Here is a 72,089-nt window from a genome sequence, read left to right as displayed (position 1 = left end):
CACCAGGAGTACATTTATGTCTTTTTTTTTTTTTTTTTTTTTTTAATGTATTTAGGATAGGGTCTACAGGGTCTAACTACACAGATTGGACTCGTAGCAATTCTGTTTTCAGCCTCCCAAGTACTGGGAGTACAGGTGTGCGCCACCTTGCTGGGGGCATGGCTGGCACAGCACACCAGATAGAACCCCAGTCCCTGGGTCTGGCTAAGCAACTGCTTTAATCCACTGAGCTATCTGGCCAGCTCTCCCACCAAGATTATGGATTCTGAGCCATATAGGAAATCAGGCCAGGCGCGGTGGCACACATCTGTAAGTCCAGCACACGGGAGTTTGAGGCAAGAAGACCACAATTTTAAACCCATCCCCAGTAAGTTAGCAACTTAGTGAGACCCCATCTCCAAGTAAGAAATGAAAATGATCAAGGGGTATAGTTCAATGTATAAGTCCTGAGTTCAATCTCCAATACTGTCAAGAAGAACAGAAGAAGGGGGAAGGAAGGAAGAAAACTGAAACAGAAGAAATGGATAAAAAAAAAAAAAATCCAGGTCTTATGGAAAGATGTTTGGGCAAATACTAGCAACAGTTTAAGAAATGGAGTCTGTTGCCCTAGTAAACACCCCACCCAAGGGGACAGGGGGTCAAGTTTCTGATTTGGCTGTGCCAGGACACAGGTTTAGAGTGTTAGACCAAGGAGGACACAGAGAGGAGGGATAAGGAACTGTACATTGCTCTGTTAGAATGAATTTTTAAACGAATATTACTTTCTAAAAGCCAGTCATTCTGTGAAAACAGTGCATTTGCCCTGTTGTTGAAAATGGGTAAACAGAGGTGATCTGACTTTCCATCCTGGACTGTACAAAGAAGGATGTCTGCATTTCTGAGAACTTCTGCATACATGCATGTATTCAATATATACCTCTTGGTGTCTATAATCCCAGCACCCAGGGGGCGGAGGCAGGAGGATCACCATACGTTCGAGGCCAGCCTGGATTACACAGTGAGTTCAAGGCCAGTCTGAACTATATGTTGAGACCCTGTCTCAAAAACAAAAACAAAAACTGAGGCCTTGCAATTTGATGAACCAAATTTTTGTTCCTTTTAAAACCGCAGTTTGAAAATATGAATATCCTCATAAGATCAAAACAGATTTTATGTACATACGTGAGTAGGTTTTTAAAAGGTACATATTGAAATGTGTTTTGAACATATACCAACTCCCTACTAAGGATATAATCATTATTAAATGCAAACATGTACTCATAAAAATAAAAAATGAGGCTACGGATATAGCTTAGTAGCATAAGCTCCTGCCTAGCAAGTGCAAGGTTCAGAGTTCAATCCTCAGTACCACAAAAACAAAACAAGCAAATAAGCATAAATAAATAAAAAATGAAAAAAGATACATATAGTAAAATCTATATTAAAATCACAAGTGTTTGTTAGAACTAGAAAAACTTCTAAAACCATGTGGTTTACTAGGCTCCTAAGCCAGGCTACAGCTTAAAATAATATAAGTAAGAATTCTGGCTGATTTTAATTTGGAAGGACAATATGAAAAATATATTAAAAAGCCAATAATGTATAATATTTTTATATAGTCAGTGCTCACTCAGCAAATATTTATTAAAAATAAAAGTACTATTCCACTTTAAATAATTTAAAGCATCTCAATCTTCCGTCTTACTAGAAGATGCTGAGTTCTATGGAGAATCTTTTTCTTTAAAAAATATCAAGTATGAAAAAAATACAAGTGAAAGGACATTGGCTGTAGTTAAGGGAATAAATGAAATGCACATAACAATAGCAAGGAGGAGGCTGGAGTTTGGTGGAGCACTAAGAAAGGACACAAAGATCTGAGGATTCCATTGGCTGTCACCACAACCAAAGAAAAAAAGAATAAAATAAACCAAAAGAGAACCCCTAAAAGCAAAAAGACCTGAAGGGAAGCTGGGGTGCCTTTATAAAATACTTACTGGCCCTCCATTTGGGATCCCTGAGGTAAAAGACTCCAAGTCTATAAATATCCATCTCTGTTACAGTTTGTGTCAGGACGTCCCCCATGACCCTGAGTGCTCTTGCTGGAGCAGAGTTTGTTTATAGCTGACTTGCTGTTAGGGGAAAAGGAGTGGGTGGGTGTGGCTAGAAGGGTTTCTCTCCATTCTTGGATCTTCTTAGTTACTCCCTGCTCATGAGGTTGCTATAGGCAGCTAAGTTAGAAATAGAGGGACTGGACTCGCAGGGAAGTCAGCAGACAAAATAGACATCCGAATTGTGGCTGGAGGTGCATCCCGAGAAGGCCAGGCCCAGATAAAGGTGCAGTGGGCAGGCCTACCTGCCTCCCAAAAGGAATCAATGATTTGAGATTATACTGTAATTAATATCAGCTAGACCAGTAAGTCCTGATAAGGATCAGTCCTCCAGGTGGACAGGTGTAATGGTTGGTACTGTGTGCCAACTTGAGAAGCCTAGAAGCTTAACTAAGTAACTCTACAGTTCTATATCCTAGGGTGTGGAGGACACACGTGCCCTTACCACACTAGGATGTTGTTCACTGTGTCAACTTGAGAAGTTTAGAAGTTTGACTGAGTGACTCGGCAAAGGGTCTGCATCCTCTCTGTAAACATCCTCATCCTGTGCAAGAGCAGGGAGATGGTATGAGTACTACACCCACCCCAGGTGCGGGTAGCCCGTATACAATATAAGGGAGGAAGAGAAGTCCCTTTTGCTCTTGTTGCTTCTGTTGTCTTCTCCACCTTGAACTGCTTCCCTGTGCCACACCGCCCTGTCTCAGAGCCACTGGATTATAGACTGAAACCTCCACAAACTGTGGGCTAAGTTAACTTTTCCTTCCTTAATTTTTGGCATCAGGTATTTTGCCCCAGCAATGGGAGAAAAGTAACCAAGGCAGCAGATGACTACAGCAACTGGACCCGTCTCTTCCCAGCAATGCCTTTGCTTTTCCCATGTACCCTTACTACATGCCTTGCTTCCCTATGGGCTCAGTACTAGCTAAATGGATATAGTTGTAATCCTGTAAAATTGATTGTACTTTGACCCATGTTATACACACATTGTGACTTCACTTATGAATTACCCCTGACAAAGGGCCTCGGTGGCCTCCCCCATTTGGAGTCCTCCTGGAAATCCAGGAGCTGTTCTTTTCTATTTCTAATAACACTCTCCTCCTTCTTTCTTTGGTTTACAACTTCTTTATTCAATGTTGTGGGACCACAAACTTGGCACATTTAACATCTAATAGGTCGCACATTATATTGGAAATAAAAAGATTGACGATCTCTGGCAGATCAATGGCAGGACAAGGAAGAAGAGTGAAAGAAATATTTTTTTGCACTGTGCCTTGCAGGTGATCCAGGTTAATGAAGGACAAGGGAAAGCATGGCTCCAGTGCAAGCAGAGCCCCAGCAGAGCATCAAAAAGGTGCACTGAGGCTGTGGGGGTTATTCAATATGGTGGCAAATAAAGAATGTAGTGGTGAAAACAGCAGGAGGTAAGTTTTCTTTTTCCTTTTTTTTTTTTCCTTTCATTTTCATTAGGGAAGGGTCTACGGGATGTCCAGGGTCTCACTACTAGATTGGACTCGTAGTGATCCACCAGTTTATAGCCTCTCAAGAGCTGGGATTACAGGTGTGCGCCACCACACCCAGTCTCATTCGCCGCCTCAGCGTGCAGCAGGGGTGGGGTGCCGTGGGGGAGGGGCTGGCACAGCAGGTCCGGGGATCGAACCCCGGCCCCTGTGCCTGCTGGCCTGCGATTGAATCTGCTGAGCTATTCAGCCGGCCCTTCTTTTTCTTTAACAGAGTTGTTTTGTTTTGTTTTGATTGAACTCAGGCCCTTGTGCTTGCCAGACAAGTGCTTACTCTACTGAGCTATCTCCCTGACCCATTTAACAGATTTTTTGAAGTATAATTGATCATAAAAAATTAACCTATTGCATGTACACAATGATAATATTTAGTAAATTTATGGAGTTGTGCAGCCGTCACCCAAATCAAGTTTTAGAATATTCCATCCATACCCCGAAGTCCCCTTGTGCCTGACTAGTGTTTTTGTTTTCACTTTGCATGGTGGTGAAGTTCAAGGACTATCACCACAAAACATGGCATCTTGAAGTACTGATTATGTTCATTAAAGGAACCTAGAGAACAGTGCATGCTGAAGTAAGCTTTTTTTTTTTTTTTTTCTTTTCCAATTTCCTTATTATCTGCTTAGACTCCAAAGCTGCCAAGGATGAAAATGACCATGGCCCTTTTCTTGAGCTTGCATTTGCTAAGCTATAAACCAAAGTCACTGCACAAATTGTCAACACACCTGGCAAGACTTTTCTTACACTCCATTGCCTTATATTTTGGTTCCATTCAATATTACCAAAAAGATTTATTTACAATACATTATCTGTTCTACAGGCCAAAGGACTTCCCAAAAGTATTAATGAATTTCTCAAGCCCATCAAATTCCCCTCAACATCATTTGTGATTCCCCTCAAAATTTTATGTTCTTCACTTTACTCTCTTACAGAAAAGGGTTATACAAGAGATAATGAAAATATATAGTGTCTATATTTTAGACATTTGTCACTGTGGAAGAGACATTGCCATTAATCATCCCTCAAAATGGTCCTCCTGACTTTGAGCACACTTACCTCATCATTCTTGCAACTTCTTGAAGCAGTTCTTGAAGTCTTCTTTCATACCTTGGTGAGGTGTTATAAAAAAATACAGTAAATGCTGCTCAACCAATGGAAAGACAGGCTCATAAATACATTATGCTGTGTCCTCATCTGCCCTCTAGATCTGGCATCCTGTGACTTCTGGCTCCTCCCTAAAGCAAAAATGATCAGAAAAGGCAAATGTTTTTAATTGATTCACAGGACTCTGAGGCGCACATGACAGTGGCTCCTCATACACTGTCACTGAAGACCTGAAAGAACTTCCAGAACTGCTTCAGGAAGTGGCAAAATCCATGGGATAAGTATATTGAAAGGAAGGTGGAGTATTGTGAGGGGGGATTAATAGCAGTGTGTTTTTTATGTAACAAATGTTTTCATAATTTAAATGTTCACTGTATTTTCCGATCATACCTTGTAGAAGCTCAGAATCATGTGGGGCTGGTGGGTAATTACACTAAGTACTTTCTTCTATGCATGCAATAAATTTGGGTATTTTTTAGTTATTTTGTTAGCTAATTTCAGCTAATTTTTGGAGGGAGGAGGAACTTCACCTCTACCAAGGTTTTGAAGTTCATCTGTTTGACACCAATCAACACTTCATAAACCATTTTATAAATATCCTGTTTTGAAGTCAATCCATCAGTTGGTGGCCATTTAGATTAACATTTCTGTGTATTATGAATCACACTATGTGCATTTATATACAAGCCTTCATCTGGATATGCAATATGTAATTCGCTTTACTTGAATTACTTGCCAGATTTAATAAGTAAAAAATAGAACACCCAGTTTAAATGTCAGATAAGCACATTTTTTAAAATATAAGTATATTCCACTTAATATCTGGGACATATTTACACTAAACAATTATTTGGTTTTTTTTCTGACATTCAGAGTTAACTCAGAATCTTGTATTTTATCTGAGAATTTTATGTGCATAGATAACTAGAATTGTTGGATCATGTACTAGGTCTATAGTTAAGAAACTGCCTATTTGTTTTCCAAAGGGACTGTACCACTTTACGTTCCAGCAATCATTGTTTTTCTCATCCTTCTTGGCATTGGGTATTTGTTGATTTTTGCTTTAAATGACCATTCTAGTGTATATAGAATAGCTTCTCACTGTGCTTTTGACTTTATCAATATTTATAAAGAATTGTGTTTATTAGCTATTCGTATGTCTTCTTGGGAAAATGTTTATCAAACATTGGCTGATTTTTTAATTGTCATTGATTTGTAAGAGTTCTTAATATACTCTGAGTATAATTTTTTTCCAGTCTTTGTCAGTTGACATGGTTTTTTAAACCCTAGACGTAATGATGATGAAGTACAATATATCAGTTTGGTTTTTTTTCACAGGTTTTGTTTTTGGTGACATCTGATCTGCCTAACCTAAAGCCATGAAGATTCTGTCCTGTTTTATTCTAGGAGTTGTATAGCCATAGTGCTTACTGTTAGGTAAGGAGCTAATAATGTGGTAAGGATCTAACTTTACTGGTCCTTTTCTCTCTTTCCTCTTAAGATACGGCATGCTATCATCCCAGTACCATTCATCCAAATGAGTCTCTTCTCCCACTGCATGATCCTGAGTTCACTGAACATAAATGTAAGGCTTCATTATTGACTTTGAATTCTGTCCCATCTCTATAAATGCTTCTTAGCCTTATGCCAAACACTATCTGGGTTAATGTAGTTTTATAATAAGTGTCAAAATTGGGTAATTCCTTCAACATTGTTCAAAATTATTTTTGCTATTTTAGATTCTTTATATTTCTTGATTCTAGATTTCTTTGTATTGTGTTAGGTTGTTTATCAATTTAAGAAAACATTGCTCAAACAGGAACACTGATCTAGTTGAATCTGTAGAACAATTTAGAGGAGAATTGCCATCCTAACAGCACTGAACATAGGTTTCCAGCCCATGAACATAGGTTTCTCTATTACTTTTATCTTAATCTATCAGCAGTATTTTCCAGTAAAGTTCATTTTTGTATTTTTTGATGTTGAGCAGCTTTGAGACTATCATTGCTAATATAATTTTAATTATAAAGTATCAATTTTGTATCTGACAGCCTAAATGTTTTAGATCCAGTTGCTCTTGCATGGATCCCTTAGGATCTTACAAGACCATGTTACTGTGAAGGTAATTTCATTTTCTTTCCTAACCTAAATGCTTTTAGTCACTCTGTGAGAAAGGGCTGACTAGACATTTCACTGCAATGCTGAACAAAGAGTGTGTATGTTCTTAACTTATTCTTAAGGAGAAAAGCATTGTCTTTCATCATTTTGTTGTAGGCTTTTCACAGAAGTTTTTCCCTAGAGTTCTACTTTGTTCCACTGGGGGTTTTCATCATAGATGTTGAATCCTGTCAAATGCTTTTTCTGCAATTGCTGGGTTGACTCTGTAGGCTTTATTATTTCTTGTGAATGTGGTATTATAATACATTCAATGTTTGGATGTTGCATGAAGCTTGCAGCCAAAGAAGTGTGTAACTGGCCAGCACTGAATGTGAGTAGACAAGTGGGGAATATCTGTCAGTGTGCAGAGGGCACCATCCCACAGGCCAGGAACAGGACAGACACGGAGAAAGTAGAGGTGACTATGCCTGGCCACCTTAATCATTTTGTCTTGGTACATAAATGTTTTGTTGTTTCAGTTAATAAATGTGCTTTAGAGCTTTTGTATTTGTCACCATGAGCTTGGAATACTTTATAAACACAAGACTGTAATTTTCCCATTAACCATGGCTTTAACTCTGCATCAGAAGTTTTTATATACTTTGCACCCATTCTCATTGTTAAAATTATTTCTAACCAAACACTGGCCCATCTGTAGTCGCAGCTAATGGAAGGCTGAGGCAGGAAGATCACTTAGGCCAAGTTAAGAGATCAACCTGGGCAACGTAACAAGACCCTATCTTAAGCAAATAAAAGTTTTCTAATTTTCCATCAAGATTTTGTCAGTATATGGATAAGAGTATGTTGATTTATAACTATTCAGTGTGACTCAAGAACATATTACTTCAATCCTTTTAAATTCTGAGACATGCACTATTACATGGCATTGTCTTCCCTGGAGAATAATCCACACATAGTGGAAAAAGTATGTTTGGCTATAGTGAGTGGTGTTCCATAAATGTCAGGACAAACTAGCTGACAGCACTCTCTAACGCACTCAGTGATTCCATCAATTGTCCTATCAATTCCTGGGAGCACAGCTCTGAAATCTCCAAATATTGTTGGACTGTCCATTTATTTTAGATACTTTCTTCATGTATGTTTTAGGTTCTGTTGAGTGCATATGTAACTGTTGTACTTCTCTGATATTGATCCTTTATCCTGTAAAATATACTGCTCTATTCCTCGTATTTTTTCTCAAAGCTCACTTTGCTATGAATACAGCAATTCCAGGTCTCTCATGGGTACTGTTCATGCTGTGTTGTCCCATACTTTCAAGCTATGCATGTTAAAGTGCCTCTGTGCCACCATACAGCCGATTCTTACTTTTTATCTATTCTGACAATTTCATTGAAATGTTCAGTTCATTCACATTTAATGAAATTACTGGTATGATTAATTTATGGCTGATACTTTGCAAATACTTCTAAATTTTCAAGTCTTTTTTGCTTCTCCATCCCTTTCTACCTCTTATGTTAAATATTAGTGAATTTCAAGCATATTTTAAGTGATTATTTTAGTGGCTGCTTTACAGGCTGTAGTAATATGCATCTCAATTTATCATATTCTTCAGACAAAGGCCAATGTAATTTTAATAGGGTATAGCTCTGTTGGATAGCCCCTTTCAGAAATATCCAGGATTTTAATGAGCTTAGAAATTTATTCAGAATGGATAAAAATGCAAGAACTGACTACATGGTATCCTAGGGGAACACTTAGAGACTAATTCCCTCCTTAGATTTCAAGCCACTACTTTATACCAGGTTTATGTTGTAAACTCAACAATTAATACCAAGAACACATGATGATTGATCAAACACTAATCTCGGCACAGTGGTGAAGGGAGTGCACAGGTGAGAAGTGAAGGTGCTCACTTGGGTATTATCCTGGATTATCCCAAAGGGCCTAAAATAATCACAGGAGCTCCCTTCACAGTGGAACAGCAAAGAAGCTGCAGAGAGAGATGCAGTGGAAGAGAAGTAGAAGAGATATGCAGCAAAAAGGCATGTGAGAACTCGACCAGCTGTGGCTGGCTTTCATGAAGGAAAAGGATGCATGCGCCAGGGACTGTGTGCAGCTTCCAGAAAACCAGGGTGAGCCCTAACCAACAACCAGCAAGGAACCAGACACCTCAGTCCTACAAGCTCCCAGAACTGAACGAAGTCGGCCAACAATCCGAGGTTAGAGGCTTACTCACCCTAAGCCTCCAGAAAAGAATGGAATCACTGGCACTTGGGAAAAAAAGTAATTTATTTGCATTGCTTCCATTTTTCTACTGTAGTGTTAGGACTTAACATAAACATCACTCTCCTATTTCCTATTTACAGTCCATTTGAAATATTATTACAAATACAATATACAATTTTTTTAAAACTTATGGGGAAACGCAATTTATGGTTTTTATTTTTGTTTGTTTGTTTTTTCCTTTACAGGCTTCTTAAAATCATTCAAGGGCCAGGGATATAGCTCAGTGGCACAAACACCTGCCTGGCAAGCGCAGGTCCTGAGTTTGATCCCTGGTACCGCAAAAAAATAATAATAATAATTCAACACAAGTGAAAAATTTATATGGGACATTTTCTGTACATATCTGAAAGGGCAGAAATTACACTGATAAAGTCAAAAGAATTTTGCACAAATACAATAAAACACAGAAAACAAAAAAGTACAGATGATGTTATTTGGGGAACAATATAAACAGTACAGTACCATTTGGGTAACTTAGCAACATAATACCCATACTTTATAGAAATAAAACTGCAAACCTGGAGAATGCTCTGACAAATATTAAACATTATATACACAATGAGGTAAATGTACCTTGGTCTCTTGAGAGGTAATTTAAGTTTAAAGCAATTGACATTTTGAAGCATCTCCTTGACATATAAAGAAATATCAAACACCCCATTCCATTGTCACACTGTGAAAAGGGGGTATCAAAACATGGTTCATGATATTCAATTCACAAAAATCTTATGAAAAATAAAAACAAATTCACTGAAGTTCTTTTAAAGTTTTAAGAAACTGGCTGAATGGTATTAACCATATATTTTTTAGAAAGTTTACATTTACAAATCAGATTGCATAATGAGATTAAAATTAACATACTGGCAATCCTAACATCTTAGAAATCCAGCATTCCAATATGGATTGCAGTACCTGTTCAGTGCTATTCTTTAGGATCTCAAAATAATAGAGTATTTTACTGCTGAGCTGTCACAGAACCATTATTTAGAATCTCCATCATTTATAGCCACTGCCACAATCAAGAAACAGGAAACAGGTGATTTACAATCATTCCTTCAGTGCATGGGGGGAAAAAGTAAGTCTGATATGTTTAATACAATACCGATTCTTACATGTGCTAGCACTTTGTCACTTGTTTTAGAACAGTATAAATCTGACAAGTCTCAGACATAGAGAAAAAAAGTAGTTCATCAACACAGCAACTGGTTGAATGAGCACTTAAAAGCGAGGTGTAATGGCTGAAATTTGAAATTCTTGATGGCCACGGCGCTCTACACCAATTCAAGGCGCTTCTTGAGCATTATTGTTACAGCAGAATTACAGGTTCAGCATTTCAGGCCTGACTGTCCCACAGGGCACACAACTGGCTACTGCTTTTGGCACAATTTCCACTGTCATACCTGCCACCCTACTTCTTGTTTATGCTAAAGTCAGAGCAGGGTAACCAGCAGGAGCATCCCAAGCCTCACCTCCATACTTGGAGACCTCTCCCCGACACACCCAACAAGTCGAGGAAATGGAAGTATTTCCTGTAAGTTCCATCAGCCATTTTACTCAGGGTCTGAAAAGCAACTCTTCGGTCAAAAGGCTGGGGACAGGAGGCAAGGGTATCTGAGACAGGGGCCAGCAGCAGGAAGGTAGGTCAGGAAAAACAGAGCTGAAGACATGAGGGCAGGGCCAGGGAGATCTATGCCCCAAGAAGTCCTACTCACCCTACTCTCACTCTTTTGGGGTGTTGACAATTTGATGTGCCAGAGGACGTGTCTTTGTCACGCTAATAAATCTTTGAAGGTGAGCATGTTAGGATGGGCAACAGAAACAAAGGACTATGTTTCTAAATGATAAAGTGATACTCCAGTCAAATTTATCTGTAGCTATAGCCACAGTAACCATGAGCTTTTCATCTTCAAATAACTTTCATTTTCAATGTTAAAAACTGGGGTTCAACAAAGCTGTCCCTAGCCAACAGAGGAATTAGATACACTAATACATAAACTCAATTTAGAACTATATTTCAACTTTAAAAAATTCCCTGATTCATAAAAAGTACATTTTATCAACTTAGGCAAGAATAGTGTAACTACAACTCAATCTTTGATGTAATGAGAATTATCTTTAGCAAAAGTTGATGACCTTATATGAAAGTGAGAAATCATGTATTACAACTTTAAATCAGACGACTTTTGGTATGTTTTTAAAATTATATAAAAATAGTTCTAGTGATAAAATGCATTGGTCCCCTGGATTTCATAAAGCAGATCTTGTAGGCTTAAGAAATGCTCCCCAAAAGTACCTGATTACAGAACAAGATTATCAAACAGGTAATACAACACAACTATAAAAACAAACCTTTCAAACATTTATTTGCTTCAATGCAATCATGATAACTACGGAAAAAAACTGTAGTCAAAATATTAGCCTCTAAGAACATTTTCCCCATGATGTTTTTAAGCACATAAAATTGATACTAGATTCCTATGTAATATGTCATTCCTTCTAGAATTACTTTGGTTTTAAGACCAAGTAGTCTTTCAAATTTATTCTATGTATAAGATATAAGACATTATCAGAATGCAACTCATTCAGTATAAATGGCCGCAATTTCTTCTGACCAAGATACTGTAAAGGTTATTCTGACCCTTTTATCAGGGAAATGATAGCACTAGGAAGTCAAAGTCTTATCTCTCAGCTAGGATGGTTTTCCTTTTCAGAGTAAGATCACAGTGATAAAAAGGACTTTGAAAATTGTAAAAGTCCTGGAGACTTCTAAAAACCAGTAATGGTAAGATAGGTTTAGCTTGACGTGAGAAGACTGTGACAAATTTATTTTAAACATATGACTGCAAACATCGGTAGATGGAGAACCTATATACAGACTATTCTCTAGTTACCACCTCTCCCCATACAGAGTGCACTCAATTCATTGTGCAACCGTGTAAATTAAGCAGTTGCAGTGTCTGCACATAGGAGATAAGGAAAGACTGAATTAAAAGCTGCCTTCCTCAGAGTGTAGCGAGACCTCAAAACTACACTGTTAACCTTACAAAGACTGAGAACCCACGGACACTTACACCTACATAACAAGTGTGACTGTCACACACATCTGTTCTCTATTTGAATTATTAACTACCTTTGCCTCTCTAAATAAAAGGCCTATTACTTTACATTAACCATATTCTATTTTAAATGCAATTTATTTCTTAAAAAAATAACACTGTCATTGATCATAAAGAAAAAAATGGCTTACAGAATACCACATAACTTTTCACAAGCAGCTAGACAAACTTTCCCTTATAGAAAAATTAGCCCGTGTGCTAGAAATGTTAACTTATTAAAGCACTGTAAGCATCTAGAGTGCCACTTGACTTTTTAAAAGATACTCAGACAACACAACTGAATTCTAAAAGCTCGAAGAAGAATATTCCAACATGACCATGATAACAACTGGCTTATGCCACAGCATATTTAGTGGTTCAAGCACATTTTGGTAGGAGAATGGCATTTTCAAAATGGAATATTAATGGCATACCAAAAATCCTCTTCAAAAAACAGAATAGGCTTGAGCTATTCAGATAAATAAACTTTTTGAATTCAAACACTACAGATTTTAACACAAAGACTTCAAGCAATTCTACTCATCTCCATTAGAAAGACACAAAGTGGCACTTACTGGTATAGTACAATCCCATTTTGAAGGCATGTAATGTTCTGAATACATGAAAGAACAATAATGGTATACAAAATACGATTGCATAAATTACGTTCCTCACTACCATATGAGGTCCTTTTTAGACTCAAGATAAGAGTTAGTTTTAAGATCCTGAAAAATTATAGAACAGTACATTCAAACACTGAATCAAAAAATTCTTTAGTGGTTCAGAATCCTCTGAGAATGTACTACTAACCAGGAGTAAATCACTTTCTTTAAAAATAACTCAACAGTCCAGCTCCTTTGCCCTTAAGATGATTTTCATCACAGCAGAGTTACCTAAAGTTAAGACGAGCAATCATTTTTTAAAAAACAAGTTTTGTTAATAAAAAATAAAGGTAGACTATACAACACTTTGTAACTGTCCTGGGAAAGAAGTGTTCATAGTGCACAGAGAGAACCCAGATGGCTGTTTCCTGGGCCCAAAGCAATCCTGGGAAGTTTTTACTTGACCTCATTAGACTGTTGCAAAAGGAAGCAATATCCTTCTGTTCCCTCTCAGTGAGGTAGAACAATTGGCCGCACAAACAAAAACCCAGGAGCAGATCTGAAGAAAAAGTAGAGTTCAGGCAAAGCTGCAGAATTACATTTTGATGCCTTCCTGTTGACTGAGTTGTGACAGTGTCTTCTTAATCCGCAAAGCTGTCAGCCTAGCCGCTCCATTAGCATACCAACATTCTCTCATAATTTTAGCCATCACTCTCAGGGCCTACAAGAACATGTAAGAAAAATTATTAATATACACACTACTTTTTCACTGATCTGAGTAAAAATCTTTACCTATCAATTTTCTTCAAAAATTACACACACACATTGTTCTGAGCATTATTTGTAAAGGTAAATGAATGGAAGGATTTTTTTTTTTTTTTTTTTTCTGGCTCAGTGCCTTAAGGGCAAGTCTGGTAAGACATATGGAGCTAGGGATCCAACTGACCTCAAACCTCGAACCTCAAACCTCAAACCTCATATCCTGTGCCTTACTGCATTTGCATAAGCAGGCACTTAAACAACTGAGCTAACTGGCAGGCCCCGTGTAAGGTAAATGAATGGAAATGAGGATTGCTAATAGGGTGACTCGGTCAATCTGAAAAGTGAATCCTAAAACCCAACAATAGGCAAGGCAAGAAGGAATCTGACTCACACTGCAACTCCCTCAAACTGTAAAATTAAGTACATGAAACGTGCAGGGTAAAGCTCAGAATAAAACACAAGGAATGGGGGATAAGCTTACAGAGCTGGAACCCCAGAAACCTGTCTTTTCCCCAAACTTACGCGGGTAGGTAACTATCCACCTACGATCCAATCTGAGAGGAAGAAACATAAGGACCTTGAAAACATGAAGGCAAAACGGAAATATACTAAATATTAAGATTGTAAACTTTCTCCCCCAAACATGGGCAGCACTTTCTACATATTCCTCCAGCCAAAGAATCTTTGGAAATTTGAGCAGCCCAAAAGAAACAATGTAAAGAGTGTCAGTAGTTTCCCAGAAAACAACACAGAAGTCACCTGAAGATAAAATCAATAAGCTCTACCACAAAACAAGAGTTTGTCAGCTTTTAAGCCCTTCTTATACATAAAAAGTCTCATCATACATTTGAGAAAAGTAATATAAAATGGAGAAACTGAAACACAAAAAAAGCAATTTGGAGAAAACAAACTATAGAGAACAACATAACAAAAATCTACCATTAGGGCTAGAGGTATAGGTCAATGGCTGAATGCCCTCTTTGCTAGCATGTACCAGGCCCTGGGCTCCATCCCCATATCACACACACTGTGTATATTTAGTATCTGGAAAGATTTAAAAATATATATATATATACTCTATATTTCATTTTCCTTGGACAAACTCCTTATTCAAAGTTGTGTAAATCCTTGTATTTCATATTTCATGTCTTCCTCAAACATCCAGTTATGAACTAACAATGTTTAGTAATAAATGGCAGTATTTTGAAACCAGTAACTGCTCCTAGAAATTAAAAATGTGAAAGTACAAATGGAAAAAGTAAATAGAAGAATGGCAAGATAAAGGTAATAAAGCTCTTAGATGGTAAAGAAAAAGAAGAGATGAGTAAGATGACAGAGAAGGTATAATTACAGGGCTTCCTCAGTAGGTCTGACATTTAAGTGGTAAGAGTTAAAGAAGCAGGACTGAGGCGGGTAGAGAGGAACCAATTCTTTTCTTTTCTCCTTTCTCTTTTCCTCCTTTCTCCTTTCCTCCTTTCTCCTTTCCCTTTTCCCCTTTTCCCATTTCCCCTTTCCCCTGCTTTCCCTTCCCCTCCTTCCCTTCCCTTCCCTTCCCTTCCCTTCCCTTCCCTTCCCTTCCCTTCCCTTCCCTTCCCTTCCCTCCCTTCCTTTTCTGTGTTTGGAACCTTCCTTCCCTTCCTTTTCTGTGTTTGGAACAGCATCTCATTATGCAGCTTGGACTCATAGTGATCTTCCTGTTTTCAGCCTCTCCAGCACTGGGATTACAGGTGTGTGCCACCATGCCCACCGGACTTGGTAGCCAGCTCTGTGCACCTGGTGGTGGGGCCAGTAAGGCATGTTGTGCTGGGGCTTGAAACCCCAGTCCCTGTGCTTGCCTACACTTGCTTAAGTAGGCACTTAAGTCTGATGAGCTATCTCACCAGCTGAGAGGAACCAATTCAAATACTTCAGGAACACTTCTGTCTTGGTTAATTTTTTCTCATTGCTGAGACAAAATACCCAACACCCAAAATTCAAGAAAGGTTTATTAGCTCACAGTTTATGGAGGTTTTAGTCTTTAATCAAGACAGTGTGGCATGCCCCAGGGGCAACAGTCCAAGGTGGCAGAAGACAGCAAAAGTAACAAGAACAAAAGAGGGGAACAAGCCTCTTTCCTTCCCATATATTGTGAGCAGGATACCCCCACCCAGGGGGCATGTAGCACTCACACAGTCTCCCTGCCCTCCTCTTACACAGCTCAGGTTGAATACAAAGTAAGGGCCCTGGCCCCTGCTAAGTCACTTAGTTAACCTAAATTTCTCAAGTTGACACAATGAACATCAGATCCAAGAAGGAGGAATGGAAATGGAAGAGAGGCAAGAGACTATTAAGATGAAGGATGAGGGACACTGTAAAAGCTGTATATCTGATCTTAAGAGCAACCACTCCAGACTGGAAACAGAAGGCTCTCGAGGAGACTTATTTAGGTATTCTTTCAGTTTCTTATTTTTAATGTGTTTCAACTATGCCTCATGAAAATTCTAAACGTGCTGTATCTGGGCTGGATAGTTCATTTGGCTGGGAAGTAGGTAGTACAATTTTGGTATTAGAATCCCTATGAAGTACTGTATTATTTTAAGACATAAAATCAACTATTAAAGTGATCAGCTTTTTACATCTAAGCTATAAAACTTCAACCTGTTTCACTAATACAATAATAGTAGCAGTAGCAATTACAAGTAAGAAAATATTTCTAAAGCTTTTTCTCAGAGCTGGGAATGAAAAGCTTGTATTGCTGAACAACATTTTCCTCAAACTCCTGGTTAATGGATATCTGGGCATCTGAAGCTGTTCTGTAATCATTTTAGTGAGTTGTTCATTTTACAAAGGGATGTTGAGTTCTACAGAAGTGAAATGACCTATATAAAATCCAGACCCGCCAGACTTGTCCAGAACATCAGCCTCCTAATTCCTGTCTTGTACTCAGGGTACTATTCTGGGCTGCCCTAGCTGAAGTACGGAATTCACCTACTTCCCTTGGCACAGCTAACACTTGCCAGATATGCTGAAGGCCACTGCAAATGCTCCATGGTCCTTTTAAGGTGCTTACAACTGAACATGAAAACCAAATTATTTTACTTCTACTCACTGGTTTGACTGCTATTAAAAAAAAAAAAAAAAAAATCAACAAAAGAATTCTTGTTTTCCCTCAAAAAAAAAATTAAATAAATAAATTTCTACTTAACAAATAGAAACAGTTTAGAAAATGGCCTCTTATAAAAAAGAAATACTCACTTCACAGCTCTGCCATCTGTTTGGAATATTTGGCCTCAGCTTCTGTTCACAAACTACTTTTCTCATTTCTTCAACTGATGGATCAGAAGGTACAAGATCATAGTAAGGCAGCTGGTAATCTTCATGAATTCCTGTATTAGTTTTAAAAAAAATTACTTTGAAGAATTTATATAGTTATGCTAAATCATGTAAGCAGAACAAGGCTGGCAGTTTTCATTATTTCATCCATATCTACATCAACCTTCCCACTACTGGGCATGTACCTTCAAACTCAATAGTGCCATGAGCTCAGCACAAGGTCTTTTTAAATGATGGTTAACTGTGATCTTTGATGACCAAGATGGCATTTTCTCCTATTAGCCCACTGTGTAGCAAATGTGTGAGCTCAGTCTCTCCCTCGGTATAATTCTACATGGCAAGCCTTAAGTGCAAGTCCTTCTGCTTGCATCTGTCAATAACATGTTCTATTTGCTACAATACCAAAACATATTCTGCCCCTCACTGCCTCAAAGAACTGAGGTCCTAGATCTTAGCCTGGCTCCCACAGCCTAAGCCAGTTTCTCAAGTAAACAGAAACAAGTGCTAGATGTAAAAATGAAAGCTGAAAATTAAGAAACTTAAAAAGTAATACAATTGCCACTGCATTAATCTCCAACAATCACCTAGAGAAAATAATCAGTTAAACTCAAAGAAATGAAGTTGACCCAGGTACATGCTACAAACAGTTTCCTAAATGGCCTTCTGAGGGGACCATCCACTTTAACTACAGACCAAGGAAACAGGGCTTACGTTCTGATGCTTCCCAAGACTCAGATGGAAACAGGAGAACATGCAAGAATTAGAGCATGCCAAACCTCACTCCAGGTTTTCTCTGACACTCTCAGTGACACCTGTTAGTCTGTTGAACTATGAAGTTTCACTGAGTGAAGAAGAGGTAATTCCTTAACAACTTCTGCTTAGGACAAACTGTTGGGGAAAGAGAGATCAATTTACCACCAATGGAGCATCGACGAGCTATTTCCCAGAATACTAAGCCCATGGCATAGATGTCAGCGCGTTTAAAGGATTCAAAATGTTTCATATTTATGGAATCATCTAGAACTTCAGGGGCCATGTACCTAAAAAAGAAGCCAGTATTTTATTTTACTGAATGGTAGCCATGGTTTTTAAATGTTTCATACATTTCCTTTTACTCCTGAAAACAGAATTTAAAAGCACAACCACGATTTAAGTTTGCCCCTTAGAGCATGGTTCTACTATTTGAGTAAGTGATTCACACTCATAAAAATTTCTCCATGTACATGAAGTACACAGTAAAAAGCATCCACTACTGCCACAGTGGTAACATCCAGCCACTAATTTGTCAGACACACACACACACACACACACACACACACACAAATTACATAACCAGGATATTAAACTGAAAAGTATTAAATATCCACATTAGTTTTCACATTAATGATATTAATACCACAAAATGTTCAAATGACAGTTTTATGCCATGTGTGATCTTGGTTTCCAATGAAAGGTACACCTATAATAGGTACAGTGGTTATAAATACCCTAATGTGTACCATATCATGTACTGTGCAGGGACTATACACTTTAATGCAGACATCTTTTTACTATTATTAAACGGGAGCTAGGATATACTACTCCAGGGAACAACACAACATATAAAAATGAATGACAGTAGGCACACTGATATTACATTATAAAGTTTCAAAAACCCTATTAATTTTTAGCCCACAAAGATGTGCAACAAACACTGTGGAGGGTCCCTTAGCCAATCAAGAGTTTTGAAAGTCTCTCCACTGAACCCAGAATTCATAAATATAATTTTGATAGGCTAAAGTCGTTGATTATTTCCAAGGTCAAGGAAGTAGTTAGTTGTAAAGAAATGTAACAACATGATGTAATTAAGTAAAGCAAGTGCTTTTGGGTTAGAAGTCTCAGCTCTTCAGCTTACCATTTATATAAAGGTAGTCACATTACTTAACCTACACTAGGTTGTTTTCTTATCTGAAAATCAATGGTAACAACACCTATCTAATTAGGTCCTTTTGAGAACTTATGGATTCACTGAATATTCATTGAAGATCTACTACATAGGGATTAGGATGCTGGGAATACAAGGCTGCTCTGAAGCAGCTTACAATCTAATAGAATACACAGACCTATGCTAAATGCCTCAATGGTCCAAGTTCAGCATGCTATGAGCCCTTGGTAGGGATACGCAAGACTCCTGAGGACTAGAAAAGGCTTCCTATGAAAAAGGAAAGGTGTAAGTCAAGAAAGAGTATACAGGAAAGTATACTTTAGGACATAGCGCATACACAAAAGTTCTAAGGAAGAGAGAAAGCCATATTTTTAGCAACTGAAAATATGAAAACAGTTGACCTACCTATAGCAGTGTTTGACTATGACTTTAATGAGGCAGTATGCTAAATAACCTACTAAGACACCTGGCATGTATTAAATACCCTACAAACATTGGTTGTTCTGTTACAGTTAACATAACTAATTGATACACTGAATACCATTTATTCACAAGTGTACCTTTTCGTTCCCACTCTGTGATTTGGAGCAATATCAATTGTATCTGTGGCTGAATCATGTCTCACTGCCAGTCCTAAGTCTGCAATGCAGCAAGTCCCGTTCTTCTTCACCAAGATATTCTTTGATTTCAAATCTCGGTGTGCGATGGCTGGCTTTCCTAAAGAATCAAAAATTAAATATAATTATTTAAATAATAATCGTAATTCTACCTTTTAGGTTCAAAGGCCTCTCTTCTTGTCCTAGTATGAAAGCATTTCACTCAGCATGAAAAGGAAATAGTAAATCACTATACCAAACACTGCTAAATTCCATTTTTTTTAAAGGAAGGGCAGAAAACAAGATGATTCATAAGATGATGCTAACATAAGGTAAGCGTGAAGACTCAAAGACTAGGGGTGAAACTGTTGATGTTCACTGATATTTAATAAATTATTTACAAGTCACTGATTGACAATCCAACTTCAGAACCAAGTATACAGATCATTTCCCTTTTTAATCATTCCAAGAATGCACTTAGCATTAAAGATATTGTTTAATACTAACTACTAGAAAAAATACTGTTAACAATAATAATTACAAACTGATGACAGAAAGTTATGATTTTTGGAAAACCAGTCTGGTAATTCCTCAAACCATTAAACCAAGTTACCATATATAATACAATTATTTACTCCTTGGTATATATTCATGATAACTAAAAGCACACATCCATATAAAAAACTTGGAATTGCCGAGTGGCACAGCGCCTGCTTGGGTTCAATTTCTAGTACAAAAACAAAACCTGGAACTATTGTACACTGCAAGAGTATTTATGATAACCAAAATTGGAAACCACCTACATTTATTAGTTGATGAGAGGATACATAAAATATGGTGTATAGGTCCACACAAAAAGACTTATTACTTAGTCATAAAAAATAATGGTATACTGATATACGCTACAACTTAGGCAACATGCCTAGTGAAAGAAACAAATCATAAAAGATTATATATCCCATGGTTGCACTTATGTGAAATGTCAAGAACAAGCAATGTTTAGAGACAGAAAGCAAATTAGTGGTTGTCTATGGCTTAAGAGTTTAGGGAGGAAGGAGAATAACTGATAATTGCTTCAGGGTTTCTTTTTTTAAAAATTTATTTATTTGGGGGGGCAGCTCAGCCCACTAGGGGGCGGGGCTGGCTGGCATGTGGTGCTGGGGGATTGAACAGCGGTCCCTGTGCTTTGCTAAGCTTGTTCTAAGTAGGTGCTTTAGACCACTGAGCCATCTCACCAGCCCCTGCTTCAGAGTTTCTAAAGTAATGAAAATGTCTTAAAATTAATTTGTGATGACAGTGCACAACTGTATTTCAAAAACAATGAAATATACATTTCAAAAACAAAAACAAAAACAAAATAGGTGATATTACAATATGCAAAAGTAACTCAAAAGAGCTGTTCTCAAGAACAACACAGAGCTACGTTGTAGACCACCTGCTAACTACTAGAAAAAATGCTGTTAACGATAATAATTACAAACTGATGACAGAAAGCTATGATTTCTGGAAAACCAGTCTGGCAATTCCTCAAACCACTAAACCAAGTTACCATATATAATACAATTATTTACTCCTTGGTATATATTCATGATAACTAAAAGCACACATCCATATAAAAACTTGGAATTGCCGAGTGGCACAGCATAAGAATCATCTTGTTTATATGAATCATCTTGTTTTCTGCCCTTCCTTTATAAATAGGTGACTTACAATATGCAAAAGTAACTCGAAAGAGCTGTTCTCAAGAACAACACAGAGCTACGTTGTAGAACACCACATGTCGCAGAGAGGGAGCAAGGGAGCCACCAGAGAGCAAATGGACAAGAGTTAAACCAGAGGATCAATCAGCATCTGATTTCCTACATGACACAAATATACCACAGCGTAAAATTTCTATTTGTAAAGTTAGAGCCTTCATACAAATGAGTAAGAAGGGTAAGACTTTAAGAAAATAACACAGCTATTAAAAAATAAAAAAGCCTAAGGTATGCCGGTGCATGCCTGATAACCCCAGGACTCGGAAGGCTGAGGCAGGAGGACTACTGCAAGTTCAAGTCCAGCCTGAGTTACATAATGACTTCAAAGTTATACTGAACTACATACATACATAGCAAGACCCTGTCGATAGATAGATCAATTGATCGATAGATACATTGACAGATATTCTAGGTTCACGGGATATTAAAAAGTTGTTTTAAGATTTGGAGGACAGGGGCCGGGGAGATGGCTCAGTGGAATAAGCACTTGCCTGGCAAGCGCAAGGCCCTGGGTTCAATCCCCAGTTCCACCAAAAAAAAAATAACAAAAAAAAAAAAAAAAAAAAAAAAATTTGGAGAACAAACAAAACTTCCTAATTAATTTATCAACTATCAAACTATAGCAAATGATCTTATTTCAGTGTTGAAAATAATTACTGGGTACCAGATAGTATTTGTATATCCTATCTTAAAAACATTTTCTTACTTTGTTTGATATGACATATAAAAATATATTCTGAGACTGATTTCTTAAACTCTGATCCTCGAAAACTATAAGGTCAAACACTACTTTTTTAAAAATGAGTCTATTTACTGATTTTTGCTGTGTACAATAGTTACATATATTGTAGAGAGTTAATACATACACATACATCTTAATTCTTTTTTTCTCTTTTTCTTTTGTGTTTTTGTTTTGGTTAGTTCCTTTCTGTACTGGAATTGAATTCATGGCCTCATGCTTGCCAGGCAGGCACTGTGCCACTGAGCTACATCTCCATCCCTAATTCTTTCTCCATCGCCTATTCCTCATGTGCCTCCTTGCTCCTTCCAATTCTTGGTGCTCTTCTCATCTGCAAAAGGTCTATTTGCATTTTCTGTTCAGTTTGTTTCACTGTCTTCTGCTCACCTTCCTCCCTTTCCCTCTATCTTTTGCTCCTCTCACATTTGAAGTAGATCTCCGTACTTCTTAACATCTATTATTTTGCTGAATGCTAATTGTAAAAACTCACAAAAATATCAGTGTGGTTACAGTAATCAGAATTTTTAAGCAAATCCCCACATTCCTAAACCTGATGTTCTCATCTAAAATATCCATTTTAAATATCTCCAGTTAAGCTGACTTTTAATTCTCAATAGATATTAGATTTCATGGGAATGTAGAGCTTATTGAACCTGTTTAAAGAATTACCTTGAGTACCAACTATCTCCATGTGAAGATGGGCAAGACCACTTGCTGTAGACAGAGCAAGTTTAATCATTCCTTCCACAGTAACTGTGTATCTATTCAAGTAATCAAAGAGGGACCCATGCTCATGATAATCTGACACCAACCAGAGTTGAGTCCATGTACCATTGTCTGAAAAACAGAATAATAATGTTTTAGTTGGGTTAAATGTTTATGATTTATTCAAAAGTTACTCTATTTTACTCTCAATCCTGAACCATACAACTTCAACAAGATACTACCTTAAATTTGTTTCCTTCACATTTTCTTGTATATTGTTTATCATATACTTTCATAGACAGTCCCCTTATATCCACAGTAAGACCCTTACTCTACAGACAAGGCAATATAATTAACCCTATTTAAGAGGTAATAATAACCTACACAGACAGTAACACAAACAATAACTTATACAGATAGTAGCAGAGTTGTGGGATGCAAAGGCCCAAAAGCCAGATCAGATTAGGTACTTCTGTGGCTGTTTCTTGTGCAGGGGCTGGGGGAGCTGGGGGGATGAGTGAGAGCCCAGTAAGGCCATAGTTAGGAATAGAATAGTATGGGACAAAACTGACATGAACTTCAGTTAGAAGTGATGGACTCATGACAAGCTTTAGAGACAGAAGATGCTAGATAAGAAGATTATGATTCCAAAGTTGCTAACTTAGAAAAACAAAACCGGTGTTACTTTTGACACATGGGAAAGCTGTGATGAAAACTAAAGTGTCAGGAAAAGGTTGAGAAATCCGAGACTGAACCCAGTTTTATACAAAGTGATTTTGAACCTGAACAACTAGAAACATAGCTCCTATAAGTTCCCTTTAGAAGTTGATACATAAATTTGAAATGTGTTTTTTCACTAGGAATAATGGTAAAGATGCTAGCTAGGTTCCTAGGCTCAACTCTACAAGTAGATGAAATACCACATACTTAATTAAATTATGACCAAAACCCAGTATAACATTAAGAGCAAAATTAAATTAAAAGAAACATACTTAAGTCATTCTGACCTGAACTGGAATCCATGGCTTGCCTGTTACTGATTATGTGGCCTCAACAAGTATCTAAACCAGTGGGTCTGCTGCTTCTTTCATACACGAATAATATCTTACTTTGTAAGGCTTTAAAAACAGAATACAGTAATGGATTTTTTTTTTTTTAAGTAGATAGTATAGTGCTCTTGGCTTGTGCGAATTTAAAAGGTGCTGTTTCCTTCCCTATCACTTATAAAGCAAAAGCAAAAAAAAAAATTAAAAACCCACACTAACAAAAAATAACCTGTGTATTTTGAAGGCTGTTACTTGGAAAAGGAACTAAATTTAGGAGATACAAACACTTCAGATTCTGAGGGAGAATTTTGGTACTTTCAAAAGGACTTAAAGAGACTACTGTTGTTTAGATCTAAAAACCCCCAAGTCTCATGTGTTCAGAGGCTGGCCTTTTAGAAGTGACTGTACCATGGGACACTATACTTGTCAAAGGATTAAACTACTAATGAGTTCCTAGCCTAGGTCTGTTCAGAAGAGATGGGTCATTGAGGGCATGACCTGGAAAGGTGTATTCTTGTCCAGGTTTCCTCTGCCAGGCCCTTACACCATGCTGTTTCTGCCAACTAACTATAACCAACCTCTGAAACTATGGCCAAAACAAACCTCTCTTCCACTAATACCGAAAATGGGTATCAAGAAGTGAGGCTGTTGCTATGACTACCTGACCACAGGACTCAGAAGCCTTAGGAATTGGTCTGTGGGTTGGAAAGGTTAGAGAAGCCCTACAACACAATAAGCAGAGCCTGATGGACAATTTTATTTGGAGCTCAGAAGATCAAAATGTTGAATGGAATGTAAACAATAAATGGCAAGGCCCCCCGCCCCCCGCCGGTTTTAGTTAGGAATGAGGATTCTATTGGGAAGGACTATAGGCCAAGTGTGTTACACTCTAGGAAAAAATTTGTCAACATTTTATCCACGTCCTAATACCTTGTATCATGCTGAATTTAATAGGTGATAGACTAATTAATCTGATAGAGGAACCTTCAATGCAGCCCAACATTCAGACTGTGGCATGGGTACAAGCTGACTACTTTTAGCCAGACTTACCATGAGCACCAGGGTAAAAAGCAGACCCACAGGGTATGAAAATAATGTGATCTGACCAGAAAAAAGCACCTATAATGTTGATGCCAATGACAGTGTGATTGGTGAAAAAATTAGTGTTATTAAAGACGCCAAATCTTTGCCTTGGAACAGTACAAAAGATCCCTTAATGGCATCTTAGGAAATAGACCTCACACACTGCAGGCTCAAGTTTGGAAAAGAACAGATGGTTTAAGATTTTTGCTGTGAGAAGAGGATCCCTGGACAAGCTGATCATTCAGGACTACCTAGGGAAGTGTATCCCAAAGTTCTACACACCCAGAGGCCACTGCAGCCATAGTTTATGGGGGCCAGGATACTGTTTGAGCTAATGGCAAATTTTAGTATCACCCACATGATTTTTTCAGGCAGCAGAATAAGCGTTGTGGGGTCATGGAAGCTTCCATCCAGACTTCAAAGGAAAGCCTGAAATGTTAGGCCATATTTCTCTGAGGTAACTACTAAACTGTAAGAGTGAAGCCAAAGGTTCAGTGGAGACCCCAGAAAGTTAGACATGCCAGGAATGCAGAACATCTGCTAAGGAAAACCACAGGCAGTAAGCAGTCAGCAAAAGAGGGGAGTGGGGGGGGGATGGGGACAGACACAGCAACCTAGCAAGGTTGCAAGGGTGGGGCTGCCCAAGCCCTCTGAGGCTTACATCTCAGCACAGGTGCTGGACATAGAGCTACAGGATTAAATTGAATTTTATCCTGCTGGGTTCTGGTCCAGTTCCTTTCTCTCCCCCATTCTTCACTTTAGGAATGGAAATGTTTACCCTATACTACTGTACACTGGAAGTATTTAACTTTCTTGCTGATTTATATAGGACCTCACAGGTAAGAGTTTGCCTTGAGTTTTGGAAAAGACTTTGGACTTGGGGCTTTTTACCAGTGCTTAAATATTTGGTGACTCTTAAGGCAAACTAAATGCATTTTGCATGGGATACACTAAGTCTTTTGGGAGCCAGAGGCACAGTGATCTGATCTAAAATTGTGCCCCCAAAAGTCTCATAGGTTTAAAGGTCAGATTTTTGGAAGATGAGTGGATTATGGAGTCACTATACTCCTCAGTGGATTAATTCGCTCATGAGTTTCTAACTGAATGTGCTGTTTAGAAGGTGGGTCTTTGTCAGAAGAGGTGGGTCACAGGGGTACGACCTGAAAGGGTATGTTCATGTTCCTGGCTTCTTTCTGCTTTCTGTCTGGCTGCATGAATTGAGTAACTTTCCTCTAACATGCCCTTCCACCTGGCTATTTCTATGGAGCCAGCCAATGAAAGACTGAAACCCTAAGCCAAAATAAACCTCTCCTCCTTAAACTGGGGTTTCAGCATTTTGTCAAAGCCACAGTAAAGTGACTAATACAGAGACTAATGATACTGTTCTTCATAAATTATAGAAATTGACTATCTAAAATTAAATCTCTTTCCCGAGATACAGATATCACTACTTTATATGCATGCTTATTAACTATGACTGAATTTTGAAAGGTCACAAATACAAGAAATAAAGAGTAGATGAAGAAAATCAGAGATTTTTCTGAGGCAACCAACTAGATGCAGAGGACGGTTATAAGAGGCCATGCATTGAAAGAGTTGTCTGAAATGGAATTAAGTCAGAAGGATGAAGTTAAAGGAAAAAGGAACTAGAGTGGAAGGGCTGGATTCTGAGCAACGTATATTAACCCGACAAAAAAGAAAGGTTTGAGAAGATTCATTAGGGTCGGCTAATTCCTATAATGCCCACCAGATGACAGCATTCACTTGGTCGCTGCTTGAACAATGTGAAAGCTGAGGAAACATGCACCAGCATTTTGTGCCCATGTGTTTGAGACCTACAATGTGCCTAACATAGGCACTAGGTAAAGTTCAGGCTTCAAAACGTCAATCTGAGTCTCATCACCATAGCAGTTTCAAAACATAAATGTAAGTAAGTCCTTTAAAGGAAACAATTACTGTAAAGCCCTCTTTAAAATCATTAAGAAGATTGAGGGTGGTGGCACGCGCCTGTAATCCCAACTCTTGGGAGGCTGTAAACAGGCAGATCACTACTAATCTAGTAGTGAGACCCTGAACACCCAGCAGACTCTCCCCTAAAATACAAAAAGAAAGGAAGGAAAAAGATGACTACAGGTCTGGCCATGGCAAAGCTGGGAAATATACTTCATTCAGGGTGAGGATGGTCAGTCATAACATGAGTCTTTGATGAAAACGGTAGAAACGGAAATTGTGAACATGTAGTTATTAACTGAAGCCAAGAAAGCAGGTGAGAGAGTCTAAGGTTATTGCTAGCAATCATTACTCATCTCAACTAATGTGGATTTCTTTCTTCTTTTTTTTTCGGGGGGGTGGGTGGGTTAGGGGATGAATAAGGTCTTGCTATGTGGTTCAGGCTGGCCTTAAACTCATTACATTCCCCAAGCCAGCCTCAACCTTGCAGCAATCTTTCTGCCTCAAGCCTCTCCAGCGCTAGGATTACAAGTGTGTGCCACCATGCCCAGTCCAGCCTCCTCTCTTCTTAGGCATCTGATCTGACCTAGCTCTTGTACCTGTGCTGACAGGCAAGAAAGTGTTACCAATGGCAAGGTGGTTAGGAAGAAATTATTTCTTTTAAATGAGTTTACTTAAAAAGATTAATCTACTGGTAAATGCAAGGGCCTAAATTCAATCCCTATTTCCGCCAAAAAAAAAGAGATTAATCTATTTAGCCATAGCAACTCAGAACATGCAATGAGCTGGGAAATTTGGGATTTCTTAAACCTTACACTTGCCAGGAAGGTACTGTGCCACTGAGCTATATGCTGGGAAGTCATTCTTACTCTCTTCATAAATAAGGACATTGGTCTATGCTAAAATTCTGTACTGGTTATGAAGAAATGAAAAGGAAATAAATACATGAGTTCCTTCTACCTCCAAATTTTAAGCAAACAATTTATAATTTTTTTCATATAACACGACTATACTCAACTAACTGTCCAGACCTAAAATAACAAAAATACATGGCCTTCTTTTATAGCTCTTTTGCATTTTGTATACCAACTGGAGATTTAGGAGCTTTACTTAAAAATCTTTAAGAAGTTCTTATTTCTTAATAGATCTCATATGTGTAACAAACATCTATTTCTCACCAAATGTGACAATATTTAGTAGTTTTATGTGTAAAAAGGTTTAACTGGACTTATACTCAATATAAGAATAAACAAATGTTACTGACCTTTATTGTCTGCTGCTATAAATCCCAGGATGTTTTCATGGCGTAACATTACAGTTTGATAAATCTCTGCCTCACGGAACCATGAACGTTCTTCTCTAGAGGAGAATATCTTAACAGCAACTTCTTCTCCCCGCCACTTTCCTCGCCAAACTTCTCCAAATCGACCTTTGCCAATGCTTTCTTGTAACACAATTGTTCTTGCAATTGTTCTCTGAACAAGCAATGGTAAACCTAAATGGTATCAAACACAATCAACAAAAAGTAACCCCGACAAGTATTGCTCTTAAAAGTTCTAGGTTTAAGGAACTTATAATTTCATTGAGGTTAGAGTAGGCTTTTTAAAATAAGTTGAATTTTGACAGTCCTTCACAAAATGTATAGGATCAAAGGAAGAAAAGGAAGTAAGGTGTTTAGGTGGGAGGTATATTCAAATAAAGGCAGGAGGTATATTAAAATAAAGGCAGAAGAAGGAAATGTATCATGTATGTTTCAGGGCCAGCCCAACTTATCACTAAGTATGTTATGTGGCACGGCAGTGGAAGAGAATGTGGGCTGTCATCAAAGTCTTGAAGACCAGGCTTGTTAGGACCAAAAAGAGCTGTAAAATAAAGGACTCATTAAGAATTTAGTTTTTCAAAGGACCAAAATGGGAGGGAAATACTTTCAAAATCTCATTTTAGAAAGATGAATCTGGTAACAGGGAGGAAAAAATAAACTCTTCTCAAAACCTTCTATAGGGCCACATCATGTACTTAAAGGTATACTGAAGAGCCAATTTAGGTTTAAGACTTAAACAAATAATAGTAAAAATAGGCTAACAAAACAAAGAATTTTTTGTCTTCCCCTTCATCAATGATTCTAAATTGGAGTCAAAATCAAAAACCAAGCTGAAACTAAATTAGATCTCTATTCTCTATTTTACTCTTTTATACCTTTAAAACAGCTTGGGAGAAAGCTTCAGTATTAAAATTGGACCTCCAAAGCATCACATACAATGAACAACAAAAATAAGACCTAAACAACAAGCATATATTACAAAGCATCATAAACATGCACAAGACATAATGAACACCACTGGCTTATCTTCATTCTTTTAAAAAATTGGCATAAACTTTACAATCTAATTAAATGCTTAAATTGGGCACATCACAACCTGTGATTAAAATCAGAGCAATAACCATTATGTTATTTCCAAGGTTTGAGCTACTATAACCCATTTCTTCGCTATTGTCCCTGTAGTTTCCAACTTAAAAATAGACTATAAGAGGTAGAGATAAGGCCTTTCCTCAAATATGGACATCTTCAGAACATCTGAATTCAAAACAGAAAATGCTTAGTTTTTCCTTTTCCTCAATGAGTGAGAGAACTAAAAAGAAAATTGTGGAAAAAAATCTTACTTATTAACATGCATGGGCCCTCTGTACAAGGTGACAAATGGCTTTATAATGACCATAAGGGAAACAGATGGCCTTTTCTGCTATTACTCAATAGAAAATTGCTTCTGCTACGTAAGTACTTAAATCAGGGAAAGGAGGCCTTAAATTAAGCTGGTTTGGGTATAATGCAGCAAACCGATGCTGTAAGTCAGTTTTCTTCCAAATATTATGAGTAAGAGTAACACCTGTCATTTGGATATAAGTCTCAATTTACCAAGTGTTTTCACACCAACATCTTGTCTCACTTGAAATACACAACAGTCTAATAACATGCACAGAGCAGGGTTCATCACTTTCATTTTAAAGATGAAATAACTCAAGCATGAGACATCAGCTAACTATCCAAAGCTATAGAGCTAGCAAATAATGTAGATACACAGAGGACAGATGAGAAAGCTGCTTTTAGGCAATTTAGAGAGGTATGGTCCATTAAGAAGTTAAATGTCAATGAAACAGAAAAATTTCATTTTTGCATTATATCTACAGTTTAAAAGGTAAACAAACATATCTATTCAGAAATGAACTGGGGCCGGGGAGATGGCTCAGTAGAATAAGTGCTTGCCTGGCAAGCTCGAGGGCCTGAATTCAATCCTCGGTTCTGCGAAAAAAAAAAAAAAAAACTGAACTGCCATCTATCCCAGTGTCTTAATTGTTTGGGTAGGCTTATGGGCATGAGCTGCTCCTTTGATTTCCCTGAGTGTAAGTTTGGCAATAAGAGAACAGGTCTAAAGGATAAATTCCAAATGAACAGTAGCCATTCTAATTTTCTGTGATTTTGGTCTTTGCTTATCAAAAGATTTGAGTCAGGTAAATTACAAGAAAATGTTTCTTGGGGAGCCATTTGTACTACCTCAGAATCAATGGCAAACCCTCTTGTCTACCACTCCTGCCCAAATAGCATCATATCTGCAGTACTGTGACTGTTCCAACTCAGCCCAACCTTTCCCTCTCTCACCAGTCTCAGGAATACCTATGTTGCCCTAAGAGATCTGGACTCGTGGACAAGATTGATATACTGTAGGGGACAGGAGAAGTGCTCATTGACTGCCTACATATGGTCAAACCACAGAAGGTTTCAGTTCATAGAATCAGTTTCTATATTCTCCAATCTGTTTTCATTATGTATATTTTCAAATCTTTACTTTATCCATGAATTTAGCATTTATCTGAAACTGGTGTATATTTTTCAAAGGATATAAAATATCTTTTAAAAAATTCTAACACAGCGCTTAACTTTATTATCAATGTACCTATTCCATATTTCTGATAGAAAAGAGAGCCCAAAGAGGCAATATGGTTTAACCAAGGTCATAGAGCCAATCAATATTTCAGCTTGTATAACAATCTAGATCTATTGATTCAGTGTCAAATTTTGAAATCATAGGCATAGTGGCATTGTTCCTTTCTTAGTCTCCTTCCAAACCACATGCATGAAAAAGTAAAACACAATTCTCCCACAGTTTAAAAATGAAAGCTGGGTTTAGTGGCACATGCCTGCATTCTCAGTACTCTGCAAGGCTGAGGCAGGAGGTTCACAAATCTGAGCCCAGCCCAAGCAATATATAATTGCATGACTCCAGTATAAGGCTCAACCCCAATAAAAACTCTACCGAAGGTTAAGTACTGCTATGCCAACATCCAGCTCAGGACAACTATGACACACTGATCCCACAAAGATCAATAAATTGAGAAAAGCAAACATTACAGGGGCCACAGAACCATAAAGTTAATTACATGATGTAGTTCATTTTTTTTTTCTGGAGCAAAAAATTATTGAGAGTTCATTAGTTTGATAAAAACCAGACCTGATCTAACAATAGCAATTTCATATTTAAAAAGCAAATAACTTTCTCAATTCCAAATATACTTCTTTCATGCCTGCTTTCACATACAAGAATAAGACTTCCACAATCCTGAATAGAATGGGTAGCTGCAGATCATTTGAACACCTTGCACTTCAGCCTCACCTTAAGTTGTTCTACTTTCTATCTCGCAGACATGAGAAACAAGATTTTATAGCCAAGAATGCTTTGAAACTTAAGCCAACTGCAAGGCTGACTTACTGAATTGTTTTAACAGTAAAAATTCTAATTTACACTAAACTAGCCACAGTCAGATTTAGACCAAACTGAAAAACTTTTTTGGCTGAGACTTGGGCCATACCATTCTCACTATCCCAAGTTTTAACAAATTAAGCCAACCAATTGCTTAACCAATTAATAAAATAAATGCCTCAAGTTAATTTTGACAAGTCTTAGAAAAAAGGAGAAACAATTTCATTACCTGATCCAGACCCCGATGTTGTCATATCATAAATTAAGTCTTTTAACGTAGTACCCTCTGAAATAAAAGGGCGATCTAATGAAGGATCTTCTTCATTTGGCACTCGATGGTGAATGACAGTTCGGTTATGGCAGATATAGACCATCAACATGAGTGAGATGCACACAAAGCAGACTGGTCCAGCAATGACAGCTGCCAGCTCCACGGGACCAAGGCCAGGTGACTGCTTTTCTGGAAAAGGGCCTCAAGTGAAATAAACATCAACAACAACAAAACACTGTAGGTAGCATCCACATATCTTTATTCCACATCTCCTACAACTGCCCACAGACCACCCCTAGCCTCATACGTCAGAGCAGATCACAAGACTCAAAGCCAGAACAAGCCTATCACTCAGTCTCCTCTTGCTGGCTCTCTTTCATGATCACTACCACTGTCAGCACCCTCTAATGCTTCTTGTGTCCCTACCAATTATCCAGTTTAAAAACTAAGTCAGCCAGCACCAATACCCCAGGTCCTCCCCATCTGTCACTTCAGGTTACCAGAAAAGAATCCAATAATCTAAAACAGCTCCCACTAATGTCTTTTAAAAATCATCATTTTTTTCCAAAGCACTTTTTAGCTTGTCTCCCTTATTTCAAAGCTAGTAGATGCTTATGGGAGGGGAGAAATGTATGAATACAAATAAGCAAGAAGCTTTAAAAATTTATGTTCCCTCACCATCACCAAAAAACCTACATTTTAGTAGACAAGCCTCCACAATTTTTTAAAGGCAATACACAACAAATTTTTTTACAACAGAATTTTCCACACATTAGAGAATCCCAGCCCTTGGGAGGCTCAGGCAGGTGAACTGCTGTGAGTTCAAGGTCAACCTGGGTTACAAAGTGAGTTCGAGGCCAACCTGAACTGCATAGTGTGACGCTGTTTCAAAAAGACCTCCCCCTTAAAATTTCTGTTTATAAACACTTCTTAAATTATTTTAATCATATAAATTTTAAATCCCAGATCATTTATTATCTTATATCTTAACAATTAACATTAAATTTTTCTCAGAACCATATTAATCAGTTTTTTGATATTCATTCTGAGCCCAACTAGTTCACTATTCACCATCATTTTTTATATCAATGTTTCCCATTCTTGAGATCTTTGTTTGTATTAATTTTTCATCATAAAAAATCTATTTCTAGTCTTTTTTTTTTTCCTTCAGTGAAAGTACATATGGGTCCTTACATGGTGAAGACTTAATTATTTAAAAGATAAATCCAGCATGGTAGCACATGCCTGTTATCCTACCACTTGAGAGGCTGAGGTAGGAGGATCTCCAAGAGTTGAAGGCCAGCCTGGGCTATACAGTAAAACCTCACCTCAAAAATCAAAAAACAAAATGAAGCAAAACAATAATATGACTATTGCCTTTGCATATGAAAAATCTCAGCCTAGTTCAAAATACCATGTCCACCCTGCCCTCTGCTACTTAAAAAACAGAACACCACCCAATGTCATAGTACATGCTTGTAAGCTCAACACTCTGCCAGGCTGAGGAAGAGGAATTCCAAGCAAGCACAGCCTGAGCAACTTAATGATTAGCAAAACCTTGTCTCAAAATAAAAAAAAAAAATTTTTATTACAGTTTGGGGATAATACGGTTGGGGATATACCTCAGTATTGAAGGCCTTGGGTTCAATTTCAAGTTCTAGATACAAACACACAAAAAGAGGGCAGAAAATCTGAATGTATTTTGCCTTTTATGAACAACCAAGGGCAGGAATATAGCTTAGCCATCCAGCACCTGCCTGACAAGCTCAAGGTGCTGAGTTTGAGTCCCAGCACCAAAAAAAAAAAAAAAAAGACTGGCATAAGTAACCAGTATTTATAGTCACTAAATGATTGTGTGTGTGTGTGTGTGTGTGTGTGTGTGTGTGTTTTAATTCCTAAATGTGCTATTTTAAAAATAAATATTTGGACATTTTTTCATTAGTTATGCCTGGTAATCTCTCTTTTGTACTTGTTTCATTTTCTGGAATTTTAATAATCTATTAAATCACTTAGATTTATTCTTTTAATTTGCTTACTAGCTCCCTTCTTCTCTAAACTATAACACAATTTCTATAGCTTGACTATAGAATTATAGCATCTATTCTGCTGTTGCACTCAAGTGTATTTTTTAAACTTTATTTCAAAAAGATAAAGGGGCGGGAAGATGGCTCAGTAGAATAAGCGCTTGCCTGGCAAGCTCAAGGGCCTGAGTTCAATTCCCAGTTCCGCCAAAAAAATTAAATAAATAAATAAAATAAAAGGATAAAAACAATGATACAGAATTTCAAAACAATAGTAACTATATTGCATATTGTTATCTTCAAAGTAGTTGTTCAGATTATAAGAGACTTACAAAACTGATCAGACAATATAAGCACAAACCATTCCTTTCAATGAACTAACAGAAATTAGTAGCATAATTATCTTAGCTATTTTGTATGTTATATATACAATATATACATTTTATATACATATATATTATGTATGTGTACATAAATATACATTATATATAGTATGTATATATACACACACAAAATAGCAAAGAATTATACAACCAATTTCTGTGTAAATATACACATATAAGAATGTATATCTATAGTGTATATATATTGTGTGTATCACACATACACACAAGATTGTATATTTACTTTAAACAGCATTCCTCAACTGAACTTTTCTCTTAAAGCAATCATTAACAACTGTAAAATGTTCTCATTTCATAGTGAACAACAAAAAACAGATCTTGGACTGTCTAAAAAATCTTTCCTAGCAAGCAGGAACCCTATTTCATAGGATGATATCTATTGTAATTTATCCAGTTCAGTCTACTGCTTTTAAACCACTGGGTCTTTTCAACCGGAAAGTTTTTGCTGTTTGTTTATCCTGGAATTAAAAATCAGTTTGTGTCTGTTTAGCAATAGAAATGAAGTGACTTTTTCATAGGATTTGTAAATCTCTATCCAGATTATTTTAAGCTAAACAATGAAAGTGAGACTTGAGGAGTCAAATTCTTTGCCATCTTAGAAACACAGATAACTACACAAATGACACACACAAAAAAAATCACAGACTAACAGGCTCCTACCACAGAAGCTCACAAGCTTGCTGAAACTAGGCAGAGGGCTGTCTCCCTTCTGTAACTGGAGGGACCTGGCTGCAACAGTGCCTCCTACTTTAATCACCATGAGGCCAACTCTGAGCCAAAGGTGAGCAATGAGGTCGGCCCTTACAATAGACAGGTAGACTGTGCCAAATGTATGAACACTGTGGAAGTTTCTCACAAAGCACTGGCAGGTGAGTCTCCTCCATTTTTATACTCTTCTGATTATTACAGGAGAAATTTAGGATTCAGGGTCAATAATAAAATAGTTAAATCTTTTTTTTTTTTTTTTTTTCATTTTAGGGAAGGATCTACAGGGTATTCAGGGTCTCACTACTAGATTGGACACATAATGATCTATCTGCCTTTTTACAGCCTCCCAAGAGCTGGGATTACAGGCATGCGTCACCACGCCCAGTCTCAATTGCCGTCTCAGGGTGCCCTGCTGGCGGGGCTGGCACGGCAGGCCCAGGGATTGAACCCCTGGACCCTGGAGTCTGCTTGCAGGCACTTTAATCCGCTGAGCTATTTGGCCGGCCCCTAAAATAATTAAATCTTAAATCAGAACTTTAAAATTAATCCATTCCTAAAATGAAGCTAAAAGGTTAAGTGCATGCCTATAATTTCAACATCTGGGAGGCTGAGGACTGGTATGAATTCAAGGCCAACCTATACTACGCAGTGAATTAAAGACCACCCTGAGCCATATGGCAAGACCTTGACTCAAAAAAACTGGGAGGAAGGAAGGAAGGAAGGAAGGAAGGAAGGAAGGAAGGAAGGAAGGAAGGAGAGAAGTGAAACAAAACAAAGAGAAACAAAGTGAAGTGAAACAAAATGAAACCTTCAAATTACTGGCTCTACGAGGATATTTTAAAATGTAAAGTGTATGAGTGATGCCAAAAACCTAGAAATCATGTGCAATGTGCTTATACATAAAGATCATAAAACAAGGTAAAATTATAAACTGCAAACATCTACACAATAGTGCTGGCTACTGAGGGCTTTAAAAATAAAGGCTTTATGCAAGGAAGAAACGTACTCTAAGGACAAAGCAGGGAAATCCAGATATATATATATATATATATATATATATATATATATATACTGTTGCTATCAATTCATCAGAATCTGCTTGGTTTTTTTTGCTTTTAGGGGGTTATCCTTTTAGGCCTAACAAATCTCACTGAAAATCTATCTAGGAATTTCTTATAAGACTTACCAAGATCTTGGCTATTCCTATGACTCTACAACTATCCACTAGTCACTTCATGTTTTTGCCATGAATAAACTGGGCTACACAATTTCTACAATCTTCTCCCAGTTCTAAAATTGCAGTCAATGTAGGAGCCAGGGGAAAAAAAAAAAAGTTATATAACTTACCAGTAGTTGGGAGTTCTATTTTATTGCAATGGTCTTGATTGCAGCAATACGTGGTAGTAACAGCCCCAGTTTTTGAAGAGGGTGCACATACGAATGGTCTATCTCGAGGAATTAGATCAATTTCAGCTATACACATGGTGTTGTGTATAACTCTGTCTGTAGTCTCTGTGACAGAGACAAAGCAGAGTCCATCTGTCACACAGGTATAATTGTCTTTTGTACAGAGCTGGCAGAAACACTGTAATGCTAGAAAAAAGAGCGGGAGAATCTATTAGAAAATCAAGATTAACAGTTTGAAATTACCCAGTATTTACTCTATTAATATATTCTTAAACCTGTTATTATATAATTTCTACGTACTGTTAAAAAAAAAAAAAACTCTTCCAAATTCTGTTAAAAGCCATTGGGGGGAAGGGGTCTTTGTTCAGGCTGCCTTGAACTCACCATGTGGCTCAGGCTGGCCTTAACTTCACAGTGACCCTTTTGCCTCAGCCTGCCCAGTGCTGAGATTACAGGTATTTGCCACATACCTAGCCAAAAGCCACATATATTTAGAAACTCAAGAAAATACAGAAAAATTTCACCCAGGCTCTTGTGTAAAAATTTTTGCTTGCAAATACAAAAACAAAAACAAACAAAAAAATTTGTTACATCAGATTTCATAGAGATATGGCCAACATTTGCCCTCCCACTTGAAACTTTTCAAAATTTTAAATGTTTATATTGTTCTTAGCCCGTAACTATACTTATATAATCTATGACCTGGAAACAATATATGACAACATTATCTCCTGCTCATATAGGCTGAGGCTGTCTTTTCAATTGATTTCTCTAATAAAATAATGGAAATATTCACAGTGTGCCAGATAGTCTCTCTTCACTTTTGTACAAATCCTAAGAAAGACATTTTTCAGCTGAGGACACTATCAGTGATGTCAAGAGCACACCAGTAACAGTTCATATATGCTCCAAACACATTTGATCTTTGTGGCTCAGCTCGATGCCCTAAGGAATAACTGTATTCCAATATATACAGATACCTATACACCCTCAATTATACTCTCTAGTAAAAGTAAATTCTCCCCAAAGTACAGTGTTAACCAGAATTGCTATTTTTGTTTTTTTTCTCCCATGCAACTGCAAGTTCCTTGATGCCAGAGATTGTATTAATGATTTCTACAAATTGCCATATAGCACTGTCTGAAACACAACAGCATGCTGTGTTTAAAATGTTTACTGAATAAATGACAGAATGATGCCTACATTTCCACCCTAGTCTCATGAAGTGCAAAGTACAAATGTGTCAAGTTCAACCACATTTCCAATTATTCAATGTCAAGGGAAAGGCAAAAATCAATGTGTGTAGAATGGCCATTTATGATGAAACCAGAGAGGTCCACAATATGTATAAAAGGAGTGACTAGCGGACAAGCAGGCCAAAAGAAAGCTAACTCCTTGAATGATGTATAACAAGTTCTAGCCTTGACTGGTTCCTGGAGATGAGCCCCAAACTTTTGGAACACTCTCCCTGATAAGAATGTTTAGGTATCCCTGAAGCTTTAGGCCACGTGGTACCAAATTGACTGACTTGCTTATAACAACAATGTGATTACTGTAAATATATATTTATTTTGCTATTGAGATGGGGGTGGTATAATCTAACCTGCTGATGATAATCACACACACTGATCCCCAACAAAAAGCATGTACAAGACTAAAGTGAACTTCCTTTGGTTGGCAACATAGCACATTCTGTGTGCCATGTTGTGTGGCAGAGCTGTCACATCTCTGCTGAGAGAATGACAAACATCTGTCCTACTGCACTGGAAGAAAATATTGGGAAGTTTGTATCTGGTTTCTTCTGCAATACACTGCAGCTTGTTTTCTCCTCTGCTAACTTTTAATCTATATCTTTTCACGTAATAACCCATAGCTACAACTCTAACAGCTTTTCTGAGTCTTGTGAATCCTCCTACCAAATCTTCAGGCGTAAGGTTGTCTTGGAGACCCCCAACTGACTAGCTAAACTCAAACTCAGGAATGTCAGATTCCCCTGAAGCACCTGCTTCTTGGTTGCACATTTGTCTATCTTCTCTATGGGACAGCAAATGTTTTCCATCATCATTAACAGTTCAGCTACTTGATTTAGCTCAAGTATAAAGGGAACTCAAGAAAACAACAAGGAAGAGACAAAATGATAATCTATTAAAAAATTGTTAAAAGAAACTAGTTCTTCATGACAATGCCTTTGGCCAAGTATAAGTTTCCTGGGCATAATTTCCTAAGGAAAGATTCTGCACTAGCAATTCATAGATGGGCTTCAGAAGTGCATGAATCCTGTGAAACTATGGGTCAAATATGTATATTAACATTTTCAAGGAAAAAGTGTATTGCTTTTAACAAAAGTCCTTGACTCACAAAAGATTAAAACCACCACTAGATGATACCTTTTCCCAAATCTTTCTTGCTTATGTATGAATAGCTATACCATTCACATTTTCTTTGTAAGTATTACCTTCATTAGTAACTCTACCAAAAGCTTACTATTCCGAATTACTTGTAACTTTTTAAGAGCTCCAATAACAACAGTGAATATAATACCAGAATACAGTAACTACTGTATCTAAAACATGCTTCTATGAATATTCTGCCACTTCTTTTTTTACTGCGGGTCAAACTCAGGACTTTGCACTTGCCAGGCAGGCACTTATGCTGCTGAGCTATCTCTCCAGCCCTTACTCTCCCACTTCTAAGGGCATCATGATTGCCCTAGTATGCATGAGATGTCTAAACATTTGGCCTATCAATTAAGACTTACTAGGACCAAAATCTGTCATTATGATGATGATGTCTTTCATGGCTTTGGTCTTCATATATATTCTCTCTCTGCCCACCATCTCTTCTGCTTCTCAATCTTTAAAATATTAAGCAAGGTCTTCTCTCTCTCTACATGTGCTCTAATTCTCTCCCCTTCAGGTAACTTGTAGCTCTTTTCAATATCCTCCCACATTCCTCTCTCCATGCCCTGAGGGTAAGTGCAAATCAATCTATAATTTGTGGCTTAAGTGTCACTTATTACCTTAAGAAGGGCCTTGTTCTCTTTTTCATGTCTTTTAATTCAGAATCCCTGCATAGAGCCCTGAAAGTATTTGCTAACAACGTTGTCTATATAGAAGGCCATACTAGGAAAGGAAGAAGAACCTAAGAGTTGTACGCAAATTTTATAAATATTTTCATTTCAGATGGGCATAGTGCTGCACACCTGTAATCCCAACACTTGAAGTTCATGCAGGAGGACTGCTTCATATATGAGGCCAGAGGAAAAAAGAAAAAAAAAAAAAATTGAGGTCAGGGCAAGGGAGATAGCTCATTGGCTTAAGCAACTGCCTTGCAAGTTGAATCAGGGTGAGGGGTGAGGGGGTGAAGGGGAAGGGGGAGGAGGGGGGGAGGAGGAGGAGGAGGAGGAAGAGGAGGAAGAGGAGGCAGCATGGTATATTAAAAGGCAACAGCCAAACAGCCAATACCACATAAGCACTATAATATACACAAGTCTAACATGAACTCTATCTTTGTAGTACAATTTGCCAAAGTTCATTAGTAGAAAATGTTGTTGTAGATAGCTGAATCTGATAGAAATATTATAGGCAGTCAGACAGGGTTAGGCCCTCAAGGAAACAATATGTTAGACAAGACCTTGCAACTGTAGGAGAGACAGACACTCCTGCTTTGAGCCAGATCTCAAGACCAAAGATCAAACAAGTGCACACCTCCCTAAAGATAAGCACCTGTGATTAATAATAACCTTGAGGAAGCCAGGAAGAGTCACTAACCCAACCCCCTACAGGATAAGCCCCCATTCTATATTCATGCCTGCTTGCTATGTGATTCATTTCCCAATTGGTCCTGGATTTAATCAATTTTACCAGAGCAACTGTACTTGTAGTCATATTGTCCCACTTCATGTGCGAGTTCCCATGTTTTCCACCTTAGGCCCACCTCACCACATGGTCCCCAGAAAAGGCAGATTTCTGAGCAACCCACTTGGGCCCTTTCTGTCCCTCTCTTGGACCCTTTCTGTCCCTCTCTCGGACAGAAGCTCATTTTCCCCCAATAAACATTCTGCTTTTTCTAAAATTCATTCTTCGGTTTTGGAGAACACGAACTCATCACAGGTATCTTTCAGGTTGGCAGTTTCATTCCCCTATATCAATATGAGTTTTTAAAGTATGTGATAACATTTTTTTTTTCATTCTCACTTCTAGCAATAATTGGTTTAGAAAACTATTTAATGAAGATTTGAATAACAGAATAATGTTAACCTATTCCCATGAACAAAACTAACATCGCATTACACCGCAATTTGAGGAATTCTTTCTGGCAAATATTTTGGTAGGTATTAGGTCTGATTATCCTGAACTTACCCTGAGATCTTTAAGACTATTTTGTCCAAAACTGATATGAATAGGCACTTGCAGCTTTTGCTATCAGTAAAATTGAAATACTGAAGCATTTCAAATATAATCAGACCTAAGGCTCACCTCCCCCACCTAAACATCATCTGTTACACTAAATAACTGTATCAATATGGATTTGGGGTTTTGTAGTTGTCTTTTTATTTAACTTGTACATGTAGGTTACAGTGGTAAGGCAGATACATCTATGTAGCTTTTATCCATACAGCATAAGTAACATTATGAAAAATACACTGTATTTTTTCAAAGAATCTGTTACATTATGACAAACTTGAAACAGTGCTAAAGGGCTTTTTTAACCTACCTTTCAGTAACAGTAGGTTTCTAGACAAATGTAAACATACAACACAAAGCATATGTGTCCAAGAATTTACCTCTTAAGGGAATTTTAAATTTTGCCACTCTAGATCCATCATCAATGAATGTAAGATTGCTGTTATGTAATACAGCAAAATAAATTAGAGAAAAAGAAAAAATTTAAAAATTCCTTTAAACACTTTAATTCCCATTTTTTAAATTTTAAATTTATTTTATTAACCGGTTTTTGTTTTAATTTTTAAATATATGTACAATGTAAAATTTCCACCTAAAAAGAAATATGCAATAACATCTGACCATCCTCCCTCCAGAGTTCAAGCTCCACTCCCTACTCTAAAATGCTAGGCCACTAACTTGATTCTTTCATTTAATTCACCAATTATCATTAAATATCTTTATATTTGTGGTATAATGTGGCTATGGGAGTGGAGGAGTAAATAACAAAGACATTTTCACTTATGCAGTTCACTGAAGTGCTTCAGTAAGAGGCATAAAACGTAATTAAAACCCAAGGTCCCATGGAGAATAATCAAAGTACAGTGATTCAACTCTACTGAGGTAAAACAGATGCTAAAAAATGCTTCATAGTGCATTTAAGTCAGATCTTGAAGAATATACACAATTTTTTCTAGACAGATGCAGAGGAAAAAATTATGAACGGGTTGGTTTCCCCTCATACAATGGAAGGATGTCATCTCTTTGTGGCTGGAATCCCAAGTAAGAATTAAATTTAAATAATCATTCAAGATGCTAATAACCATAATGGTTTTCATCAGCAAATGAACATAATACCTTATTACCTTGAGTTTGAGGCCAACCTGAGCTACAGAGTGAATGTAAAGTCAGCCTCAACTGCAGCATGAGACCTTGCCTCCAAAATCAAAAAAGGGGAGACAGGCTAGGGGAGGGGGAAAAGGAAGGGTGAGAGGCAGGACCTTCAGGTTTATCGTCATCACATTACAGCATCACAGTGATAAATTCCAAGTTGAGATCCTGGCTAATGGTCCCTACTATAAGAGGCTGACAGAGAATCAAACATGGTTACTTCATTTCACTGTGTCTGCAAGCTACACACAGAAGTAGGCCTGCTAGGGCTACCAAGGGTTGATTCATGAGCCTCCTGCTTTTAGAGGTAAAGACGTAGACAACCTGTGTTTAGTACAGGAACAGGCATTTCTAATATCTTTGTCGAAGAAACTAAAATTGGCATATAAATTTACTTTTTCAAGCCTAGAGTGAAAGTACCCATATAACTTAAACTTCTTTTTATGCCAACACTTGAATATTCTTTCCCAAATCTTGCCATTTGGCCTTTCAATCCTTCCACTAGCCATCTTTTTCAATTCAGAACATCTCTGTATGTGAGGATGCCCCTTAGGGATGCCCTTCCCACTTAATTCAATGTTCCTTTCCAAATGTGTTACAACATGAAAAACTGGTAGCCTTCCTTTATTAGTTGACATACTACATGTCCCTAACTTATAAGCCATTAAGTCCTTTGCTAAATGTGCATCTCTAAACTTCTAGCCTTTCATTTTTACTCTAAATTCATACTGTTACTGTCTCTAGGAAACACTGCTCAGTTTACCTTATAAGTGCAAAGCTAACATACTCAAGACTAAATACTGCATTGTTACTATTATTGTGATTTTAAAACCCTGTTAGGCTTTTTTTTTTTTTTTAATTTTAGGGAAGGGTCTACAGGGTGTTTAGGGTCTCACTAATAGATTGCAATCATACTGATCCACCTGTTTACAGCCTCCCAAGAGCTGGGATTACAGGTGTGCACCACCATGCCCAGTCTCAATTGCTGTCTCAGTGCGCCCCAGAGGTGGGGCTGGCATGGCAGGTCCAGGGATTGAACCCCTGGCCCCTGTGACTACTCGCAGGTGCTTTAATCTGCTGAGCTATTTGGCTGGCCCAGACTCCTTGTTAAGGTAACTCAACAGTTAAAAAAGGATAGAGATTTCTTTCTTCAAAGAGTGAGCTCCAATTTTTTTCCCAGTCTTGATTTGTAGGCAGTACAAAGGTTGCAGATTTGTTCCCTTACTCTGCACACTATTGCACAATTATACTCTGCAGTGAAAACATTTCCAAATTTTACAGATATGCACCAATAGGCCAGTAAAGGACCTGACATGCCCTTAATTCAGTCCTCTTATTTGTTCAAAAGCAGGATGTACTGCTTTTGTCAAAGGAGAAAGCAAAAGATGTACTTGCAAGTACTAATATTAGCCCTATCATCCATCTTATTCCTCTTCTCCATGTCCTGAGTCATTTGCCTTCCTCTTTTTCTGTTTCCCCAAAGCCATGTCCCTCTTTTCAAGATCTTTCTTCTCTCTTCTCATCTTCCATCTATGAAGAAAAGCACACCATGCAGATGTCCTGTTTTAATATACAGCCTATCTCTGTAGACAGTGCTAAAACTCTGACCACATACATACCTCCACCAGCCTACAATCGCAATTTTTGTTCCTCAAGGCACTGAGTGGTTCTTCTCAACTCAAATATTTAGGGTTACCCTACAGCATCAATGTCAAGTAGAGATTTTCAAAATATAAAGCACACATCAGCATGGCTATACAAGCCTATAATTTCAGCACTGTGGTAAGAGGATACAAGTTTCTGAGCCCACCTCAGGCAATTTAACAAGATATCTCAAAAAAAAAAAAAAAAAAAAAACTTTAAATGCAAAAGGGTTGGGGATATAGTTCACTGTTAAGGCCCTGGGTTCAACCCTCACTACTCCCAAAGGGAAGAGAGGGAAGGGAAGGAAAGAGAAGGGGAGGAAAGAGGAGGGGAGGCACAAGGTAACATATAAAGTAAATTTTCCTCTAGATAACATTTTACCCCCAAATTCAGGGATCTAGAATAAAAATCTAATTTTCCCAGATAAATTCCATTTAATTCTGCCTCTTTTAAAGCATTTAAGAGATATCATTTATAACTTAACACATATCTCATCTTAGAAGTACAGGACATTTCTCAATTTTTAACTACTTGTTTTCATACAATATCTTCATGTTCCAGGCTCTCAGGCTTCGTGGAATTATCTCATATGTTAACTGAAATAGAAAAGTACTATGAATAGGCTGCCCAATGGCAAGATAAAATTTAGCACATGAACTAATACAGTGGTTTTCATTTATGTTCAAAATAAAGTGCACAAGTACTAGGTAAAAGACCTGCTTAGCACATTTGGGAAATTTGTTTAACAAAGGATTTTAAATTAATCAACTATATTTACTATTAACTGTATCCACGGTGGTAGAGAACACAAGAGGGGGAACCGTGTAGATAATCCCCAAATGCTCCATGTAATAAGTATTCTGTCACTTGAATATAAATTTGCACAAAAATATGTCAGCAAATCAAAGAATTAAAGTAGGACCTGAAAGTCATCCCATCCTAGGAGACCAACACTTCATTCTACAGATGTAGCAATCAAGTCCATTCATCTCACATTAAATCAAAGTGTGACATCAGAATGCAGCAAACTCTTCCATTAAAAAAAAAATCACTTGCTCACAGCTACAATTCATCCTTGCAATTGAATCTGCTACCCCAAAAGGAAATCACTTTTCTTTTTTCATTAAAGATATTTAAGAAGAGACTTAAGGATCAACCATCAAAAGTAGGGATTTCTTGCACAAAGTGAAAAGCTCTAAAATATGATGATCCCCAAATTTTCCAAATCTCCTAAGCAGGTCTTTTACCTAGTACTTATGCAGTTTGTTTGTTTGTTTGTTTGTTTGTTTGTTTGTGGAACCGGGGATTGAACTCAGGCCCTTGCGCTTGCTTGCCAGGGAAGCACTTATTCCACTGAGCCATCTCCCCGGTCCCTTGTGCAGTTTATTTTGAAGATAAATGAAAACCACTATACTAACCCATGTGTTAAATTTCCTCTTGCCATCGGCAGCCTATTCTTAGTACCTTTCTATATTTTCTATTATTTTACAAGCTATATTAAGTCATATATTCAAATTTTCACTTTATGACTAGTTCAATTTAGGTTTACAACTTCTAGGTTCAACAGTGTTAATTAGCAGTACCTCTCATTTTAATCTGTTTACTTCATTAAACCATGAGATTCTTCAGGACAAGGACTAAGTTAACGTTCTCTGCACTTCCGGATCCTTAGAAGCCCTTGTTTAGTACCTGGCACCCAAAAAACATTCAGTATAAGTTTCCAAAATAAACATTCACGGATTATTTCATTTAACATTTGGGTGATGACTACCTTCACAACCTTGAATAAAATAATCAAGCAAGTGAATATTCTTTTGCCCTTGTTTTCTTTTTGAATTTTTTCCTATCTCTTAGCACCCTCAACTATTCAAAATTCCCTTATATACTGTATAGTATTATATACTCCTTGAAGCCCTTTTTATGTAATACATCTCACTATCCTGAAAATATCTTTTAACTGTGCATTAATGGAAAACAATATCATATTCAAAATAACAAATGAACATACCCTCTGACCCAGAAGGAATATAGGCTATTGCACATGTAAAAAGTGATTTTTATACTATATAACTTCCTGTTTATACCTTTCATATGCATCTATCAATAAAATTACTAAAGCAGGGGGGGCTGGTGAGATGGCTCAGTGGTCTAAAGCACCTACTTAGAACAAAGCTTAGCAAAGCACAGGGACCGCAGTTCAATCCCCCAGCACCACATGCCAGCCAGCCCCGCCCCCTGGTGGGCTGAGCTGGCCACACACACACACACACACACACACACACATAAAAATAAATAATTTTTTTTAAAAAATTGCTAAAGCATAATGGTTATACTATTATAAAATGTAACAACACACAGCCAACAACAAAAAGCACTGAAACCCAATGTTTTATAAGATAGGCACCAATAATTTGTTTTAAAAGTAAAATAACAAAAAGACATATTATGCGAAATTAAATGTATAATATTAAGTAAAAAATCAGAGTAGAGTGGTGTGTTTGATATAATAATATTTGTGCTTAAGAAAAACAGGTAAAGAAGGAACACATACATTGGCTAATAAGAAAAGGAACTGCATACCAAGGGGAAAAAAAGTAAAAAGAGATTTCACATTCATTTACACTTTTGAAAATGTGTGTTGAACTTGAGAAAATGTGAATGTGTTACATCTATTTGATGTTTTCAGAAAAAAATTTAAACGTCTCTTTAATATTCCATCCCTCTCCTTGCACTACCTTCAAAACAGGTAAAAAAGAGGAAAGCCAACGTCTTTATTTTGCTGTTATAGTTTCTCTCTTGGCATCCCCCCAAAAGCGTCATGCAGTCATGGGGTAGACTTCTAGAGTTTGTGATTAACTCATGATCCACTGGGATTATAGCTGATCCAAGGCTGGGATTATGGATGTGAGTGCTACACCCAGCCTGAGGCAGATAGCCTGAATGTAACATAAGAGAGACAAAGAGACATACTTCCTGTTCATTGCCATTGTTGCTGCTACTCCTCCATTTTGCTCTCTATTCTTTGCTGCCACCATGAAAGGTTGCTCTCTGCCATGTGCCATTTTGCCTTGAAGCCAGCTGAGTAGGGACTGTAACCTCCAGAAACTTTGAGCTAAATAAACCTTTCCTTCTTTCATTTTGGGTGTCAGGTATTTGTCTCAGCAACAAGAGAAGAATAACTGAGACATCTGCCTAATCATATTCTCAAAAAAAAAAAAAAAAGGAAACTTTTATTTCTGTTGCTAAGTGCTGAAACAATAGTTTCTTTCTTTTTTTTTTTTTTTTTTTTTGTATTTAGGGCATGGTCTACAGGGTCTCCCTGCGTAGATGAGACTCATAGTGATCCTTCTGTTTTTGCTTTCCAACCCCTGGGATTACAGAAGCATACCACACCCTGTCTCAATCGCCTGTTTCAGCAACCCCTGGGGGCAGGGCCAGCAGAGCAAGCCCAGGGATCAAACTCCAGGCGCCTGTGTCTGCCTAAACAGGCACTTTAAATGCTGAGCTATTTGACCAGCTCCTCTTAGTTTCTTTTTTCTCCCAATTTAAATACAGTTTTATAATTTCTTATTAAATAATCCTAAATAAAATACTCTATCTGAGCCTAACTTTCCTCAACTTATTTTCTAAATTTTAACAGTGCCATCACAGACAGCTTAAATGTTAAGTGAAGACCTGAGGGTTAAAACTTAGCACCCAACAGCCAGGCAAGTGGGTCAGTTGCACAAGCACCTGCCTGGCAAGTGCAGAGTCCTCAGTTTGATTCCCTGTACCAAAAAAAAAAAAAAAAAGCAACCAATAAAATGCTTAAAATTTGGGCCAGCTAGATAGCTCAGCAGACTAAAGCACCTGCTTAGGCAGAGCTCAGGGTCAGGGTTCAATCCCTGAGTGCTGTGCTGGCCCTGCTCCCTGGCGCACTGACAGGCAACTGAGACTGGGCGTGGTGGGCCGCTCCTGTAATCCCAGAGCTTGGGAGCCTGAAAACAGGAGAATCACTATAAGTCTGATCTAAGTAGTGAGAGCCTCTGTACCCTGTAGACCCTGTCCTACATTCAAAAAAAAAAAAAAAAAAAGCTTAAAACTTGTTTATGCACAGCCAGGCATGGTGGTGCATGCCTATAATCCCAGTACTCAGGAACCTGAGGCAGGAGGATCAGTGCAAGTTTGACACCAGCTTGAGCTACAAAGTGAACTCAAGTCCAGCCTGAACTGTGTGGTAAAATCTTGTCTCAAAAAGAGAAAAAATCGTTTACGCCCTCATTTAACAAGTATTTCTTTGGAGCCCTTACTGCATGCCTCTTCCTGTTCTAGACGCTGGATGGACAAAGAATCAGAACTAATTGAAAGGTGAATGAATCATGGCTTAGCAATCTATCAATGTATTAATGTATTAACCTATTAATAAGTTCCTAGCTGAATGTGCTTCTTGCAGGTGGGGCCTGGCTAGAGGAACTAAGAAACTGTGGGTTCACCACTGGAGCATCCATCTTGCTAGCTCTAGTGCTCTCTGTGCTTCCTGGCCAACATGACTAGTCTTCTGCCATCCCCTTCCATCAGAAGATCTCTGCCTTGGAGCTAGCCAACTGTGGACTGAAACTTCTAAACCCATAAGCCAAAACACAACCTATCTCTATATTGTATACATCAAGTATTTTGGGCCAGCAACGAAAAGACTGGTAATACAGTAAATAACACAACCTATCAACCATAAAATATTCATGATTAGCTTGATAAATATAAGATCCAAGCTCCTTTATATAGATGAAGAAACCCAAATGTCCCAAGAGCTACATCAACATATCCTGTACTTATTCCAAAACCACAAAAAGAACAGAAGAATTATCAACTAATTTACAGTGTTCTCCCTCAAGTAGAATAAAATGAAGGACTTAATCCTTTCCCTCTTCAAAGCAAGAGCGGTTATGGAAGACATTGTCGTTTCACTTTACCAGTACAGAGATATAGCAATGATTTTTGACATGGGACAACATCCTGGGCTCGGGGGAGAGAGTATGAAATTTAAATATATATGAGCTGCCTTTTACTTAGAGTAAAGGAGATAATAATACCTGAACCAGCAAACCCCAAGGGATCTACTAGAGACATGGTTGAAGAAATGAGCTAGTGGTGCTATGTAGTTATTAACTCTGGAAGCAGAAAGTAAGATCTAAATACCTTTTCCCAAGAAATAACACTTTATGTAACTTGCAAAGAGAAAAAACTTAACTTTAGGAGGAAAGAGTTACCAGATCCAAGACCCTTGACCTCTGTTTGTTATCTGTTTATCTGTTAACTCCATTAAACCACGAGATTCTTCAGATTCTTGGTCTGTAGCTCCCACTGAGGAGAACAAATACTTCAACATACAGAAAGGGAGAGTTCTTTGGAAAAATGACATCCACACAAAAACTTAAGGAAGGTTAGTGGAGGAAAAAAAGTCATTTCAAAGGATAATATACACATGTATTGTACTTAAATGCAAGAATAAGAGAATATGGCAGTCTAGGTGATAAAATCAACCCCCCCAAAAAAAAATCCTCATAAAATTAAACACTTGTTCATAATTTTTAGAAAAGTTTTAGAAAACTGGAGTATAAAAAATTTCTGAAGATACTTTATTAAATTAAGGAAAAGGCATAAAATGATCCTTGTACTTAATGATCTATGATGGACACTTTCCCCTGAAATCACAAGTAAGAAAACGGTATCCTATCACTACTTCTCAACATTGTATTAAAGGTCTCACTATGTGCAATAAATCAGAAAAAAAAAAAAAAAGGAACCCAAGCCTGATGGTGCATGACTATAACCCAAGCATTTGGGTGGCTAAGGCAGGAGAACAGCTACAAGTTTGAAGCCAGCCTCGTTACATAGTAAATTCAAGATTGTCTTGAGGGCTGGCCAGATAGCTCAGCAGATTAATGCGCCTGCTTAGGCAGGACCAGGGACGGGGTGGGGGGTGGGGGATTGAGACAGGGCATTATGGGGTGGTGACAGCACCTGTAGTCCCAGCACTTGGGAGGCTGAAAAACAGGAAGGATCACTACAAATCCAACCTGTGTAGTGAGACCCTGTACTAATATAAAAAAAAAAAAAAAAAAAAGGACTGGCTTGAACAACACAGCAAGACTCTGAATCAAAATCAATCAATCTATCATTTCCAGATGACATAATTATGTATACAGAAAATCCAAAAGTAATCTATAAATTGGAATCAATTAAATTCACCAATATTACTGGATGCAAAGTTATTATACCAAAAATATTATTTTTCTTGAATCAGCAACAAGCAGAAAATAAAAATTTAAGAGGAACGTAATGAAAAATGAAGACAGGTAAGACCTCTTAGTCAAAACTTCAAAGTATTACTTATAGACAGAAATTATAAAGGACACAAAGTAAAATTAGAACTTTTATTTAAAAATTGAGAAACATGCTTAGCTCTTTACTGGAAGAAATAATACTGTAAAGATATCAATATCCTCTGAAGTTATCTGTAGACTGAATCAAATCAAATCAAACTCCAGTTTAATTCAAAAATTTATATGAAAAACAATCCAAGAATAGTCAAAACAATCTTCAAAAACAATGTTTTCCGGAAGATCTCATAAATATCAAGACTCTAGCATAAAGACAAACAGATCAATCAAACAGACTACAGATTCTAGAGACAGAGCCTCATATAAACAACTACTTGATTGTTAATAATGACACTGTAATGCACTGGAGGAAAGAATGTACTGCCAATAAATGGTTTGGAATCAACTCTATGTCTAAATTTTTAAAATGTAAGAGAAACACACTTCATACCATAATACAAAATCAGTTCCACATGTAGTGTGAAAGGTAAAATAAGAAACCTTTCAAGAAAACACAAGGGAAAATAGGTGTGACACATGAACCCAGAGATTCAAAAAGCCTAACCTTAAACAGAAAAAAACTAACATTGAAGGAGATTAAAATAAAAAAACACTATACTCCATCATTTCTGTACTCATAGTGTCTCTTTTTTAGACTTGGAAAAATATTAGTCTATTTAATACATTTCTAAAGAACCAATTCTTAATTTTCCTATATTTCCAGTTTTCTGTGTATCATTTCCTTATATGATCCTTCCCTGCCCTGATTTTCAAACTTATTGATTTCAAATTTCCCTTTGGGTTTTTATACTTTTCTGCAGCCATGCTGTTATATTAAGCTGTAGGGGACTCAGGTCAACAATGTCTGACATTGCCAGTCAAGCGGAAAACCCAATACTATTATGGACTACTGGACTCTTTTAGAATATTTTGCTGAGTTAACACATCTATAATATTCAAATGACAGAACTAAACAAAAAAGGGGATACAGATGAATGTCCATTTTGTATCTGTGTATTCAAAGTGGTTAGGATAGATATATAGTTACATTCTCTTAATGAATAGAGGGATTTGTTCTAATGGTGTTTGTAAATAGGATATCATGTGCGCATCTTGTACAGCAATTAACCACTAGGAAGAATGAATTCAATGTGTCAATTATTGAAACTGTCCTACCAATTTGGTTTGAAACTGTCTCACTGTTATTTGTTTCTCAATAAAATTATGAGAAAAAAAAAATTAAAAACAAAAATAAAAACAAATTTTCCTTTGGGCACTATCACAGCAAAACATCCACTACTTTTGATACATAGGGCACCTGCTCACTTATAAATGGTTTGAAATTACAACTGTAACTTCAATAACCAACAGATTACTGAGAAGAGTAATCTAAATTTTCAGGTAAATATATTATTTTGGCTTTTGTTGTTAATTTCTCATCTGATTGTTTTCTGTGTATCTTCACACTGCCAATTACCTGGAAAACTCTACAACTTTTTGTTGTTGTTGTTGTGATTTTTTTGAAACAGGGTCTCACTGTATAGTTCAGGCTGCCCCTGAACTCACACTATTGTAGCCCAGGTAGGCCTTGAGCTTGCAGCAATTAATCCTCCTGCTTGTTCACTAAGTGCTGGGATTATAGGTGTGCACCACCACACCTGACATCCAGAAGTGTTGTTCATTGCAAAATTGGAATATATTAAATCTGTTTTATCATAATATTCAAATTTTGCTTTCTTAATCTAATTAATCTTATAGACTTGTGTTTTTTTAAAAAACACTGTAGCTTCATATAGTGAGGTTATTTTAAGAGTTGCATAACTTACATTATTTTGGGGAATGGTATTTCTTACTATTCCCTTAAATGCTATATAGCTTGAATTTTACTTCATCACATACTCATCTTATCAAATCTACCTTTTTGTTGTTATATTTGCCTTTATCACATATTTTTAGCAGTTTAAGAATCTCTTAGAAAAAAAACAGGTAGATTTGCAGGCTTTTGTGTATATATTCATCCATCTAAGAATATGTTTTCCAACAGGAGAATTTAATCCTTCAGATTTATAGTACATTAGTAGACAAAATAGCCATGAATTAGATTTTTAAATTAAAGTTAAGAGGGCCAGAAGGATAGCTCAGCGGATTAAAAAAGCACCTGCTTAGGTAGAGCACAGCAGCTGGAGTTCAACCCCTGGCATGCTGTGCCAGCCCCAACCCTGGGGGTGGGTTGAGTGATTAAGACTGGGCAATTGAGACTGGGTGTGGTGGTGCACGCCTGTAATCCCAGGGCTTCAGAAGATGAAAACAGGAGAATCACTATGAGTCCAATCTGTGTAGTGAGACCCTGTAGACCCTGTACTAAATACAAAAAAAAAAAAATAATTAAAGTTATGTATGTATTAAAGTGTACAGTGTCACGTACTTCTGCAAGAGTTTGACCATCGGGTGTGGGGAGGACACTTCCCAGCATTCAATCATTATTACATCTTGTACCACAGAAGCAAACACATTCTACATACTAACTGATTCTCTTGGTATGTATTTGGGCTTATGTAACTCTTATCCTTTGCAGCTGAAAGAAAAAAATTACTGAGCTTAAAAATTACTGAGCAAAAAAAGACACCATCAGAAATCTTGAATACTTGGTGAACCATAACATGTAGTTACACAAGCTTCAATGTTATCTCCTCTCATTTGATACATTCGTTTCCTTGTCAAACAAAAATGCCAAATTGAACAGTTCAATTTTGGTCGCAGTCTCCTAGAATAGAGCTAAAATAAACCATGTAAGGGCAAAAAAAGACAGCCAAATAGAAAGGTTTATATCACATTTCCATATTACTTTTTACAATATTTATTGAATCACAGTTTCTCCTTGATTCATGAGGATAGTAAGCACCCTCTGAAGTCCTTTAAGGGAAACACTTGCCTTTTAAGGCCGAGTTTTGTACATTTGAAAACAAATTTAGCATGTCCCATAACCAACTAATGAAGAGTTTTCAGACCTCAAAATCTAGATGTCCAGACACATGGCATAAGGACCATGGTGGTTTTCCAATCATCAGTAGCACTTCTGGTTACTGAAGGAGGCCTCTAGCACAGGAATAGTTAAAAGATAAGGGCCTGCTAGGGCAAAGGCATAAAGGCCTCTGTATTATTTATTCCTTGAATTAAAGGTATACCACAGAACACTATCTTACAGAATTATGAGATCTGTATATAAGTGAACAACCACTAGGCTCTACGGTTTACGATGGTTCACAGGTGATTAAAAAATCATTTGCTCCAAAAGACTTCCCTGTTTCAGGAATCCTAAGCTAAATTAGACGGAACCAACCAATTGCTTTGGGTAACTATTTCCTCATGGGCACACTGTTTGCAATCTGTAATTAATTTTGAAATTGCTAGTCCTCTCAAGGTATTTTCTAAGATTTTTGCCTGATGCTTAAACCCCTAGATAACTTTCTCTCCTTTCCATCATCAAGCAAGGGTAAACTGCATCTGACAAATCTTACATGAAGATGAGATCTAGATAGAAAAACACATGTTTGTTGGGTTTTTTTAGACAAAAGAATAAAATGTAACAAATGTAATTATGGGGAGAACAGGAAAGTGAGACTAGAAAGATTCATGCCTACATATGCATAAAGGTACAAAGGAAAAGAACAAAAGTAAAATGTTTCATGAAAGAAAAAAAGCAAAATAATGGAAGGGGAGCACTTATTCATAAGAAAGTGATTTATTGTGCTATCTTACATTTTCAGTATCAGGACCAATTTAATAATGCTTTGGTGAGATTTGCAATCAAAAATTATCTTTTCTCATTGAAAAACATAAGCAGACTGGCCCCTGGTTGTAATTTTGTTCCAAATGTAAAATGAGATAAAATAACTATACCACTTTAACTTGTTTATTTTAGTAAAATAATTATATATAATTACTGTTGAAGGAAATCTACAACAGACCATCTTGATGTTTTTATTTAAATCTGTTACACACAGAATAACAAAATTAAAATGTCAGTTTCTCAACTGAAGAATACTCAAATCAACAGCCATGTGCTAAACAAAGAGACTCAATTAGAGCACATTACAGTTCAATTTGAGAATGAATACATCAAGGAAAAACCCATAAATGTGTGTGTGTGTGTGTGTGTGTGTGTGTGTGTTACTGATTCACCCTCTTCCTATTTAGGTTCAGCTGTGCTCCCAAATATGTACACTAATCTAAGCTCCTAATATAAAAAAAGTTTTGCTTTTGCTTTTTATCATTGTACTTATTTGTATTTCAATGCACATTTAAGGATCTTATGCTGTAGAAATGTAACAGGATGCCTGCACAAGGTGTCCTCAAACTATAAATATATACTATTATGTAATCAGTGATGGTCACACATAGGAAATCTAGATGGGATGGCTATCCTGAAGCAAATGAACAAAAATAAAAGGCTTCAGTCCTATTGGTGAGAACTAGGAAACACTGGAAGAGACCTAAAGTAGCCAGCAACTGCAGAGTAAGAAAAATAAATCCTTACAAACCATATACAGTGATAAAAACAAATTGTTCACTTAATTTCCCAGTGGTGCCTATACAGAGACTTCTATAGTAGACTCTGTTAAAATGTAGAGAGAAGCTTGTTTTTCCTAACAAAATTAGAATGCTTCTAACCAAAGAATGACTCTTATACTAATATACATAGCTATCTTTTGTATGAATGTCAGGGTTTCTCTGAAAACAGTACAGTAGGGTCACAATCTCTGGGTAAATGTACTATCTCCTAAAGTCATCACTCTTGATATCATCAACAAAATGATGCAGCTCTTTAAATAAAAAAAAATTCCCCAGACCTGGCCTACTTATGCTTGTTTAAAGAAAGCTTTATATCTGGCTCTGTTCACCTTTGGTGGCAGTAATCTGATGATATTTGCCAAATGGAGACAGGCCAAATGATAAAGACATTAGGAAAACATTTTGTAAGCCAACCTAAATAGTTTCACATTGCTCTCTATTCACTATCCTCTAGCATTTAGCAAAGCTTGATTTAAACATACTAGCTGTTCCGGGCTGGTCCGAAAGTAGTGAGTTCTCTCAACTGACTGTTCATCAGCTGTTCCACTAGTGTAAGGGAAAGACTAGTGTGTCCATTTTTGGTTCAGAGCCTTAAAATGGGGAAGTATGTTGACAGTAGTACCAAGCTGAACCCCCAGTAAGTGTAACACAGAGGGCTGGCCTGAAAGCTCAGCAGACAAAAGCGCCTGCATAGGTGGAGCGCAGCAGCAGGGTTCAATCCCTGGCATGCCTTGCTGGCCCTGCTGGGCGCTGAGATTGCAATTGAGACTGGGCGTGGTGGCACAGGCCTGTAATCCCAGCACCTGGGAGGCTGAAAACAGAATCACTATGAGTCCAATCTACATAGTGAACCCTGTAGAACCTGTCCTAAATACAGGGAAAAAAAAAAAAGTCTAACACAGGATGCCCAAGATTAACAGTCAAAGACTGCCAGAGCCTGCAACACCCATAACTCCATGGAGATTCTCTGTACAGTGCATTCTGGGTGTTTTAATGAAGGTGGCATGCTCCTCATGACATCTCAACAATAGATAAGGAAATATATGTCAACTATCCTAAGCGCTAAGTATTGCATTCAAACACCACAACTTTACTCATCTAAAGTTACAGATAACTTTTCCTTTCCGTCTCATCTTTTTATGGTCAATAGTTTTGATCTTACTGAATTGATTTCAAATTTACTAAACCCTTTTTGTGAAAATGGCCAGAATACAAGTCAATCGATAAACTTTTTTCATACAATGAGGTAATTACAAGACAATATTCATCTTTAAATCATTAGTCTTAGAGAATTTAGCCTGTATTTTGGCTAAAAACAGTAAGCAGAGAAGTCTTATTCCTAAAAGCATAGAGAATTGTAGAGTAGAATAGAGCTGAGAGAAGCAAGTCCAACATCCCACTTAACGCAAGGCATTCCATCTATTTCTCAGGCAGGAGGTTACCTAGACCCTGCCTGAATATTTTCCATGACTGAGAACTACCTAACTCAAAATGTTCCATTTTATGACAGTCACTAATGATACTGAAACTGGTCTCTCAGCCTACCAATTAATTCTTGTTCTTCCAAAATACAGTCCTTCACTTACTGAATACCTACTGATGTCAGGCTTTTGCCTGTCACTCTACAGATACTGCTATATAATGTCTTCATAATGACGAGGTAAGTAGGAATTGTCTTCCTTTAAAAAGTGAGCACCAGAGAGATACTGATGAAAATTTAACTTCAGACAAGTACGTCAAGGTTCACACACCTATTCTTATAAACAAAGATTTTATTAAGTTTCTGGAAACCAAGTCACATGAATTCAATCTGCCTTCAGTACTGGAAGATGAGATTTCAATTATATCAATCTGCACAGAAATATAAAGAAGGTCTAGAAATACAACAGTACCACTGCTTAGTTCATAAAGCAAAACAATACCAATATCGTATTTAGTAAGATAGCCATCAAGAAACTAAGAGATAGTAAACATGATGCCTGTAATATCAGCAACCTTGACTTGAACCCAGTAATGTAAATCCATGTCCCAAACAGGAAACCTCTTGTCTTCTACCTCACCCAGGAACCAGGGCAGATTCCCAAGACACTAAACATTTTACTAAAGGTCACATTTACCAAAAATCACATTCTAAATATGTATTCCTTCAGTATTAGAGAAATGGGAGGAAAAATAAGTACAGATCTGCAATATAGGAGGGAAGAAGACCCTCAGTGAACTAAAGACTCTTAGTGAACTAAGCAAAGCAACAGAATCAAGCCAGGACTTCGGGATTAGAATACTGCACTTAAAGTGACTTTTTAAACCAGTGGAATCTAAAAGAAAAGGAGAGTAAGGTAAAAGAGAAATACTGATAATTTTTTTTTTTTTGGTCTAGGCTCTCCATTTTCAACCAAAGTCATCTTTTATTTTTAGTACCAACTAAATAATTTCATTTGCCTACTCAACTGCTCAGGCCAGAATTCATTTCCTCTTCATCTCTGTCTTGCCAATCCATCATTAAAGACTTTTCCAGGTACGAAAATCTTGGAGTAATTTTTTTTTTCTTTCAGCAATACAGAATAATTTCTGTATTCTACCTTTTTACAGCTAAGACCTACTGCCACTTAACAAATATTTATGATGCATCCAGTAGGTACTTTCTATTCACTTGAGATACATTAATAAGGAAACAAGATGCCTGTTATCATGAAGCTTTTTTCTAGGAGGGAGACACTAAACACAGTAAGACAGTATATATGTAAAGTACGTAAGTAAATACAGTAAAAAAGAGAATAACGGCAATTTTTAAAACTTATCTTTTAAAAACTGCTTCACTGAAAAAAAGAAATAAAAGAGAATGTCATGTAAACATGGGAGAAAAGCATTTAAGAAAGAGAACAGACTAACTCCTCTGATTTGTTTGAAATGTCTCAGAGACAACCCATTCTCAACGCCACCAGCTCCAACGCCATTCTCAATGCCATCAAGACAACTACCAAAGCCTTCCTAGGTAACACCTGCTCAATTCTTCCGTCATATAGTTAAATATTCTTTTTCCATGTTAAGAACTACCTTCCCTATTTTCAAGGTCCGAAACTTTCTGATCTACCTTTTACATCACAAACATGTCACCCTTTCCTTTAAAATTTTACTCCTCCATATACATCACCATCCTTCTCACCCAGAAATGCATCCCTTCCAACCCTCATCTACTCTAAATATTCTTTTTTTAAAAAATGTATTTAGGATAGGGTCTACAGGATCTCACTATGTAGATCAGACATGTAGTGATTCTCCTGTTTTCAGGCTCCCAAGTGCTAGGATTACAGGGGCTCACCACCACATGCAGTCTCAAGCGCCCCAGGGGCAGGGCACGGCACTCAGAAATTGAACCCTGGTGGCTGGGCTCTGCCTGAGCAGGCGCTTTAGCCCACTGAGCTATCTTGCTGGCCCCCAACCCCCATCTACTCTAAGCCCCACCTACTCTGCAAGGTATAGTCATGTCCTGCCACTTCTATAAAGCAGGCCCTGTAGCTACTTTTATTGAATCTGGGTTCACTGAATTTCCTTAGCATTTTTCTCTGTAATGGTTGGAGTGCTGAGGACTGAACCCTGGGCCTTGCACATGCTAGGCAAGCACTCTATCACTAAGTCATCCTTCCAACCCAGCATCATGTTTCTTAAAGTAAGTGTGCCTCCTAGTTTTTCCATACTCCCATCATGTGGATCACTACTAAATATTTGCTAAAAATAAATTAACTATTCTTCTACAAGCCAAAGCTCTTTGCCAACTTAAAAACACTAGGTTTGGTAACTGCTCAAATAGAATGAATAAAGAATATACTAAAAAATGCATACAGCCTAGAAAAAACAAAATGTTAATGATGTATAATAGCTTTCTTTTCCTTTATTCTATTTCAAATTGTCAGTGTTTGTGTAACTTTTAGAAGCAAAGAGTTCACTATGAATATATATATATATACAAATAGTAAATGATCAACTATCAATAAGCTTTAACTTATCTAAAAATAATGTCAAAGATCACTAACATCAAAGCAAATGGAAATTGCAAAGAAAAAGCCAAACTGCCATCAAAAATGATGGAAGCAAATTATCAGAGTTTGGGGGGGGGCACTTTCTACTAGCAGGCATCATAATACCAGACTTAAAAAGATATACTACAAAGCAATAGTGATTTTTTAAAAAAAAAACAGCATGGTATCAGCACAAAAACAGACATGTGGATCACTGGAACAAAACGGATGACACAGAAACATTCCCAGGTACACTTAACATACTTGATCTTCGACAAGGAGCCAAGAATATATACTGGAGAAAAGACAGGCTATTTAACAAATGATGCTAAGATTGAACCCAGGCCTACATCTCTCACCAAGTACTAAACTAAAATCAAACTGTGTCAAATATGCAAACATTAAAACAGAAATAATGAAATTACTGGAAGATAAAATACAGGTAAAACACTTAAAGTCTAGGTACAAGCAAAGGCTTCCTAAATGGACCAACTGCATATGAACTAACAACAAGAATTAACAAATGGAATTATATCAAATTAAAAAGCTCCACAGCAAAGAAAATATTAAAATGAAGAAAAACCCACAGAATGGAAGAAAAACTTTTGCTAGCTATTCCTCAGAGGACTAATACCTAGAATACATAAGAACTCAAAAAATTAGACCACCCAAAATAAAAGACCCATTCAAATGAAATGAGTAAGCCCTCCTCAGAAGAAATACAAATGACCAACAAAATGGAAAAATGTTCCACATTTCTGACCAGTAAAGAAATGCAAATTAAAATAATGCGAAGATTTCATCTTACACCAGAGAAAGGCAGTCATCGAGAAATCAAGCACGGCAATAGAGTCCAGGCGTGGTTGTGCGCGCCTGTAATCCCAGCACTTGGGAGGCAGAAATCAGGAGGATCACTACTAATGTGGACTGTGTAGTGAGACCCTACACAAAAAAAAAAAGAAAAAGAAAAAGAAAGAAAACCAAAAAGAAAAAGAAAACAAGCAACTGAGCTGGCCAGATAGCTCAACAGACTAAAGTGCCTGCTTAGGCAGACACAGCAATGGAGAAAAGTCCTAAAGAATGAAACTGAAGGAAGAGGCCGGGAAGGGGAAGTAAAAAGACTTAAGAAGTGTCACTTACATGTACCAAATATGTTCAATAAATGAACATTATATGTCATAACCATGAACTAAAAATAGTAAGAACAAAAATGGGAAAGGGGATTTAGAGAAAGAGGATGGTAAGTGAGAACTGCAAGGGGCTTAAAGAGATCAAGTTGTGCCTAAGATGAATGTAAACTACACACACTAATAAAATAATTTTTTCTAAGTGTATTTGGTACAAGGTCTCACCATGCAGCTTGGACTTGTATTTGATGAGCTCCCTTCCCAGCCCAAAATAAAAAATTAAGTGTTTTAAATATAAACAATAACAAAAGAAAAATCTTTCTGGTAAGCAACTAACAATATACCTATCGTATGTGAAAGCATCCTGATACACACGAAGGTACATTTACCCAGTCATAGTCAAATATAGGCCTCCTCATTCATTAACAACACGACCTCAGCTTACTTCTCTGTGAAATGGAAATAAGAAACTCTCCCATTTGCAGTGATAGAAAAAAGTCTGCATGGTATTCATAACTTTGCTCAATATACAAACAAAATCCAACTTGAAAAGACCCACATGCTCCAGAGTGAGTCACATGTCACATCTCACTGCAGACAAGAAAGGGTGGCACTTCAATCTAAATGTCCCTCTCCACAGACAACATATACTGCTCGTGTTAGTGTGTAAAAACATTTGTCATTGTGCCTTTTTTGCATTTACTAGCGGAAAGTATCATAACCAGGGCTCCAAAGAAAGTTAGTGATGCTAGCAGTAAAACTAAGAGGAAAACTCTTGAGAACCATGATAGAGTTTAAGAAAGAAATCACTGCACAATTTGTTAAAGTCCTGAGAAGATGAATTTATCAGTATAATTCATATATAGATAAATTTATAAATATAATTTTGGGGACTCAGAACAAATTATTTCATTTTCTATTATTTATTATGGGAAAATATTGTTCTGTTCTCAAACTTTTGGTGTTTGAACATGTGGAAAGAATTGAGTTTGACAATCAAGGTATCACTGTACAAATTTGCATAGATACAAACTAGGTCCCAATCTGAACTAACTTGTCAGTTCTTCCTCTTCAAGCAGATAGTTTATGCATAATGATTTTTTTTTCTTTTTGAGAAAGGGTCTTGCTATCCAGTTCAGGCTGGCCTTAAATTCACTTTGTAGCATAAGCTGGTCTTCAATTCAAAAGGATCCTCCTGCCTCAGCTGCCTGAGTGCTGGGATTATAGGTGTGCCACCACCAAGCCTGGCTGCATAATGATTTTGGGTTTCAGTGATTAGAATATTGTTAATATGTATCTATTCTAATTGAAGTACAGTCCTTTCTAAACTATATATAATTAAAGAATGAAAGACATCAACATCTTCAGGCAGCACTTAAGATAGTTGGGTTAAGTTCAGTGTCATCAAAATCCATAGATCTCTTCTGACCATTGTTCACCTGAACCTAGGAATAAAATACTTACAAAGGATTCTGGGAATTAACCAACACATAAGTAGTAAGGTTCCTGTGCTATTATACAACTACCATTCAAGCTGGTTATGCGAACTGAATGAGAAAAATAGGTAGAAAGATTGGGACATTCTTATGTTAATATATGTCACAATTTTAAAGAAAAAAGCCATAAATCTTTCTTTATAATATGCACTACTTTCAGATTGCCAAAAAAGAGAACAGCTTTATAAAATGGCAAATCTGATCTACAAAATTACACCCAAAGCCAATCAGATTTACTTTCCCCTGGTGTTTCAGAAAGGGTTGTCTAAGAAAAACTGACAAGTCAACCAATGAAGTGTTTGTACTAAAGAAGAGCCACGAGAAACCCACCTATATTATTTGGTAAAGCAGGCTACATAGATAAAAATGAGCCTAGTAGCATCAAATTTTAATGTTGGAAACTGGTTGGATTTGCCACTGAGACAATTCAGTTAGGAAAGGTGTGACAGCGTGTGCCTATAATGCCATCCTAACACAGGGGAGGCTGAGGCAGGAGAAACTCTGAGGTCAATGCCAGCCTGATCTACATAGCAAGACCCTGTCTCAAAAAAACAAAATAAACATCAAAGGCATTAAATATTATCCTAATTAGTACAAGTTAAGCTGAGTCAAGACAGGTCATAAATTTGAGATTTACAAGTTTTTACAGAGCCAGTTTTATGAGCCAAAGCATGAAAATCCCCATAAACCATGCCAGTACCTGCCCTTAATTTCAGAAGCAGGAAGATGTGACCCAATCAAATGATATCAAATCACAGTCCATCTGTTCAAAGAACGCTGCATTACGTAAGCTATGGTCAAAAGAGAGGGGCAAAGGCAGGCAGTTTGCTAACATCTGCAAATGCTGGAGCACTAAGGTTTGTGGAGCAGTGGTCTCACATCACAAGGACCACCACAGGATCACAGCATTTCAAAATTCAATTACACATGAACAAACCTGATACAGCACAAAGGTATTACATTACAGCAACATGTTGAGCCTAACATATTAACTCTGAATCAGACCTAGAACCTTCCAGCAGAGGTTGCCTTCCTCGCTGGAACAAGATTTACCTCCCTTTTAATTATTTTGATCATGTCATCTCTGCCACACCCCTTTAATTTCATTCTGAGTATTTTTGTTTGTTTGTTTGTTTGTTTGTTTGTTTTGGTGATACCAGGGATCAAACTCAGGACCTGGTGCCTGCCAGGCAGGTGCTTAAGCCACTGAGCTACATCCCTGGCCCTCACACCTCTTTAATGTCAAAAGCAAAGTGGATAATCTAAAATTCTAAACCTGACCAAAGTCTGTCAATTACACTCTAATTCAATCAGACTGTATTTACCAAAGGCCATTTTCCAAATTACTATGTGCCCACTTTTCTTAATAAGTAAGCACTACCCAAGTCCTCTTATCACCAATAGAAAGGACACTTCTTTTTTTTCTTGAGGGCTTTTAACCTACAATCATTCTCCCTCCCCCCCCCCCCACAGAGCTCATTTTTCATAAATTCTGTGAATGTGAAAGTCAAAATCAACTTCATTTAGGGTCCTCAACTCTTTAATCCTGCTCTTCCCTCATCTTCAACTCTTTTACATCTCTCAGTGTTGTACACAGCAAAACATTTGGAATTAGAAAAAAAGTTTCTATCTCAACTTTGCGTTTATTCTACCCCAAAGAATTGGCCTAATCCGAGTTTCCTTTCTTTTTTTTCAAGTCAGGGTCTCACTACATACTTTAGGCTGCTTTGAACTCCAGGGGATCCCCCTGCCTCAGCCTCCCCCTGCTCAGATTACAAGTATGCACCTGCATGCATTTTCCTATATACACACTGAAGTGATAACACGCCTATGCTTGGTGGCATCACATTATGTTAATCTCTGTCACTCAACACACTTAAGTTACCTTTCTGCTTTTTGTTTCTAGCCATATAGAGACTTTTTAAGACTGGGGAAAAATTACGGAGGTTAATTCTGTACATCCAAACTCCAGGATAAAACAAGAAATCTAACTCTAAACAGTAAATTGTGAATCAGTCAATAAAAGCTTTATTTCTTGCCCTGAAGTAGGCCCAGGGACAGTAGGTGTCACAATGTAAACAATTATAGTACTCATTCAATCCTCCTCCCAGTCTGAATTTAGCAATCTTTTAAAATCAGTCAAGTTTGAAAGTACTCAACAAGTCACCTCTAGTCACTTCAGCCCACAATATTTCCCTCTTTGAATAACAATGGCTTCTCTACAGGGTGGTATTAAAAAAATTTAACAACTAAAAGGAATTTAACAGGCCCTACAAGGGAACTGACCAATCAAAAAAGATATTTAAGGAATCAAAAAACAAGCAGCCCAATGGGAACTGCTAAGTGAACACCAACTCACTTAACACTAACAATACAAATTGCAACCTCAAATTGAAATACAGTTTCTCATTTGATTGTCACAACCTCATCAATTAAGCAAAGTAGGTATCACCTGAATTAGAGCTAGGGGTGACTTTGAGGCTGATGACAAAATCAAATAACTACTTCTTTCATAAAGCAACAAAATTTTTCCTGATCATATAGAGAATTATAAAGTACCATACCTGCTTAGTGAAACACAATTAATTTAATCAACAAGCACTCATATACAACAGGATTAAAATACAGTGTTAGGATCTAAAGTCATACAGAAAATACATCACTCTTGCCTTCCGGGTACCTCAAATATACCAAAACTACTTTTAAGCAACAGTTCAAGCTGGTAGAAGCGAACAACACACACTAAGTACTATAGAGCTCAAAGGAGGAAGAGTTCAAAGAGAACTAAACCAATACAGGAAGTCAGGAAAAAACAAAACAAAACTACTCTCCTCAAGCTCCCACAAAAGGCACAAAATTATTCAGTGAAAAGGCTGAACAGTGAAGACACAGTGGGAAAACAGAAGTGAGATTACAGTAGTGAGAAATGAGACCTGTGTTTGGATACTCTGAGATGGCCCTAATCATAAGCTTCCAGTGTTGCTTTAGGCCAGTGATGGCGAACCTGTTAGAGACTGAGCGCTCAAAATGCAACCCAAAACCCAATTATTTATCACAAATTGCCACCACCACAATTCAACTTCAGGACCAAGGTTTCAATTTAGAAAAACAACTGTTATCCAATGCTTGGCCGCTGGGGGAACTTGGCTTGTGTGCCAACAGAGGGCTCTGTGTGCCTGCTGCGTGCCACAGGTTTTCCACCACTGCTCTAGTCACTAAACTTTGTAAACCTTTACAAGGATGGCCCACGAATATTTGCCAGCGGCTCTTGGAAAACGCAGATGAGAAACATTGGAAAGCAACTAAATTTGGAAGGTAACAGGCAAGACTAAGATGATGGCTGCAAGTCAAAAAAGAAGATAAATTTTAGTTTTCAAAGAAAAAAGTATGACAACACAAAAAAGTAGGTTTTAAAAAAAGGATTTTCACTGGGATATATATGCAGACATAATAGTACTAACTGCATAGCAGGGACAAGGAGACTAACCTTCCCAGAGAAATCTATGTTGGAGAGAGAAGATAGGCAGAAGACAAAAAACAAAAACTGATACACAGTAATGAACACTGAAAGCCTTAAAAGGGCAAGAGGATTTTCTTCAGAATGTATGAAAAGATGGGCTGAAGCATCAATGTAACCAACCAGGTGAGGCAAGCAAGATGATATAAATTGGCTTAAATACAAGCATCCACACCAGCTTTGTAAACTACTCCAGGGCATAGACTTTGCACTGTGCGAACATCCAATTAAGCCTGCTACTGTTAGTTAAATACATGAACACTTCTTGCCCTACCCAAAGTGGGACAGAGAGACAAACTAAATTTATTCAAGTAGAGTGTAAATATGTTTGATGTATACTGATTCTCCCACTTGCCCAGTTATCTTGGCTCCTTCCTTAATCCACCAAAAAAAAAAAAAAAAAAAATTGATTGTGCTACTTACCTTGAGCTCAGTGTTCCTATTACAGGCCTCTGTAAAAGGACTCAGAAATGTGCAAGAAATCAGATAAGCCAATTTGATATTCAAATTGTGGGAGCAAAATCTAAAAGTGAATAATAAATATCAGTTGCTCATGCGACAACTAAAAAAGAAAACTAGGCTTATGTATATCGCACAAGTGTGTAGATTTAGGAAACGGTTTTAAATGTAAATTCTAACTTCAGCATTTAGTAACTGACCTCTCCTGCACTTGCTTTCACACCTAAAAAATAGAGCAAATGCCATCAGCCCTGAGGGTTTAGTTGCGAGGATTAGATAATGTACTTTGGCATTTTATGCATTTACATTATTATAGTGAGCTCTTAATAAAGAGCACCATTTAGGATTACTAATAATTGGCATCTCCAGTCCTGAGGGCTTTTAAAATTCGCTATCAAATTTCAGAAACAGCAGCAGGCTTTCGCGGCATTTCGGTTGCTAGTGCTGAGGCTCTATATTTTAGTTTCTCGCCTTTTAGGTTGAATGCTAACAAAGTTTTTTACTGATCCCTCATCGGAGCAGACGACCCTCATTTTATCACAACTTAATATTTTTGCAAAACGGTGCACTGTCCCTTGAAAACCAGCCACACAGACGTCTCATTCTAAACTACTGTCACCCGAGAAGAAACACCACGAGCAACATTCCTTCGAGGAAATAAAAGCATCTGATCAATTCACAGGATCGTTCCCATTCAAACATTTCAAACCCCGCAGAGGGAGCAAACCTTCAAGTTTCTACTACAAAAACAATCCGTAGCCTTCTGGTTGCTGGACTCACTTCAACACTTCGAGACTCAAGAAAGGAAAAACATTCCGCGCATCTTCATGCCTCTTTCTCACACAAAGCTTCGCAGCTCCCCTTTCCAAAGCCCGCCCGGCTACACAAGCAGCCTCTTCAGCAGGTTGGACCCGCTGGCGACAAAGCCCAGGGCAGCACTGCAGACCCGGGGTCCCGCCACCGTGAGCCCCCTCCCACCTCTTCTGGAACCCCCCAGGGCTCAGAGCCCACATCCGGCCGGGGAAGCCGCCACCGACTCCAACCCCGCCCGGGACCCAGCAGCCCCAGGCCCGGCCCGCCTGGAGCGAGGACGCAAGGCCAGTGCCCGCCGGCCTCACACCTCGTCCCTCGCCCGCTCACGCCCCCGAAGGCAGCCCGACCTCCGACGGCTCAGGCTGGCGCCGCCCCCAAGGAGCCCAGAACGGGGCCGCCCGGCGCCTCCACGCGCTCTCTGACCCACGCCCCCGCCCGCCTCTGCTCCCGGCCAGCGGCTCGAGTAGCGCCCGCCGAGCCGTGAAAGCCCGGCCCGGGCCCTGGCGCCGCCACCTGCGCCCCCGGCCCCGCGCCATGTTTGAGAAAGAGCAGGAGCGAGCCAGAGGCCGGGCCCGGCCAGCGCGCCCCGCCGCCGGGAGCCCGTCACGGCTTACCCTTCGCCCCCGGGAGCAGCGTCGCCGCCGCCGCCGCCGCCAGCAAAAGGAGAAGCAGCTGGTGACGCGGAGCCGCAGCCGCCGCCTCCATGGTCCCGCCGCCACCTCCTGTGGCCCGGCCCGGCCCGGCCGCCGCTTCGCCTCAGCAAGCCTAGCCTCGCCCCACCTCCCCACCGCAGCGGTGGCCTCGCTCCGGCCCTTTGTAACTGCTCCGGGGGCGCGCTCCCATTGGCTGCCGGGCTCCCGCCGGCCCCGCCTCCCGCCGGCCTCCGGCGCCCCAGCGGGACCCAGCCAGGAGCCCCGCCCGCCGGCCCGCCAGGCAGCCAATGCGGAGCCGCCGGCGCCGGGCTCTGGCCACGCCCTCGCACCCCGGGGGTCGGGCCTCCGGACCGCTGGTCGCGCTGGAGCTGGGCTCCAGCGTGGGGGCAGGGTCTGGGCGGCCGTGTGACCGTCTGTGAATTGCTTTGAAAAAAAACTGCTACGGCTCCACGGTCCTTTTATTCCGCCTCCAACCCCACCCCGACTCCCCTTTCACAGCCCCGAGCTCCCCACGCCACCCAAATCCCCAGTACTGCAGGCCCCTACATCTAGCCCAACTTTCTCCAGACCCACGCCTCAACTTTCAGCATCTCCCCTCCCAAGACCCTCCTTCAGTGCCTTTCACATGTGTTTCTTCCACCTCTCACACCAGCCTAATACCCCTCGTCAAGCTCCTGACCCCAAAGTCATCAGATCCAATCCTAAAACTCCAGATCCAGAGCTCTCAAACGCACACCCACTTCAGAAGCCTCGGGTCTCTCCAAAACGTAGCCTGCCCGCTTAGGACCCAAGCCACTCCCTTCCCTTTTCACTTTCTTGCTCCAGGTTAGAATCCAACTTCTCGCCCCACCCCGCAAAGAAGGTGGATTCCCTACTTAGCCCGGCTTCTTTGGGCGGAGGGAGAGCAGTCATCTTTACTTTTGAGTTGTTGCTGACACGACTGTGTAACAGTTCTGAGGTGTCACTAAAAACCCAAATAAACTCAACTACGTTTTCATTCTGAATTCCTAACTTGCTGTGAGACGCTCCACCCACCTTCCCTGCGAGATGCCAAAATGAGCTCCAGATTTTAATTCTTCCTATCAGACTAGCCTGGCTTCAAACACAAACACAGCCTAGGAGGCTGCTGCATAGCACGGAGAAGGTTTTTCAGCAGAACCATTTAAGGAAAAAAAAAATTATTTTCTGCGTGATTTGAACTCGGAATTAAATAAAGCTTGGTAACTGGAATCAACCAGCGCTTGTAATAAATTAGAACTCCGTGCTGAGTGTTCCACTCACGGCAAAGAGTTCCTTTAGTGAGCCGTAAGGAGGAAGGTGAGGGACAGGAGGCGCCCTGCTGTTTCCCTCGTAGCTCCGAAGCTGTTCCCGATCCAGCAAGCAGTTAACTTTTCTGCGTTTGCAGCCGACTCAGAGAGTATAGCCTGCAGGGCCAGCAAGGAGCTCTTTGCCTCGGGCTCACCAAGGAGACTGTCTCTTTGTTGCTCAATTCTCAGTGTTTCGCATAAAAGAAGAGCTCAGGAGACTTATTGTGTGAATGAACGAGTGTTTTTCTCTGCCCATCTCTAAAATACAAATAATAAGAGTATCTATCCGTATTTATACATAAAACGGATTGAGCCACGTGTGTTCAGCCCCTTAAATGATGTAATGTTTCTGGAACAATGCCTGGGACATAGTAAATATTTGGTTCATGCCGTTTCCTTTGCCCATCCCCTTCCAGTTCTGTATGACTCTAATCAGCCTTTGTGCTCATTTTCATCTAGGCCTTTGTCTTGATGTGCTGAAGTTAGTCAGTGTGCAGGTCTGCTCTATAATATGCCTCCAGGTCCTCAACATTTTCCATAGAATTGCGGTGTTCAGTAGCAAAGTGAGGAACAGGAACAAGAAACACTGCTTTTCAGTTTTATCTTCCTGATATTAGGAGGAAATTTCCATGAGCCACAGATCCATAAATAAACTGTGGCAAAGCAGAACAATAAATTGTAAGTTTAAATGCATGGCTCTAGGGCTTTAAAGTGTCTCCAAGTCATCTGCAGACCTTTGACTACTGCAAACTCCCCGATCCAGCCCTAGGAAGCCTGCTTCAGCCACTCCAGAGGTAGTCAGTCAGGGCAGGACTCTGCATCTGTAATTACTTGGGTCAGTCTGCTGCCTGTGGCACCAGGCCCACTTCAAAAGACACTGGCTTACTTAAAAGTCAGCAAGTAGTAATGAATAAGCCTATTTGCCTTTTGAGAATGGTTGTGCATGGAGGGGTGGCTCTGGCTTGGGAAGGCTGCACGCTCCAGTTGGAATTCTGGCTCTGCTACTGACTGCAGATCTGCGAACACTGCTTGATCTTTCTGAGATTTAGCATACCCCAGAGAGAAGTGGGATAATGACACCTACTCATGTGTTTGTTGTGAAGTCTAAATGAGCTATAGCACATAAGGAATCTATAATAAATGCTCATTCCCTTCACAATCTCTATGGGTTCTCAAAAAGGCTTATGAGTTATCCATTCCAATGTCCTGATTTAAAGGGGAAGAGACTGAGACTTGTTCCCAGAAAATCAGCTGTAGCTCTATGATTAGGAGGCTCATTCCAGCACCTTAGCCCCTGCACAATGCTACCTCTCAGTCTTCATGCTAAGTATGTTCTTGCTTTTCCTTTTGGATTATTTCCTTAAGTAAAATGCTCTCTCACTTTACTTCTGCCTAGAACACAGTTGCAATACTGGGAATTGCAGCAGCCCTTTGGAAACATAAAGGTGACATCCAAAACTAGGGATAGCAAGAGAAAAATGAAGAGAATCTAAGCCTTGATAAATTCATTGAGCACCTGCACCAGCTCAAAAATGCTTAGTTATTTCTTATTATATGAGCAAAATAAATCTCTTCTTTTTTAAACTCTAACACTTTACTTCCAGTCATAAGACAATTCTATTATTACACATTTTATTTTTGTTTTATTTTCAAACCTACACAATATTATTGATTTATGTCATTATATTAGCTTTTGCTCATTTTGGAATTGCTAACTGAATAACAAGCCAATTCAAACTTTAGTAGCTAGTTGGGTGTGATGGTACATTCCTATAATCTCAGTACTCTGGGACACTGAGGCAGAAGCATCACAAATTCAAACCCACCATGGAGCCAGGCATGGTAATGCATGCCTATTATCTCAGCATTTGGGAGGCGGAGCCAGAACGATGACCACTAACTCATGACCAGCATGGGCTGCAATAGCACTACCCTGTCTCAAAAACAAACAAATCAGACAAATTAACAATTTAGTGTGACTCTTCCGCAAAATCAAAAAGAGCTGCTGATATATGTAGTTCAGTATGAAGATCCTGGGTTCAGTTCCCTGGAGAGAGAGAGAGAGAGAGAGAGAGAGAGAGAGAGAGAGAGAGAGAGAGAGAAACTTAATGGTCTTGAATGATATCCATGCATTACTTTTTATGAAACTATGGGTGAGCTGAACAGTTTTCTTGGGCTAGGTCAATTTAAGCTGATCTCAGCTGAGCTCTCCCTTAAGTTTGCTATTAGGTGGCAAGTCATCTAGGGCTGAACAGGTCTGAAATGGCCCAGATCCACTCATCCAAGAGGTATTCATACTCTAGTAGGCTGCCTAGGCTTGTTAACATGATGGTCCAGAGGTCCCAGAGAGTAACAGAAAGGGTACAGGACTTCATTCTAGCTTTAAAATAATTATATCATTAAGTTCCTTTCTTTCATAGACCCCTGGGTTATGAATGAATTAAACTGAGTGAGATTAATGCATATATATATATATATATATATATATATATATATTTGTTGTTGTTGTTTGCTTGCTTGCTTTCTCACTTGCTTTTATCCAGGGTTTCTGGCTCCTTTTTCCCTTCAAAGTAGGTCATAGAAGCTAGAATTTCTTTTTTTCAGGACTAGGCATGGAAAGTCATCATCCCAACCTTTCTGTCTTGGAGCAGCTCTCCATAAAGAAACCCTGACCTTCCTTGCCTGACAGCAGGTCAAAAGGGCCTACATTTGAGGAGAGGTCTTGCCTCAGACCCTCAAAAATAAATGATGCCAGATCTGGACAGACTTTGATGAGTGTCCCCACTCAATCTGTTAACATTAGGGTGTGCCCCTTTGTCCAATCACATTTCTACATAGTTGTCCACAATTCAACCACACCCATTCCGTGAAGAGTCATGGAAAGCCAAAATGACATGTAGTAGTTGTTGGGGGAAGGTGCCCCGGAGTGGGCATGCAAATTCCGTGCCACTGCCCTCAGACCTCAATGTCCTATGGGTCTCCACATCTGCACCCTTCTAGTATTATTTATAATAATGCAGTGAATGTAAATATTTGCCTCAGTTGTGTGAGTTGCTCTAGAAAATTAGTCAAACCCAAGGAAGGGTCAGGAGAACCTGGATTTATAGCTGGTTGGTCAGAAGCACAGGTTAAAACAACCTGGGACATGCAACCAGCACTGGATGAGATAGAGGGCAATCTGGGGGACTGAATCCTCTCCGCCTGTGGGATCTGACTCCATCTGCTAGCAGGTAATTGAAGAATTGAGTTAAAGGTGCAGAACTGAAGAGTTGCTTGGTGTGAGAGAAACCCCACGCCCCAGTGCCTCTAGTGCCGGAAGTGATTGATGTTTTAAGAGTGTAGTAGAAACTAAAGTGATGTTGACTTTTTTTTTTAACTCAATAGGGAAATCAATTTCATGTTTTTAATAAAAGGAGCCGCAAAATCACATTGTAAAGAGGCACAAATATCAAGAGAGGAGTACACATGTCCACTTTTCAAACACTTTTTATGATCTTTTCCTAATCTTTCTTTTTACCTCTCAGCCTTTTATCACCATTCATTTTTATCCTGTGAAGTATATCTTTTCAAATTCTCTTTTGTGAGCATCAATGAGTAGCAGTCTTAGTTTTTTGTTTGACAGAAAATGCTTTTATTTAGTCTTTATTTTTGAATAATCTTTTCACCAGGCATAGAATGAAGGTTGATAATTGTTTTCTTTCAACAGTTGATACCATTTCACTGTCTCTACCTTCCATTGTTGTTAATGTGAAATCAAATAACAATCTAATGGTTTCTCCTTTTTTAACACAATCTGTCTTTGCTTTCTTTTTTTTAATACATATAATAGACTTAATTTTTGGAGCAGTTTTAGGCTTACAGCAAAATTGAGTTGAAATTGCAAAGTTCTTACATATCTCTTGCCCTAAACCATACACAATCTTGCCAACTGTGAACATCACAAACCACTGCTACATTTGTTACAATCAATGAAACTGTGTTGACACTAAGTTATTACTTAAAGTTCATGATTTTAATTTTTGTTAATTTTTTTATTCATAGAATTTTTTTTCCAAGTATATTTGACCTTCTTTTCTAATTTGTTTTTTAACCTACATTTTTTAATTAGATCTTTTTTTAACCATAGCAATCACAATTATACGATGATGTTTGTGTGCTCAAATTCAATGTGAATGTAAATTGTACAATACAAACATCAGTATTTGGATTCTCCCTCTTCCCTCCCCCCCTACTTCCCAGGAACTGAACCCAGAGTCTTTGTACTTATCTGCATCCTCAGGCCTTTCTTTATCTTTCATGTTGAGACAGGGTCTCACTAAGCCA

General features: G+C 38.2%; 1 protein-coding gene across 2 annotated transcripts; it reads right to left on the bottom strand.

Moving 5' to 3' along the window:
- Window positions 1–12,587: 12,587 nt before the first annotated feature.
- Tgfbr1 (transforming growth factor beta receptor 1) lies at window positions 12,588–66,606 on the bottom strand. Of its 2 annotated transcripts, none has more exons than XM_004645220.3 (9): window positions 66,421–66,606; window positions 36,189–36,434; window positions 31,667–31,909; window positions 27,948–28,178; window positions 22,569–22,736; window positions 19,368–19,524; window positions 17,799–17,923; window positions 16,806–16,936; window positions 12,588–13,530 (listed from the first exon to the last, which is right to left on the bottom strand). In XM_004645220.3, exons 1-9 carry the CDS (start codon window positions 66,509–66,511, stop codon window positions 13,405–13,407), a joined length of 1,518 nt encoding a protein of 505 aa, XP_004645277.1. In that variant the 5' UTR covers window positions 66,512–66,606; the 3' UTR covers window positions 12,588–13,404. The 2 variants fall into 2 exon arrangements, with proteins under 2 accessions (XP_004645277.1, XP_004645278.1); XM_004645221.2 differs by having other exon boundaries at window positions 31,667–31,897.
- Window positions 66,607–72,089: the final 5,483 nt, after the last annotated feature.

This window comes from Octodon degus, unplaced genomic scaffold (assembly GCF_000260255.1).
Source record: "Octodon degus isolate 3935 unplaced genomic scaffold, OctDeg1.0 scaffold00221, whole genome shotgun sequence".
NCBI lineage: Eukaryota > Metazoa > Chordata > Mammalia > Rodentia > Octodontidae > Octodon > Octodon degus.
The sequence above is the reverse complement of the archived record's forward strand: the minus strand, read 5'-3'. Positions and strand labels throughout refer to the sequence as shown.

Coding starts and splice junctions, on each gene's coding strand:
- Tgfbr1 (XM_004645220.3), bottom strand. CDS start 66,511: ATGGAGGCGGCGGCTGCGGCTCCGCGTCACCAGCTGCTTCTCCTTTTG. Junction 31,910..36,188: donor AATAGAACTCCCAACTACTG/GTAAGTTATATA, acceptor ATTTCACTTGAG/GCCCTTTTCCAGAAAAGCAG. Junction 19,525..22,568: donor GGAGATAGTTGGTACTCAAG/GTAATTCTTTAA, acceptor TTGATTCTTTAG/GAAAGCCAGCCATCGCACAC.